The sequence below is a fragment of the Salmo trutta genome, chromosome 10, assembly GCF_901001165.1.
Source record: "Salmo trutta chromosome 10, fSalTru1.1, whole genome shotgun sequence".
Lineage (NCBI taxonomy): Eukaryota > Metazoa > Chordata > Actinopteri > Salmoniformes > Salmonidae > Salmo > Salmo trutta.
The window spans coordinates 38,126,565-38,198,653 of NC_042966.1; the positions used below are offsets into that span (position 1 = coordinate 38,126,565).

General features: G+C 45.7%; 1 protein-coding gene across 1 annotated transcript; it reads right to left on the reverse strand.

Moving 5' to 3' along the window:
• Positions 1–37,254: 37,254 nt before the first annotated feature.
• LOC115201688 (alpha-N-acetylgalactosaminide alpha-2,6-sialyltransferase 2) lies at positions 37,255–58,899 on the reverse strand. Its single transcript, XM_029765511.1, has 10 exons — positions 58,671–58,899; positions 47,177–47,555; positions 43,604–43,865; positions 41,626–41,791; positions 40,918–41,092; positions 40,055–40,193; positions 39,793–39,896; positions 39,507–39,590; positions 38,069–38,168; positions 37,255–37,572 (listed from the first exon to the last, which is right to left on the reverse strand). The coding sequence occupies exons 2-10, from the start codon at positions 47,389–47,391 to the stop codon at positions 37,402–37,404; spliced, it is 1,416 nt and encodes a 471-aa protein (XP_029621371.1). The 5' UTR covers positions 47,392–47,555; positions 58,671–58,899; the 3' UTR covers positions 37,255–37,401.
• Positions 58,900–72,089: the final 13,190 nt, after the last annotated feature.

Genomic DNA, 72,089 nt, shown 5'->3' on the forward strand with positions numbered 1-72,089 from the left:
TAGAGTTAACTCCTACCTCAGTCTACCCATCAACCTAGCAGGGTAGAGTTAACTCCTACCTCAGTCTAACCCTTAACCTAGCAGGGTAGAGTTATCTCCTACCTCAGTCTACCCATCAACCTAGCAGGGTAGAGTTAACTCCTACCTCAGTCTAACCCTTAACCTAGCAGGGTAGAGTTAACTCCTACCTCAGTCTACCCATCAACCTAGCAGAGTAGAGTTAACTCCTACCTCAGTCGAACCCTTAACCTAGCAGGGTAGAGTTAACTCCTACCTCAGTCTAACCCTTAACCTAGCAGGGTAGAGTTAACTCCTACCTCAGTCGAACCCTTAACCTAGCAGGGTAGAGTTAACTCCTACCTCAGTCTACCCATCAACCTAGCAGGGTAGAGTTAACTCCTAGAAAATAAAGGAAAGCCGCACACTCTAAGAGCTCAGATGCAAAAAAAATTCTTTATTCAGACGAAGGGTACTGCTATGGGATCTCCCATGGCTCCTAACTATGCTAATTTGTATGTGGGTTACATGGAGAAACAATCCATTTTTAACCCTCTCAAAAATGTTTTCTTGCCTAACATCATTATTTGGAAACGGTATATTGACGATATTTTTGTTCTATGGAGGGGTGATGCAGAACTGCTCCAGTCGTTTTATGCTTTTCTTAACTCCTGTTCTGAACATTTGAGATTTACTATGCAATCTGATACACGTCAAATCAGTTTTCTTGATCTTCTGATCTTGTGTGAAGTTAATGTTTTATACACTGATCTTTACAGGAAACCTACTGATCGTAACAGTTTGTTGAGGGCTGACAGTTGTCACCCACTTCCCTTGAAAAATAGTTTGCCCTACAGCCAATTCTGTCGAATCAAAAGAATTTGCATTAAACAATCAGATTTCGACAGAAATATGGCTGAGACTCAGGATAAGTTCAAGGAGAGGGGGTACAACAATGATCAGATTAATATTGCCATTGAGAAAATTCAAAACAAAACGAGACATGACCTTTTTCAAGGTCAGTCTCGCAAAAAGACGCATTCATGCGTTCTTACTACCCGCTATTCAAAGTGCTCTGAACAAATTAAAGGAATCGTTCACAAACATTGGCACATTCTGAAATATGATGATAGTCTTGGTAATGTGTTTTCTGATCTTCCCCTGGTCGTATTCTCGCGGGGCAGAAATCTCAGAGACCAATTGGTACACTCTGATTTACCACCCCAAGATATTCCTGAACAACGCCTATTTGCGCCCATACTGGATGGAAATTACAAGTGTAATGGCTGTGCTCAATGCAATGGCACTTACAAATGTAGATCCTTCAAACACCCCCAAACAGGGAAATCTATCCCAATTAAAGGTGTTATTACGTGTTCCACTAAGGCAGTTATTTACCTTATAACTTGTCCCTGTGGTAAAAATTATGTGGGTAAAACAAAGCGTGAATTAAAAGTACGTATCTCAGAGCACCGTAGCACCATTAGGTGCAAAAACCTGACTTACCCAGTTGCGGCCCACTTTTTGGAGGCAGGCCATTCGATTTCGTCTCTGCGTTATATTGGCATCGAACATGTCACCCTCCCGAGGAGAGGGGGTGACCTTGATAATTTATTGTTAAAACGAGAGGCTGCCTGGATCTTTAATTTAAAGACACTTGCTCCCTTCGGTCTCAACATAAACTTTGATCTGAAGCCATTCTTGTGATTATTGTGATTTTGCCATTGTAATTGTTTGTTAGATACTTTTTAGACTACAAATGCTATGATCATATGTTATCCATTTGTTTGTCTTTTTGTATGTTCCTTGTATACCATTTTTTTAATATTTCAGTTAACCAATGATATTAGGCCATACTTGGCCATGATTACAAACACCTGTGTGTCTCTTGACACTATATAAATGACTCATCTCTCAGTGTTTGTGATGATACCCTGATGAAGACAGCTTAGCTGTCGAAACGTTGGTTATTAAAATGTTTGCATCTGAGCTCTTAGAGTGTGCGGCTTTCCTTTATTTTCTAGTGTTCTGCTCCGCTAGCCAGCACCTCGCCTTTATAGGTGTGCGTTTCTTTTTTCTAGAGTTATCTCCTACCTCAGTCGAACCCTTAACCTAGCAGGGTAGGGTTAACTCCTACCTCAGTCTAACCCTTAACCTAGCAGGGTAGGGTTAACTCCTACCTCAGTCTAACCATCAACCTAGCAGGGTAGGGTTAACTCCTACCTCAGTCTAACCCTTAACCTAGCAGGGTAGAGTTAACTCCTACCTCAGTCTACCCCTTAACCTAGCAGAGTAGGGTTAACTCCTACCTCAGTCTAACCCTTAACCTAGCAGGGTAGGGTTAACTCCTACCTCAGTCTAACCCTTAACCTAGCAGGGTAGGGTTAACTCCTACCTCAGTCTACCCATCAACCTAGCAGGGTAGGGTTAACTCCTACCTCAGTCTAACCCTTAACCTAGCAGGGTAGGGTTAACTCCTACCTCAGTCTAACCCTTAACCTAGCAGGGTAGGGTTAACTCCTACCTCAGTCTACCCATCAACCTAGCAGGGTAGAGTTAACTCCTACCTCAGTCGTACCCTTAACCTAGCAGGGTAGGGTTAACTCCTACCTCAGTCTAACCCTTAACCTAGCAGGGTAGGGTTAACTCCTACCTCAGTCTACCCATCAACCTAGCAGAGTAGAGTTAACTCCTACCTCAGTCTACCCATCAACCTAGCAGGGTAGAGTTAACTCCTACCTCAGTCGAACCCTTAACCTAGCAGGGTAGAGTTATCTCCTACCTCAGTCGAACCCTTAACCCTACTCTGCTAGGTTATCTCCTACCTCAGTCGAACCCTTAACCTAGCAGGGTAGAGTTAACCTCTACCTCAGTCTAACCCTTAACCTAGCAGGGTAGAGTTATCTCCTACCTCAGTCGAACCCTTAACCCTACTCTGCTAGGTTATCTCCTACCTCAGTCTACCCATCAACCTAGCAGGGTAGAGTTAACTCCTACCTCAGTCTACCCATCAACCTAGCAGGGTAGAGTTAACTCCTACCTCAGTCGAACCCTTAACCTAGCAGGGTAGCCGCCTAAGGGTTGACCTAGTTAAATCAAATAGAATTCCCTCAAGATTGCTCTGATGTCTAAAAAGAGTTCAAATGAAAATGTATTGATTTTAAGTTGCATGTATTTTTTGTTTAAATCTACATTGGTCAGTCGGTGAATTCTGAAAAGTTATCCAAGGATTGTTCCATTGGGTTGTGTTTTTAGGGAGTGATATTGTTTCTTGTAGAACACGTTTCATTTTCTTCCATATTGTTATAGTGTTCCTAACTACAAAGTTGTTCATGTTCTTAGCTTTATCCTTTGATAACAGACACGTAAAAAGATTCTGGGGATGAGCATCTTCAATATCTACCCATTGTTCTTCTTTAGTGTATTTAATATATCTGGCAAGTAAAAGTCCTGGGTGGCAAGTTGATACAATTCCAAGTCTGGAAGATTAAAACTACCCTCAGACTTAGGAAGACTGTCACACCCTGACCTTAGAGAGCCTGTTTTATTCTTGGAGCCTCAAGCGGAGCGAGGTCTGCGTCTCACACCGGAGCCTCAAACCGAGAGGAGATGCCCACCCGGACCCTCCCCTATAGGTTCAGGTTTGCGGCCGGAGTCCGCACCTTTGGGGGGGGGGGGGGGGGGGGGGGGTACTGTCACGCCCTGACCTTAGAGAGCCTGTTTTATTCTCTATTTGGTTAGGTCAGGGTGTGACTTGGGTGGGCATATCTATGTTTCTATTTCTTTGTTGGCCTAGTGTGGTTCCCAATCAGGGGCAGCTGTTTGTCGTTGTCTCTGATTGGGGATCATACTTGGGCAGCCCTTTCTCCCAGCTGTAATTGTGGGATCTTGTTTGTGTGTAGTTGCTTTCTGCACTGCATATAGCTTTACGTTCGTTTTTGTATTTGTTGTTTTTCCCGGTGTCATTCTAAATAAAAGAAAATGTACGCCTACCACGCTGCACCTTAGTCCATTACTAACGACGGACGTAACAGAAGATCCCACCCACCAAGTGACCAAGCAGCGTGCCCAGGAGTGGAGGACATCCTGGACCTGGGAGGAGGTAATGGCAGGGGACAAGACCCTGCCATGGAAGCAGGCGGAGGCAGCGAGAGAGGAACAGCAACGAGACCAAGAATCAAGGAGACGACGGAAACCCGAGAGGCAGCCTCCCCCCAAAATATTTTGGGGGGCACACGAGGTGGCGAGCGGAGCAAAGGTGGGAACAAGAACCAACTCCCTGTAATTATGATGAGGCATTGGTCACGGTTCAGATACCATGCTTTGCGGAGATACGCAATGTGTCTCCAGTGCGCATCCACAGCCCGGTGCGTTCTGTGCCAGCTCCTCACACTTGCCGTGCGAAAGTGAGCATCCAGCCAGGACGGGTTGTGCCCGCTTAGCGCTCCTGGTCTCCAGTATGCCTCCTCGATCCAGGATATCCTGCGCCGGCTCGACGCACTGTGTCGCCAGTGCGCCTTCACAGCCCAGTGCGTCCTGTGCCAGCGCCCCGCACTTGCCGGACTAAAGTGAGCATCCAGCCAGGACGGGTTGTGCCAGCTCTACGCTCCAGACCTCCAGTGCGCCTTCACGGTGGCCCAGTATATCCTGTGCCTGCTCCACGCACCCAGCCTCCAGTGCGTCTCCCCAGCCTGGTACACCCTGTGCCGGCTCCACACACAAAGCCTCCAGTGATGATCCATGGCCCGAAGCCTCCAGTGGTGATCCATGGCCCGGAGCCTCCAGTGATGATCCATGGCCCGGAGCCTCCAGTGATGATCCATGGCCCGGAGCCTCCAGTGATGATCCATGGCACGGAGCCTCCAGTGAAGATCCATGGCACGGAGCCTCCAGTGAAGATCCATGGCACGGAGCCTCCAGTGACGAGCCAAGGCCCGGAGCCTCCAGTGACGGTCGGCAGTCCAGAGCCTCCAGCGACGGTCGGCAGTCCAGAGCCTCCAGCGACGGTCGGCAGTCCAGAGCCTCCAGCAGGGGTTCCCAGTCCAGAGCCTCCGACAACAATCTACGGTCCGGTTCCTCCAGCAACGATCTACAGTCCGGAGCCTCCGGCGACGATCCACGGTCCGGTTCCACGGAAGTGGTGGAGCCTCAAGCGGAGCGAGGTCTGCGTCTCGCACCGGAGCCTCCACCGAGAGGAGATGCCCACCTGGACCCTCCCCTATAGGTTCAGGTGTAGCGGCCGGAGTCCGCACCTTTGGGGGGGGGGGGGGGGGGGGGGTACTGTCACGCCCTGATCTTAGAGAGCCTGTTTTATTCTCTATTTGGTTAGGTCAGGGTGTGACTTGGGTGGGCATATCTATTTTTCTATTTCTTTGTTGGCCTAGTGTGGTTCCCAATCAGGGGCAGCTGTTTGTCATTGTCTCTGATTGGGGATCATACTTAGGCAGCCCTTTTTCCCACCTTTGATTGTGGAATCTTGTTTGTGTGTAGTTGCTTTCTGCACTGCATATAACTTTATGTTAGTTTTTGTATTTTGTTGTTTTTCCCGGTGTCATTCTAAATAAAAGCAAATGTACGCCTACCACGCTGCACCTTGGTCTCATTCCAACAACGGACGTGACAAAGATTAAAACCACCCTCAGACTTAGGAAGATGTAAAACTTTCCTTTTGAATCTATTCATTTTATTTGCCCATATAAAGTCTGTTATGACCGAGTATACTTCAAATAATGACTACGGTGGGGAAAATAAAAACTTTGGCAGCCATGCCATTCTGAAGAGGTTTATTCTACCTGTAACATTTATGGGAACGATTGTTCCATTTAATTAGATCTGCTTTCATATTGTTGAGTAATGGAATAAAGTTATCTTTATATATTTGTTGTTTGTCACTTAAGCATCCTAAGTATTTCATATTTTGTTGTGGTCCATTTAAAGGACTGTTGTAGATCATGAGATATTTTCACACCCTGATCTGTTTCACCTGTCCTCGTTATTGTCTCCACCCCCTCCAGGTGTCACTTGTTTTCCCCAGTGTATTTATCCCTGTGTTTCCTGTCTCTCTGTGCCAGTTAGTCTTGTATGTCCAAGCCTACCAGCGGTTTTTCCCCATTTTCCTGCTTTGCATTTTCCTTTTTCTAGTCCTCCTGATTTTGGCCCTTGCCTGTTCTGGACTCTGTACCTGCCTGCCTGACCAGACCTTGAGCCTGCCTACCACTCTGATCTGGTTTTGACCTTTTGCCTGTCCACGACCATTCTCATGCCTACTCCTTTGGATTTATTAAACATCTTAAACTCCAACCATCTGCCTCCTGTGTCTGCGTTTGAGTCTTGCCTAGTGTCATGATAGTTATTAAATATATTTTCCTTCCTATAGCCATTATTATGTTTATTATTTTCACGTTATATCCTAAGATTTTTGAGTATTCTGAAAATATTTTAAGCAAAAGGGGCATTGAGCTTTCAATATTGGTCAGGTATGTCAGGAGAACATCTGCAAATAAGTCAAGTAAACCCCTTATGACCACATATTATACATATCATAAGGGCTTTAGTTAGGGCCTAGTTATCCTTTGTCTTTCGTTACGGCCTAGTTATCATAGACATTGTGGCCTGAAAATCCTGGCTCATGGGACACTTCAGAACTGCAAGTCACAATACACTGGTTTGTAAAGTGATCAGCAATTCCTGTCCAGCCAGAGAGAGGTTATTCCAGAATTGTAATATTTTATCACCCCCAACCTGCACTCAGAATGTCTGCTATGGCGAAGGCCATCACAAACAGGACTACCTAAACCTTCTAAACTGGAACAACTATCTCAGTAACGGGTGCAATAAGTCCTTACAGATTGGATTAGTTTAGAAAAATGTAAGTTATTCAACTTCGTTTTGTAAAAAGTAAATAAAAAATGGGCTTTTTGCCTTTATACAGATTACAACTTCTCATTTCCGACTAATTGAGAATGAAATTTTGTTTAGAGTATCACCCTTACAAAGCTGTCAATTTAATCCTATCAGAAAAGAGAGAAAAAATATTACAACAAATGTTATGGATAAATTCAAATATTCTGATTAATAAAAAACATTCTTTATTTAAGGATTTAATTTTTTTTTTTTACTATATTTGTTAATGATATTATGAACGGAAGAGACAGAATCAACAGATCATTTATTCTGGTATTGCCCCTATGTAGCTTGTTTCTGCTCACAGGTTCAGGAACGGTTAAAAAATCACAACATGCACTTCAAATGAACCTTACGAACAGCAGTGTTGGGCGATCTGGAAAGACATAGTCAGTCAATAAATAATATAATAATACTCATAGGAAAGGTTTTCATCTTTAGCTCACAATCTGTGGATAAAATATGAGTAGAAAGGTTCAAACATTTTGTAAAACATCACAGCACAATTGAAAAGTATATGGCAACCAAATGAGGGTGGTCTATGATGACAGGTGGGATGGGCTGAGAGTGACTGAGGGTTGGGATTAAAGAGTTTATGTTTGATAATGTATTATTGTTAATGTGATTGCTTTATATAAAAGTACCACGTATGTAAAATGTGTATGTAACATGTATGTATATGTAGCAAAAAATCTGTAAAAAAAACGAAGATATTTGTCCTCCGAAGAGGGTGGAGGGGGAGGGGTTAATATAAAAAAAAATAATAATAAAACATTAAAAAAAAGTGAATCAATCAATGTGCATGATGAAACAGATATTCAAACAAACTATTCTAAAAATCAACCAGCAACAAAGCATGCTGTGAAATATGATAATGAGGCCCCTCACGCATCTTTTTCACTCAGATAGTTACCGGTAATGAACTAAACATAGTTGAGCAACAACAAACGACTGAAAACATTTCTTGAAACAAATGTCCTGTTCAGTTGTGCTGAAATGTAGGTAAGGTGACAGACATTCCTAAGATTGATCTGAATAAAAAGGAATGGAAAGTTACATCAATTTCTAATAACTAAATGCATTTTGAAACAGGATGATGGGAAAGTGAACATTTGTGTTTAAAATATGAACAGTGCCTTCAGAAAGTAATCATACCCCTCGACGTATTCCATATTTTGTTGTGATACAGCCTGAATTCAAAATTGATTAAATTGATGGTTGTTCTCTGGAGGCTCCGGACTGGGGAGCGTCGCTGGAGGCTCCGGACTGAGGAGCGTCGCTGGAGGCTCCGGACTGGGGAGCGTCGCTGGAGGCTCCGGACTGGGGAGCGTCGCTGGAGGCTCCGGACTGGGGAGCGTCGCTGGAGGCTCCGGACTGGGGAGCGTCGCTGGAGGCTCCGGACTGAGGAGCGTCGCTGGAGGCTCCGGACTGGGAAGTGTCATTATCAGTTCCGGACTAGTGACCGCTGCTGCTGGCTCCATGCCATGGATCATCTCTACAGGTTCCGCGCCATGGATCATCACAGGAGGCTTCTTACCATGGATGATCTCTACAGGTGCCGGGCCATGGAATATTCCTACAGGCTTTGTGCCAGGGTTTATCCCATTTATAACCTCTTCAGGCTTTTTGCCAAAGATTATTTCTACAGGCTCCGGCCCATGGATTACCTCTCGAGGCTTTGTGCCATGGAACATCCCTACAGGCTCCGGGCCATGGATCATCACTAGAGGCCTCGTGCCATGGATCATCTCTATGGCTTCGGACCATCGCTTATCACTGGAGGCTTAGATCGTGGAGCTGAAACTGGTCTCACCGGACTAGGAAGACGCACTGAGGACCGAGTGCTCAAAGCAGGCATAGGACGTACTGGGCTATGGAGGCGAACTGGAGGGAGAGTGTGAGGAGCAGGCACAGGACGTACTGGGCTACGGAGGCGCACTGGAGAGAGAGCGCGAGAGGCAGGCACATGCTCACCACAATAAGCACGGGGAGTTGGCTCAGGTCTCAGTCCTGGCCCAGCCAAACTACCCGTGTGCCCCCCCAAAAAAACATTTTTTGGGGCTGCCTCTCATTCTTCCCCGATAGGCTCCAATACCTCTCTATTGCTTGGCCCCAAGTCCAGTTTCTCCTTTCCGTCCACTCCTTGTGTGACCAGGTGTCCATTTCTGCCCGGGCACGCCGCTTGATCCAATCATGGTGGGTAGTTCTGTAACAAGGGTCGTATAAAGGGGACCAAGGCGTGGCGTGTAGAGTGCACATATTTACTTTAATGAAGACACTAAACAGAAAACAACAAAAACGACAGCCAACAGTTCCGTCAGGTAATACTTACAAAACGGAAAACAACTACCCACAAAACCCCAACTTAAATATGATCTCCAATTAGAGACAACACGAACCAGCTGCCTCTAATTGGAGATCATCAAAACTCAACCTAAAACTAGAAAAACAAGAACAAAACATAGAAACAAAAAACAAAGACTGCCCACCAATATCACACCCTGACCTAAATAAACAGAAAAACACAGCTCTCCTAGGTCAGAGCGTGACAGGATGCCTGTTTTGGAATATTTGTATTCTGTACAGGCTTCCTTCTTTTCACTCTGTCAATTAGGTTAGCATTGTGGAGTAACTACAATGTTGTTGCTCCATCCTTAGTTTTCTCCTATCACAGCCATTAAACTCTGTAACTGTTTTAAAGTCATCATTGGCCTCCTAGTGTAATCCCTGAGAGGTTTCCTTATTCTCTGGCAACTGAGTTAGAAAGGACACATTAAACTCACAGACATCATTCAAACAGTTTTAGAAACTTCAGAGTGTTTTCTATCCAAATCTACTAATTATATGCATATTCTAGCTTTTGGGCCTGAGTAGCAGGCAGTTTACTCTGGGCACGCTTTTCATCCAGACGTGAACATACTACCCCGATGAAGTTAAAGGACATATTTGAAGTGACCTGGTGTATTGATACACCACCCAAAGTGTAATTAATAACTTCACAATGCTCAAAGGGATATTCAATGTCTGCTTTTTATTTAATTTTTACCCATCTACTAATAGGTGCCTTTCTATGAGAGGCAGTGGAAAAGTTCCCTGCTCTTTGTGGTAGAATTTGTGTTTCGAATTCACTGCTCAACTGAGGGACCATACAGCTAATTGAATGTGTGGGGTACAGAGATGAGATAGTCATTTAAAAATCATGTTAAACTCTATTATTGCACACAGAGTGAGTCCATGCAACTTATTATGTGACTTGTTAAGCATCATTTTTGTTTTGAAATTATTTAGGCTTGCCATAACAAAGGGGTTGAATACTTATTGACTCAATACATTGTAGCTTTTCATTTTTTATTAATTTGTAAACATTTTGAAAAACATTATTCCACTTTGACATTATGGGGTATTGTGTGTAGGCCAGTGACAAAATCTACTTTTAATTCAGGCTGTAACACCAAAAATAGAGAAAAAGTCAAGTCAAAACATTCTGAAGGCAATGTAGGTGTTCTCCTGGGTGGAAACTGACTGGAAAAGCTGACTATGATGTTTAATCTTGCATTCTTGCATGTCCTGAATGGCGCAGCGGTCTAAGGCACTGCATCTTAGTGCTAGAGGTGTCACTACAGACCCTGGTTCCATTCCAGGCTGTATCACAGCGGTCTAAGGCACTGCATCTCAGTGCTAGAGGTGTCACTACAGACCCTTGTCGATTCCAGGCTGTATCACAGTGGTCGAAGGCTCTGCATCTCAGTGCTAGAGGTGTCACCACAGACCCTGGTTCGATTCCAGGCTGTATCACAGCGGTCGAAGGCTCTGCATCTCAGTGCTAGAGGTGTCACTACAGACCCTGGTTCGATTCCAGGCTGTATCACAGCGGTCTAAGGCACTGCATCTCAGTGCTAGAGGCGTCACTACAGACCCTGGTTTGATTCCAGGCTGTATCACAGCGGTCGAAGGCTCTGCATCTCAGTGCTAGAGGTGTCACTACAGACCCTGGTTCAATTCCAGGCTGTATCACAGCGGTCGAAGGCTCTGCATCTCAGTGCTAGAGGCGTCACTACAGACCCTGGTTCCATTCCAGGCTGTATCACAGCGGTCGAAGGCTCTGCATCTCAGTGCTAGAGGTGTCACTACAGACTCTGGTTCGATTCCAGGCTGTATCACAGCGGTCGAAGGCTTTGCAGCTCAGTGCTAGAGGTGTCACTACAGACCCTGGTTCGATTCCAGGCTGTATCACAGCGGTCGAAGGCTCTGCATCTCAGTGCTAGAGGTGTCACTACAGACCCTGGTTCGATTCCAGGCTGTATCACAGCGGTCTAAGGCTCTGCATCTCAGTGCTAGAGGTGTCACTACAGACCCTGGTTCGATTCCAGGCTGTATCACAGCGGTCGAAGGCTCTGCATCTCAGTGCTAGAGGTGTCACTACAGACCCTGGTTCGATTCCAGGCTGTATCACAGCGGTCTAAGGCACTGCATCTCAGTGCTAGAGGCGTCACTACAGACCCTTGTCGATTCCAGGCTGTATCACAGCGGTCGAAGGCTCTGCATCTCAGTGCTAGAGGTGTCACTACAGACCCTGGTTCGATTCCAGGCTGTATCACAACCGTGATACACACAGTCGTGTGTTTAGACCATGGTAGTTCGTTGGTGATGTGGACAGGAAGAAACTTGAAACTCTCAACTCCGTTCCACTAGAAAACTATTTTAATCTCAAAGTCATCTGTCCGACCGCGCAGCAATGATCTCTGTCCGACCCGCAGGTCCCTCAGGCATCCCGCGGGAATGCAGCCCTCTAGTGCAGTCAGTACACAACACCATGCTCATCATGTCTTATCAGGATCAGATAGTGACAGGGGTCCCAGCAGGGTCAGGGCAGTCAGGGAAGACATGTCTACGGAGCTCAGGTGAATTTTGCAGTATGTTAACAGCAGCTTAAAGCTACAGTCTGGAATCTGGGGATAATGGTCATTTCAATTACTGAACTATTGATTCTATTCTTGGATAATATAATGTATAAATGTATAGCATGGTAATTCTTTGTCATGCCTCATTTTAGGAGGATCAGAAGGTGACAAGGGTCTCAGCAGGGTCAGACAGCCAGGGAAGACATCTGTGATGGAGGAGAGTTTACTTCTAAATGTTTTATTCTCTCTGTGCAGCAAAGACTGAACAAGCCAGATGCTATTTTAAGGCAAGTCTGACAAACCTCCAAAGTTGATTTCCAAACTGTATCAAAGGTTGATCGAGGCTTTTCCCCAAAAAATGTGAGGTAGACCTGGTAGAAGCTATTGATGTTGATGAATGGATACAGATATGTTAGAATGCCCTGTCCTGTTCATGTCATCTCAGACATAAATGACTGTAGTTTAAGACCATCTGTGGAACATACTAAATGACAGTGAAACTGAATTAGATGCACTCTGTCAATCCTCTGCTTGAGGAGTAAAACACAAAAGGGACATATTGGCACAATTATGGCCGTGAAGTCTGGCTGAATTATGGGAAAATATATATATATTTTTTATCTCAGCATGACTACAGATTCTCCCTTCTCCCTGTTTTTGTTTGCTTAGAAATGTTGATATTGGAGACTCTTATCTGAAGAAACTGTGTAACCAAGCATTTATAGAGGCTAAGAAATACATTGCCATTAATTGGAAGGTTGGTTATCCTCCCACAATGTCAAGTTATGTATTACTAGATTAAGGGTATACTTCGCTACTTTCATAAGGTCTGGTTGGCTTTTATGGAATGAAGTACGAATGAGTGGGGTCTGTATTGAAAACATGTCCACGTCAGGTTAGAACCCGGTTTAGGTAATCCTTAGCTGCTAGGCTGCTCAGTCCTGGCCCTGGGGGTCTACAGTCCTGTGGGTTGTCTCTCTGGCCTTGGCTTAACACACCCGAAACCAATAATGAATGTTTCAGCTATATTGTGTGCCAGTAAAAAAAGCTCTACAGTACTATTAGTCTTATGAGATGAACTATATGCTGTTTCTGTTTATTCATGTATATTTGAGAGGGGGGGTTCATATAGAGGACTTCTTAATTATTATTATTTTACATTTTACCTTTATTTAACTAGGCAAGACAGTTAAGAACAAATTCTTATTTTCAATGACGGCCTAGGAACAGTGCCTTGTTCAGAGGCAGAACACCAGATTTTTACCTTGTCAGCTCGGGGATTCGATCTTGCAACTTTTCAGTTACAAGTCCAACACTCTAACCACTAGACTACCTGCACCCTCTACGCTCTAACCACTAGGCTACCTGCACCCTCTACACTCTAACCACTAGGCTACCTGCACCCTCTACACTCTAACCACTAGGCTACCTGCACCCTCTACACTCTAACCACTAGGCTACCTGCACCATCTACACTCTAACCACTAGGCTACCTGCACCATCTACACTCTAACCACTAGGCTACCTGCACCCTCTACACTCTAACCACTAGACTACCTGCACCCTCTACACTCTAACCACTAGACTACCTGCACCCTCTACACTCTAACCACTAGGCTACCTGCACCATCTACACTCTAACCACTAGGCTACCTGCACCCTCTACGCTCTAACCACTAGGCTACCTGCACCATCTACACTCTAACCACTAGACTACCTGCACCATCTACACTCTAACCACTAGGCTACCTGCACCCTCTACGCTCTAACCACTAGACTACCTGCACCATCTACACTCTAACCACTAGGCTACCTGCACCCTCTACGCTCTAACCACTAGACTACCTGCACCATCTACACTCTAACCACTAGGCTACCTGCACCCTCTACACTCTAACCACTAGACTACCTGCACCATCTACACTCTAACCACTAGGCTACCTGCACCCTCTACGCTCTAACCACTAGACTACCTGCACCATCTACACTCTAACCACTAGGCTACCTGCACCCTCTACACTCTAACCACTAGGCTACCTGCACCCTCTACGCTCTAACCAATAGGCTACCTGCACCCTCTACGCTCTAACCAATAGGCTACCTGCACCCTCTACACTCTAACCACTAGACTACCTGCACCCTCTACACTCTAACCACTAGACTACGTGCACCATCTACACTCTAACCACTAGGCTACCTGCACCCTCTACGCTCTAACCACTAGGCTACCTGCACCCTCTACACTCTAACCACTAGACTACCTGCACCATCTACACTCTAACCACTAGGCTACCTGCACCCTCTAACCAATAGGCTACCTGCACCCTCTACGCTCTAACCACTAGGCTACCTGCACCCTCTACACTCTAACCAATAGGCTACCTGCCAATCAAAAGACTTTGTATCTTTTCAAGAGTTGTTATTTTGTTAAGCAATTGGTTAAAGGTGCAACACAATATTTATTATTGAATTACCTTTGATCAAGTTCAGTCTTATTAACCACTTAAACATATTTAATAATGACCTCTTACCTAGCTTGAAGACTGTGGGCAGTTTTGCTTACATTTTGTTCTAAGTAGGGATGGCATACTGGATTGTATAAAAATGCAGGAAATGCACTTTAGATGCCCCCAAAAAAATCTGGGGGAGGACTCCAAAAACCCCAGCCAGGTTATGCCTCCCCCCTCCACACACACACACACACACACACACACACACACACTTCTAAAACCAAAGTGGCGCCCCTTAACGCACTAATCAAGTTCACCCACAGGTGTGGGGAAAGGCTCTCTCCATCTATCTCACGCAGGCACACATAAACACTCTGCAACTACACACACACATAAACACTCTGCAACTACACACACACATAAACACTCTGCAACTACACACACACACACATAAACACTCTGCAACTACACACACACACACATAAACACTCTGCAACTACACACACACACATAAACACTCTGCAACTACACACACACACATAAACACTCTGCAACTACACACACACACATAAACACTCTGCAACTACACACACACACATAAACACTCTGCAACTACACACACACACACATAAACACTCTGCAACTACACACACACACATAAACACTCTGCAACTACACACACACACACACACACATAAACACTCTGCAACTACACACACACACACACACACACACATACACATAAACACTCTGCAACTACACACACACACACACACACATACACATAAACACTCTGCAACTACACACACACACACACACATAAACACTCTGCAGCTACACACACACATAAACACTCTGCAACTACACACACACATAAACACTCTGCAACTACACACACACATAAACACTGCAACTACACACACACATAAACACTCTGCAACTACACACACACACATAAACACTCTGCAACTACACACACACACACACATAAACACTCTGCAACTACACACACACACATGACTGTCAGCTCCTATGTATTTTATCCTACTAATGCGCACATTGATGGTCCTGGTGAAAATATACATAATGACAAGATTCTCTTTCCGAACAAGACAAACATTATATACAAAGGCACCTGGTATTCTGATTCCATCAAGTGATATTTTCGTTAGAACTCACCCAAGTCGAAATGGGAACTGAGGGCAAACCCGGGGATGAAGAATGATGAAGACATTATGACCATCAGCAGAGCCGCCAACATCTTCCTCGCCATGTGTGGTTAATGATGTTGCAGAGACACTAGCCCACTGCAGCTTCTAATCACAGAAATGGGCCAGTTGTAGAGAGAAACACTGCATTGTTTTGCACATTCAAGCCCGGTTTTTGCGTTTCAAAGCGCTCCTTCATCTTTTGACAGGCAAAAAAAAAATATCAATCGGATTGAAAGGCAGATGTTGGCAGAATGTTAGAATGTCCTTTTGTTGGCTTGTATTTGATGGTATGTTTGCATGTCGCTGCATAGAACCATCAGAGTCTCACGTGCAATTGACCGTTTCCTATGCAGTCCAATTGTGGAAAATGTGCTGTGATTGTCGCTGCAAAAGTGTCCCTGGTAAGTGCCGTTACCCGTAGCAAATCAACCGGATACCAAACAGTATTTAAATTGCTGCTATTCTCTTCGATCTCTGCTGCACCAAACTGCGGACAGGTCTGATGTAGTCTATTATACCCCTCACATATTAACTCAGATGAATGCTCAATTATTTGATGATGATATCACCAACAATAGCCTAATAGCACGATTCACTATCAATAACTCAATCTCATTTAATTAATGGCAGCTTCTCATTGCTGTTGCGTTAATAGCACAAGCACGGAGCGGCAGCTGTCCGCTTGCGGGTGCTGACAGCGAGAGCGCCATCTTGCCTGCTAATGTTCCATTCCCCAAAAATCATTTCTGACTGAGCTGGGGTTCAGCTCTGCTCCTGAAACTGCGGGGGAGGGGGCGCTGCGCTATAGCTGGCGGATAGAGCCTATTTGATTTGAGCCGTTAAAGCAAGACCAGTTTATACCGATGAACCAGTTGTATGCTTATCTCACAAATCAAAATGTGTTTTTGGTCATAGAGTTAGGGTTTTGAATAGACTTTAACTGTCATCATTCACATTGTTGATATCAAGTCATGACGTGACTTATTTCATGTTTCAAATTTCATGTTTCCCTTTCCTTAGATATTATAATTATAAGGAAGGACTTCCTCCCTCTCCCTGCTGTTCTAAAGTGTCAGCCAAGACCCCCTCCCCTTCCATCCATCCATCCATCTATCCCTTTACCCCCCTTTCCTCCAGTCCTTCGCCCTCATTCCCGCTTCCTGACACACACACACACACCCTCTCTCTCTCTCCCGTGCTCTCTTTCTCTCCCATTAATTTAATTAAGATTTCCCGTCTCCTCGCGTGCCACGGTCCGTATGTCACTATCAACGCAACCCTTCCTTTTAACACAGAGAGACGGATAAAAATGTCACAGAGCTGTCAAGGAACGTCTGTTTCCCTTTCCATGGATGGAATTCCCTTTTTGTCACATTCTTCCCTTACAGAAAAAAAACACATGAATTTCACATGTAATCACGTGTTTCACATGTGATCTAATGTGATCTTATGTGAAGTTAATGTGATAACATGAAACTACACATGTGAAAACGTGATCTCATGTGAAATAAATGTGACAACATGGGGATGCAAAATGTCAACATGTGATACCATGAAACTACACGTGACAATATTTGAATGTTTTTCACGTGTAAAACTGCTAATTCAATCTTTACATATGAATGTTTTGCACATGTGAAAATGCGATTCTATATGTGAGAGTTATATTTTCAATTAGCAAGTTTTTCACATGTGATAGTGCAAATTCAATTTTCACATGTCACTGCAAATTTCGCATGTGAATCTGCAATTCACATGTGAGGTGAAAACATGGTATTCTCCTCTCGTGAAAAGGTGGTGGAAATACGTATGATTTCACATGTGAACAACTGACCTCACAAGTATCTGTGTGGTTTTCATGTGGGAAAATTTCAACTCAATATGATTTTTCATGTGAAAATACAATTTCACATGTTTTTTGTTGTAAATAGTGTAAACATCTTGAATAATTATGACTACACTAGATATGATAATTTAGTTATGATATTTCAATATAACACCACCTGGGATTTGAACTCACAACCTCTAGATTTTAGTTATGCTGTTCTTTCTGCACAACAGTCTGTAGCAGTCCCCTACACATTCATTATCTATAATACATCTCTGCTCTTAGTAAAAGAGAACCGTCTGCACTGTTATTCTAGTTATCAGTTATTCTGACTACTCTCTCATCATTGATTTAATTTACTTATTTCAGCTATTTGAGGATTTTCTCTACAGTTGTCTGATGTTGGTGGGGAATATTATTCTGTTTTAATGTTACTCCCTGAATCACTATGATAAAAGTAATAGTTTTTCTTGAGTGTATTTTTAACAAAGCTGAGATTGACTTTGAAGTCCAAAGTGTATGAATACAGGTGAAATCAGTTACTGACACAGACATGGTGGAGTAGCAGGAAGATTGGACTGCTGTGAACACACTTAACCAATAAGGTCTTCTACCAAATAGGGATATCTTCTCTATACCACCCCTACTTTGTCACAACACAACTGATTGTCTCAAACACATTAAAAGGAAAGAAATTCCGCAAATGTAATTTTAACAAGGCACACCTGTTAATTGAAATTAATTCCAGGTGACTACCTCATGAAGCTGGTTGAGAGAATGCCAACAGTGTGCAAAGCTGTCATCAAGGCAAAGGGTGGCTACTTTGAAGAATCTAAAATCTTTGTTTAACACTTTTTTGCTTACTGCATGTTTACATATGTGTTATTTTATTGTTTTGATGTCTTCACTATTATTCTACAATGTAAAACATAGTAAAAAATAAAGAAAAAAAATCCTGGAATGAGTAGGTGTGTCCAATGGGAATAGAGGGTCATTTTTATTTGTAATAGAAAAGGAATTTTAGCTTTTATAATAAGCGCATGCCTTTACAGGGGTACATATTAGCTGCTAGGGCACAATATTTGTAGTTATATTGGTCTAGTTACTTCCTATTCTGATCCCTGACTGAATGGTACACCGTGTTGCTTATGTATTGTTTCCCTGGTAACAGCATGGATGGAGGGGGGATGGAGTGATGATTTCTGAGGTGAAAAGCTAACAGAAGTGGTTCTCTCCACACACGTCTCACCCTTAACACAGATCATGTTGAAATGCTGTGCACATAGGCTACCGTTTATATATCTGCATCGAGGAGGCTGGCGGGAGGAGCTTTAGGAAGACGGGCTCATTGTAATGGCTGGAGTGGAATACATGGAACGGAGCTAGAGTAAACATGCATGTTCGCTACCGTTCCATTTATTCCATTCCAGCCATGATTACAATGAGCCCGTCCTCCTATAGTTCCTCCCACCAGCCTCCTCTGATCTGCATATCAAGTCGTTGGTACTGTATGTTGAAGCATCTACCTTGGTGTTCTCTGACTAACACACTGCAAAGTCAAATACAGACTCCTTGTGTTATATTATTTAACAAATACACAATATAAACACAACCTCCAAAAAGATCCCGGTCAAATCCAACACAGATGGTTCTTACACCCCTCTGCTCTGCTCACAGAGAAAAGCAGTGATGGAATCAGCACATTGGTATTAATAAAATAATAACCTCTTCCCTCTTCCTTTCCCCTCTCCTCCTCCTCCTCTTCCCTCTTCCTTTCCCCTCTCCTCCCCCTCCTCCTCCTCCTCTTCCCTCTTCCTTCCTCCTCCTCCTCTTCCCTTTTCCTTTCCCCTCTCCTCCTCCTCCTCTTCCTTTCCCCTCTCCTCCTCCCCCTCCTCCTCTTCCCACTTCCTTTCCCCCTCCTCCTCCGCTTCCCTCTTCCTTTCCCCTCTCCTCCTCCTCCTCTTCCCTCTTCCTTTCCCCTCTTCTCCTCCTCCTCTTCCCTCTCCTCCTCCTCCTCTTCCCTCTTCCTTTCCCCTCTCCTCCTCCTCCTCTTCCCTCTTCCTTTCCCCTCTTCTCCTCCTCCTCTTCCCTCTCCTCCTCCTCCTCTTCCCTCTTCCTTTCCCCTCTCCTCCTCCTCCTCTTCCCTCTCCTCCTCCTCCTCTTCCCTCTCCTCCTCCTCCTCTTCCCTCTTCCTTTCCCCCCTCCCCCACCTCCTCTTCCCTCTTCCTTTCCCCTCTCCCCCTCCTCCTCTTCCCTCTTCCTTTTCCCCCTCCTCCTCCTCCTCTTCCCTCTTCCTTTCCCCCCTCCCCCTCCTCCTCTTCCCTCTTCCTTTTCCCCACTCCTCCTCCTCCTCTTCCCCTTCCTTTCCCCCCTCCCCCTCCTCCTCTTCCCTCTCCTCCTCCTCCTCTTCCCTCTTCCTTTCCCCTCTCCTCCTCCTCCTCTTCCCTCTCCTCCTCCTCCTCTTCCCTCTTCCTTTCCCCTCCCCCTCCTCCTCCTCTTCCCTCTTCCTTTTCCCTCTCCCCCTCCTCCTCCTCTTCCCTCTTCCTTTCCCCTCTCCTCCTCCTCCTCCTCTTCCCTCTTCCTTTCCCCCCTCCCCCTCCTCCTCTTCCTCTTCCTTTTCCCTCTCCCCTCCTCCTCTAGCCTCTGCCCACCTCCCTCTCTTCACCCTCTCCACTGTCCTCCTAACCACTTTCCTCATCCCTCCCTCCATACCAGACTCAGAGATGTCCCCTGGGGGTGATGGAGTGAGAAGGCCTGTGGCTGCAGACTTGGAGCCCAGGTTTAACAATCCCCTCTGGAGCACGGGTCATTCTCCACCTGGGGAGCTGCAGCTGGTTCTGTGGAGCCGATCATTACCAAACCCCTGGTTTCACTTCCTCCCTCTTTCTCTCTCTCCCTCCCTCTCTTTCTCTCCCTCCCTCCCTCCCTCCCTCTCTTTCTCTCCCTCTCTCCCTCCCTCTCTTTCTCTCTCTCCCGCTCTTTCTCTTTCCACCTCTTTGTCTGTCTGTCTCTCACTCTCTCTGTCGCTCTCTTTTGCTCTTTTACTCTCTCTGTCTTTCTCTCTCTCCATCGTCTTTCCCCCTCCCTCCCTCTCTCATTCTCCCCCTCCCTCTCTCAATCTTCTCTCTACCCCTCCCTCGCTCTCTCCAGTCTCCCCCCCACTCTCTCCCCTCCCATCTCTCCCCCTCCCTCTCTCTTCTCTATATCCCTCTTTCTCTCTCTTCTCTACATCCCTCTTTCTCTCTATCTGTCTTTCTCTCTCTTCTCTATTTCCCTCTTTTTTCTCTCTTTCTTGCTCTCTCTCTCCATCTTCTCTCACTTTCTCTTTCTCTAGCCAGCTGCTCTGGAACAGTCCCAGTGAAACCTCCACTATGTGGGTGTACAACTTCTCTCAGTAGGAAAACATCTAAAAATATCCCATATATTTAATTAAAGAACACAGACAAGAACACATACCTCTATGTCTAAAGTTAAACCATACATCCCAGAAACTGAAATCTGATGCATTGCACCAAATAGCTAAAAAGTGAATGCTCATCTCCAGTCCTTAGGCAGGTGCAGGCCTAATAACATTCCCCATACATACACCAGCTTAGTCATGGGTAGTGGACATGTAGTGGTGTTGTGTACACAGGCAGTAAAGCTGTGCATGTTAACACGTCACTAGGAAGCTGTCATCAGCAGCTCTGTTGTGTTAATCCTCTACTAATGTGCTGTATATAAATGTATGTCCCAACATTGCACCCTATTCACTGTGTAGTGTACTACTTTTGATAGGGGCCCATAGGGCTCTCGTCAAAAGTAGTGCACTACATAGGGAGAAGGGTGCCATTTAGGACTCGGCCTATCTCTCTGTAATGAGATGCTTCACAATGGTAAATGAGTCTTTCACCAAGTCATTTTACCGTAGGCCTTCAAGGTAGTCAGAATCAGAAATTCTTAATTTGGAGGAGACATGCAGTGAGTTTAATATAATGGAAAAATAAAATGGTAATAGTTGTAGTTTATTATGAAAAACAATTCGGTTGCACTTCAAATGGGGAATATTAAATCTTGGGTCAATATTATGTCAAAGGGATTTTGAGTAGAGTGTTGATAGGCAGCTCCAGTTAAATGTGTGCTAATTTTTGTCTATTTTCTTCCCTCAGTGTTTATCTTACCACAGAAGTGACGTCCCAATTGCACCCTAAATATCTTTACGGAGCATTACTTTTGACCAGGGCCCACAGGGTTCTGGTCAAAAGTAGTGTACTATGTAGGAAATAGGGTTCCATTTGGAACGCAGACAGAGAGCTCCATCGCCCCTGATTGCTTGAGTTAGAAACTCTTCTTTATAACACACACAATGGCTAGTGGGCTGCCGTGAGAAACACTCATCGTCACCATTGCATTATATAAAGGCCATTAAACTCCTACTTACACAGTATCGTATACCACAGCCTGTTTCAATAGGTCTAACAGCATTGAGACCATGATAAACATATACGATTACTTGGTCATGTCGCCTTAATGGACATATTTTGCACTGCAGCTGTTCTTTTGTTGTTTAAGGCACTTAGATCTAAAGTAAATATACTATACCAGCAGTATATGAAATATTTGAAAGGTGCAGTCTGGGATCTAGGAATCTATATACCAGAACAAGCAGTGGAGCTGACATTTTGCAGCAATAAAAAACTCCCAGATTGTAGCTTTAATAGACATCCTAATAGTTAAACATCCCTCTGGTAAAAGAAAACACGAGTAAAGGTGAGGTAGGTTCTCTGTGGGTGAACAGAGAGATGCAGTGGAGAGAGACCAGAACAGATAGATGCAGTGGAGAGAGACCAGAACAGATAGATGCAGTGGAGAGAGACCAGAACAGATAGATGCAGTGGAGAGAGACCAGAACAGATAGATGCAGTGGAGAAAGACCAGAACAGATAGATGCAGTGGAGAGAGACCAGAACAGATAGATGCAGTGGAGAGAGACCAGAACAGATAGATGCAGTGGAGAGAGACCAGAACAGATATATGCAGTGGAGAGAGACCAGAACAGATAGATGCAGTGGAGAGAAACCAGAACAGATAGATGCAGTGGAGAGAGACCAGAACAGATAGATGCAGTGGAGAGAGACCAGGACAGATAGATGCAGTGGAGAGAGACCAGAACAGATAGATGCAGTGGAGAGAGACCAGAACAGATAGATGCAGTGGAGAGAGACCAGAACAGATAGATGCAGTGGAGAGAGACCAGAACAGATAGATGCAGTGGAGAGAGACTAGAACAGATAGATGCAGTGGAGAGAGACCAGAACAGATAGATGCAGTGGAGAGAGACCAGAACAGATAGATGCAGTGGAGAGAGACCAGAACAGATAGATGCAGTGGAGAGAGACCAGAACAGATAGATGCAGTGGAGAGAGACCAGAACAGATAGATGCAGTGGAGAGAGACCAGAACAGATAGATGCAGTGGAGAGAGACTAGAACAGATAGATGCAGTGGAGAGAGACCAGAACAGATAGATGCAGTGGAGAGAGACCAGAACAGATAGATGCAGTGGAGAGAGACTAGAACAGATAGATGCAGTGGAGAGAGACCAGAACAGATAGATGCAGTGGAGAGAGACCAGAACAGATAGATGCAGTGGAGAGAGACCAGAACAGATAGATGCAGTGGAGAGAGACCAGAACAGATAGATGCAGTAGAGAGAGACCAGAACAGATAGATGCAGTGGAGAGAGACCAGAACAGATAGATGCAGTGGAGAGAGACCAGAACAAATAGATGCAGTGGAGAGAGACTAGAACAAATAGATGCAGTGGAGAGAGACCAGAACAGATAGATGCAGTGGAGAGAGACCAGAACAGATAGATGCGGTGGAGAGAGACCAGAACAGATAGATGCAGTGGAGAGAGACCAGAACAGATAGATGCGGTGGAGAGAGACCAGAACAGATAGATGCAGTGGAGAGAGACCAGAACAGATAGATGCAGTGGAGAGAGACCAGAACAGATCGATGCAGTGGAGAGAGACTAGAACAGATAGATGCAGTGGAGAGAGACTAGAACAGATCGATGCGATGGAGAGAGACCAGAACAGATCGATGCAGTGGAGAGAGACTAGAACAGATAGATGCAGTGGAGAGAGACTAGAACAGATCGATGCGATGGAGAGAGACCAGAACAGATAGATGCAGTGGAGAGAGACCAGAACAGATAGATGCAGTGGAGAGAGACCAGAACAGATAGATGCAGTGGAGAGAGACCAGAACAGATAGATGCAGTGGAGAGAGACCAGAACAGATAGATGCAGTGGAGAGAGACCAGAACAGATAGATGCAGTGGAGAGAAACCAGAACAGATAGGTGGAGTGTAGAGAGACCAGAACAGATAGATGCAGTAAGAAGAGACCAGAACAGATAGATACGGTGGAGAGAAACCAGAACAGATAGGTGGAGTGTAGAGAGACCAGAACAGATAGATGCGGTGGAGAGAGACCAGAACAGAGAGATGCAGTGGAGAAAGACCAGAACAGATAGATGCAGTGGAGAGAGACTAGAACAGATAGATGCAGTGGAGAGAGACCAGAACAGATAGATGCAGTGGAGACCAGAACAGATAGATGCAGTGGAGACCAGAACAGAGAGATGCAGTGGAGAAAGACCAGAACAGATAGATGCAGTGGAGAGAGACTAGAACAGATAGATGCAGTGGAGAGAAACTAGAACAGATAGATGCAGTGGAGAGACTAGAACAGATAGATGCAGTGGAGAGAGACTAGAGCAGATCGATGCGATGGAGAGAGACCAGAACAGATATATGCAGTGGAGAGAGACCAGAACAGATAGATGCAGTGGAGAGAGACCAGAACAGATAGATGCGGTGGAGAGAGACCAGAACAGATAGATGCAGTGGAGAGAGACCAGAACAGATAGATGCAGTGGAGAGAGACCAGAACAGATAGATGCAGTGGAGAGAGACTAGAACAGATAGATGCAGTGGAGAGAGACTAGAACAGATCGATGCGATGGAGAGAGACCAGAACAGATAGATGCAGTGGAGAGAGACCAGAACAGATAGATGCAGTGGAGAGAGACCAGAACAGATAGATGCAGTGGAGAGAGACCAGAACAGATAGATGCTGTGGAGAGAGACCAGAACAGATAGATGCAGTGGAGAGAGACTAGAACAGATAGATGCAGTGGAGAGAGACTAGAACAGATTGATGCGATGGAGAGAGACCAGAACAGATAGATGCAGTGGAGAGAGACCAGAACAGATAGATGCAGTGGAGAGAGACCAGAACAGATAGATGCAGTGGAGAGAGACCAGAACAGATAGATGCAGTGGAGAGAGACAAGAACAGATAGATGCAGTGGAGAGAGACCAGAACAGATAGATGCGGTGGAGAGAAACCAGAACAGATAGGTGGAGTGTAGAGAGACCAGGACAGATAGATGCAGTGGAGAGAGACCAGAACAGATAGAAGCGGTGGAGAGAAACCAGAACAGATAGGTGGAGTGTAGAGAGACCAGAACAGATAGATGCAGTGGAGAGAGACCAGAACAGATAGATGCGGTGGAGAGAAACCAGAACAGATAGGTGGAGTGTAGAGAGACCAGAACAGATAGATGCATTGGAGAGAGACCAGAACAGATAGATGCGGTGGAGAGAGACCAGAACAGAGAGATGCAGTGGAGAAAGACCAGAACAGATAGATGCAGTGGAGAGAGACCAGAACAGATAGATGCAGTGGAGAGAGACCAGAACAGATAGATGCAGTGGAGACCAGAACAGAGAGATGCAGTGGAGAAAGACCAGAACAGATAGATGCAGTGGAGAGAGACTAGAACAGATAGATGCGATGGAGAGAGAATAGAACAGATAGATGCAGTGGAGAGAGACTAGAACAGATAGATGCAGTGGAGAGAGACTAGAACAGATCGATGCGATGGAGAGAGACCAGAACAGATATATGCAGTGGAGAGAGACCAGAACAGATAGATGCAGTGGAGAGAGACCAGAACAGATAGCTGCAGTGGAGAGAGACCAGAACAGATAGATGCAGTGGAGAGAGACCAGAACAGATAGATGCAGTGGAGAGAGACCAGAACAGATAGATGCAGTGGAGAGAGATCAGAACAGATAGATGCGGTGGAGAGAAACCAGAACAGATAGATGCAGTGGAGAGAGACCAGAACAGATAGATGCAGTGGAGAGAGATCAGAACAGATAGATGCAGTGGAGAGAGACCAGAACAGATAGCTGCAGTGGAGAGAGACCAGAACAGATAGATGCAGTGGAGAGAGACCAGAACAGATAGATGCAGTGGAGAGAGATCAGAACAGATAGATGCAGTGGAGAGAGACCAGAACATATAGATGCAGTGGAGAGATAACTGAACAGATAGATGCAGTGGAGAGAGACCAGAACAAAGGCCACATGGTGTGTTCCCTATGGGACCCAACCCTCCCAATTGTGCCTGTCCGTGAGGCTGTGGGTGCGTTTCAAACTGCACCCTATTCCCTATATACAGCATTACTTCTGACCTGGGCCCATTTGGGACGCAGCCTGGGGTTGGTCTGTATTTGTGCAGTGGTCCAGATCACACAGCAGGCTTTTTTTATGGATCTGAACCTAGTGGGGGGGTCTCTATCTTTGGGATGGGATCTGAGACAGACCAGATCGATACACAGTGGGGAAGAGAACACAGCGATACACAACAGACCTCGACTCTGAATACATGGATACAAACTGGTAGAATCGAATAAGTGTTGGACTCTCTCTCTGTCTGTCTCTCTCTCTCTCTTTTTTTCTCTCTTTCTCTCTTTATCTCTCTTTCTCTCTCTCTCTTTTCTCTCTTTCTCTCTTTCTCTCTCTTTCTCTCTCTCTGTCTCTCTCTCTGCCTGTCTCTCTTTCTCTTTCTTTATCTCTCTTTATCTCTCTCTCTCTTTATCTCTCTTTCTCTCTCTCTTTCTCTCTCTCTTTCTCTCTCTCTGTCTGTCTCTTTCTCTTTCTTTTTCTCTCTTTATCTCTCTCTCTCTCTCTCTCTACAATTTGCATACCTTAACTCACATCTCAAAGTTGTAACATTTGCATAATTACAGCATCTTTGCCCTCTAATTATGCCATGTCTCTAAATACTTTATATTTGGTGCATTTTCTGTCATAACAAGAAGTAATGTATTCGACGATGGACAAACCCATGCAAATTTGTACTTGGTTCTTTGAAAAGCTCTATATAAAATGCAGGTATTATCATGATTATTATATTCATGAATAATGTTATATTCATTACACGGAAGAATATCCACAAAATGTATTGTTCTCTAACTGCTTCTGTGCACTTTATTCCCAGCTGAACATGGTTTTCAAAGGCCATTAACAAAGAAAGTTCCAAACCTCTCTGCTCATCTTACAGCATCTTACAGTGTCTCGGCCAGGGAATCTAGACAGGAGTGCCTTATTACAGTGTCTCGGCCAGGGAATCTAGACAGGAGTGCCTTATTACAGTGTCTGGGCCAGGGAATTTAGACAGGAGTGCCTTATTACAGTGTCTGGGCCAGGGAATTTAGACAGGAGTGCCTTATTACAGTGTCTCGGCCAGGGAATTTAGACAGGAGTGCCTTATTACAGTGTCTGGGCCAGGGAATTTAGACAGGAGTGCCTTATTACAGTGTCTGGGCCAGGGAATTTAGACAGGAGTGCCTTATTACAGTGTCTCGGCCAGGGAATTTAGACAGGAGTGCCTTATTACAGTGTCTGGGCCAGGGAATTTAGACAGGAGTGCCTTATTACAGTGTCTCGGCCAGGGAATCTAGACAGGAGTGCCTTATTACAGTGTCTGGGCCAGGGAATCTAGACAGGAGTGCCTTATTACAGTGTCTGGGCCAGGGAATTTAGACAGGAGTGCCTTATTACAGTGTCTGGGCCAGGGAATTTAGACAGGAGTGCCTTATTACAGTGTCTCGGCCAGGGAATTTAGACAGGAGTGCCTTATTACAGTGTCTGGGCCAGGGAATTTAGACAGGAGTGCCTTATTACAGTGTCTGGGCCAGGGAATTTAGACAGGAGTGCCTTATTACAGTGTCTCGGCCAGGGAATTTAGACAGGAGTGCCTTATTACAGTGTCTGGGCCAGGGAATTTAGACAGGAGTGCCTTATTACAGTGTCTCGGCCAGGGAATCTAGACAGGAGTGCCTTATTACAGTGTCTGGGCCAGGGAATCTAGACAGGAGTGCCTTATTACAGTGTCTGGGCCAGGGAATCTAGACAGGAGTGCCTTATTACAGTGTCTGGGCCAGGGAATTTAGACAGGAGTGCCTTATTACAGTGTTTGGGCCAGGGAATTTAGACAGGAGTGCCTTATTACAGTGTCTGGGCCAGGGAATTTAGACAGGAGTGCCTTATTACAGTGTCTGGGCCAGGGAATTTAGACAGGAGTGCCCATCTTACAGTGTCTGGGCCAGGGAATTTAGACAGGAGTGCCCATCTTACAGTGTCTGGGCCAGGGAATTTAGACAGGAGTGCCCATCTTACAGTGTCTTGACTGTTTAGGATACAAAGATCCAAGGCTAATGGTCATTGGGATCCATGGTGGAGAGAGAGACGGGTGCAAGGCCACTGGTGGACACAGTGCTCCATACTACCTTATATAAGACACAGTTTGAGAGCCAGAGGCATGAGGAGTATCTGCCAGGAAATTGAGAATCTAGATGGTGTGGGACAGTGGATGAGACAGAAGTGGTGAGTATGATGGAGGAATCAGGGACAGTGGATGAGACAGAAGTGGTGAGTGTGATGGAGGAATCAGGGACAGTGGATGAGACAGAAGTGGTGAGTGTGATGGAGGAATCAGGGACAGTGGATGAGACAGAAGTGGTGAGTGTGATGGAGGAATCAGGGACAGCGAGGCAGGGATAGGTCTACTGGAGGGGGAAACATTTGAATGTTTGAGTTGTTTTGTGCTGATAGTACTGAACAAGTCAGTGAAATTGTGTTAGCATGTAAGATGAATGTTGGTTGACTAAATCCAGTGGCACACAATGTCCAAATGCATGTGGTTCGCTCTTCAGAATACATGGAAATCCAATGGGAATGCTCCCTCTCTTTGAAGCCCCGACTGTCTGATAACCCTGGCCTACATACAATATGTTCTGGAGGGAGAAAAACGGCAAAAAAGTGCTTGAAGTGCAAATGATAGAGACTGGGGGAGGAGACGATGAATTTGTGTGAGATGAATGAGGAGACATTCTCTCTGTCTGTCTGTCTGTCTGTCTGTCTGTCTGTCTGTCTGTCTGTCTGTCTGTCTGTCTGTCTGTCTGTCTGTCTGTCTGTCTGTCTGTCTGTCTGTCTGTCTGTCTGTCTGTCTGTCTCTCTCAATTCAATTTCAATTCAATTAAATTCAAGGGGCTTTATTATCATGGGAAACATATGTTAACATTGCCAAAGCAAGTGAAGTAGATAATAAACAAAAGTGAAATAAACAATAAAATGAACAGTAAACATTACACTCACAGAAGTTCCAAAAGAATAAAGACATTTCAAATGTCATATTATGTATATATACAGTGTGGTAACAATGTGCAAATGGTTAAAGTACAAACGAGAAAATAAATAACATAAATATGGGTTGTATTTACAATGGTGTTTGTTCTTCACTGGTTGACCTTTTCTTGTGGCAACAGGTCACACATCTTGCTGCTGTGATGGCACACTGTGGTATTTCACCCAGGAGATATGGGAGTTTTTTCAAATTCTTTGTGGATCTGTGTAATAAAGGGAAATATGTGTCTCTAATATGGTCATACATTTGGCAGGAGGTTAGGAAGTGCAGCTCAGTTTCCACCTCATTGTGTGGGCAGTGTGCACATAGCCTGTCTTCTCTTGAGAGCCAGGTCTGCCTACGGCGGCCTTCCTCAATAGCAAGGCTATGCTCACTGAGTCTGTACATAGTCAAAGCTTTCCTTAATTTTGCATCAGTCACAGAGGTCAGGTATTCTGCTGTTGCTTTGCTCTGTTTAGGGCCAAATAGCATTCTAGCTTGCTTAGTTTTTTTGTTAATTCTTTCCAATGTGTCAAGTAATAATATTTTTGTTGGGGAGGGAGGGAGGCAAATACCACAGGGTGAGATCATGAATTGGATCAGCAGGGAATGGAGTCCTAATTTCATACTGATCGTAAAAATGTTAGGGTCTTAAAATGAGACCTTGAATTGAATGTGCCTCTCTGCAGGCAACACCAACTACAGTAAGTCTCTGGAGGTTATCAGTCAGTAGCAGACATCACAGCAGCCGGAGGAGGTTATCAGTCAGTAGCAGACATCACAGCAGCCGGAGGAGGTTATCAGTCAGTAGCAGACATCACAGCAGCCAGAGGAGGTTATCAGTCAGTAGCAGACATCACAGCAGCCGGAGGAGGTTATCAGTCAGTAGCAGACATCACAGCAGCCAGAGGAGGTTATCAGTCAGTAGCAGAAATCACAGCAGCCGGAGGAGGTTATCAGTCAGTAGCAGACATCACAGCAGCCAGAAGAGGGCATGAAAAATAAATATTTTAGAAATGTTTATGTAACAGAGATTAAGAACGTACCATGAGCTCACTCCACAGCCAGCTTGAAATGTCGATTGGTCAAACGGTTGGTATGTTGCCAAGGAGGGCGGTCACGTGTGTCTGCGAGCAGAGAATCACTGGTTCGAGCCCAGTATGGGACAGAGACAGTGGAGGAAGCTATACTGTTAGCAGCACACTGATGTCTGATCTCATTTACATAAGAACACACTAATTGTAATAGGGCCATCTTCTGCGCTAGACGAGGTTGTGCGTTAAAGTCTCGTAACAAATCGCATACACATACTAATAATTTATTCCCAAACTGTCTTTAGTAGCTGTCTAAATCGCATTTAGATAAAAACATCTACTAAGTTGTATATCATATGAATATTACTATTATCAACGTTCAGTAAATTACTCTTAGCCAACTCTCTTGCTAAATAGACTCTGCCATTCCTTCCCTACGCAGAAACATTCTATCAACAGTTCCCAGTACAGTTCCTCTAGTACCCCGTTTGATGAGGAGGATGAGGCCATGATGCAGGCTGCTGACGGAGACCATCGACTACAGCGGTGAGGGGTTGGGGAAATGCCTTTTTAGATCATAATAAATACCATTATATGGACAGTTGGGACATGATCCTAGATCAGCACTGTTACCAGAGACGGAAGAAGAAGCGAGACATCTCACTCGCTCCTTTTTTCTGGGTTATATACTGTCAATGAACTAAGCAGACCAGACCCAGCTGCTAATGTATTGGTCCCTATGGGGGAGCCACTCCTTAAGCAGACCAGAACTGGGACCAATTTCTTTTCGAAGTGGGACACCTTCAATTATACGCTTTGGTGCTACTCTGAGACATTTTTTTGAATTCGGGTCCTTGCCTGCACTGAGATATGGCCACAAGAGGTCAGCAGAGAACAGGTTGTTCACAGGGCCAGTCTGGTACTGTTACAGTCATAACAACAAACAAAGCTTTTTACTCATGGACCAACATCTTTAGCAAGTACAGAGGTTACTTCTGGTTTCGTTTTTTTGTCACAAAGACATCACTTGATCGCATAGAGACCTTGCATCCCCACAAATGTTGAGCCTGATATTCAAACAGAGGATTATGGATGTTATGTATTGTAATGAGTAACCACGACATTGGAATATGAGGAACATTACTGTAGCTGGCTGGTGGGAGTTTAATGATTATTGGATGTTAGCTAGAACATTTATTCATAATTAATATAACAGCATTAATCACGTCTACCCAGCAGACCCAGGCTGTCTTTCTACCTCCTCCCATCAAACTCTCCCCCCCCAACTCCTACTTCTACCACCTCCCATCAAACTCTCCCCCCCCAACTCCTACTTCTACCACCTCCCATCAAACTCTCCCCCCCAACTCCTACTTCTACCACCTCCCATCAAATTATCCCCCCCCAACTCCTACTTCTACCACCTCCCATCAAACTCTCCCCCCCCAACTCCTACTTCTACCACCTCCCATCAAACTCTCCCCCCCAACTCCTACTTCTACCACCTCCCATCAAACTCTCCCCCCCAACTCCTACTTCTACCACCTCCCATCAAACTCTCCCCCCCAACTCCTACTTCTACCACCTCCCATCAAATTCTCCCCCCCCAACTCCTACTTCTACCACCTCCCATCAAACTCTCCCCCCCAACTCCTACTTCTACCACCTCCCATCAAACTCTCCCCCCCAACTCCTACTTCTACCACCTCCCATCAAACTCTCCCCCCCAACTCCTACTTCTACCACCTATCAACAACTCTCTCTCATCCTCATCCTCCTCCTCTTTCTATCATTCTATAACAGGGAGTTTTAGTGGGTTGTTGGGGGGGGGGGGGAGAATCCACGGCATTGACCTTTCCCTAAACTGCATAGACAAGACTGCCTTTACTCATTTGAATACATACTTTTTACAAGTCTGTTCTACTTTGAATACTTCCTGTAATCATTTGAATGGAATGTTCTTTGCTAAATTAACTCCCTTACCACACAGCACGGAGCACTCTCACAGGAACAAGATTACACTGCGGTGTGAAAGGACATGACCTCGCTTACACGACACAACCTCCAACTGCCACACTTCACATTTGGCAGACAATGCTGAAGTGGAATACATGACTCACTGCAAAGACAGATCCTGTGTTTCAAAGTCATCCCTCGTCTACTCTCTCAGACCCAGACGGTCAGTTACAACGTTGTTCTCGCTCTCCTCCAGAGTTCTCTCTGACATTGTCCTCCTGGAGAAGAAATCCAGGAAGTAGAGGTCAGAGAATGGTTAGAAGGGTCTTCACCACCGAAGAAGTAGAATAGGATGTTATGGCAGACTGGAGAGAGAGAAACATTTCTCTGGATGTGATCTTTGCTTGGACATTATTGACTACATGGGTAGTTCTTGTCTGGCCTCCAAAAAAAAATGATGAAACTAAGACTTGTTTAATACTTAATCAGGTATGTGATTTGTCCTGTTTGTACTTTTTTTGTGTCATGATATTAGGCATTTGGGAGTGGAGAGAAAACCGTGTTGCCGTACTTCAAGACCTTTTATCTGTCCAGAACACCTTTGTTATTGGTGGATTAAAGGGACGGGGCTTTCAAATACACACATGATCAGGGCGGATATATTCTCACCCGGCAGGTCACCGAGCCAAAACATAATGTACCACAACCAACCAAGAAGAAGGCCTTCAACTCTAGATTAAATGTTGTGACAGCCATAAGGCAAAACTGCTCGATGGTGGTGTTGCCAACCTGCATTTTCTATCCTGTATTGACCTTACCACCTACTCAGGAGGAACACAAATTATATTCAACTGACTTACATGCAATTCTGTTCAACTGACTTACATGCAATTCTGTTCAACTGACTGACATGAAAATACCAGACACACAAATGTAATTCTTTATTCATAATAGATGTGTTATTACATTAACATAAATTCTAATAAAAAAAGTGAAAAGACAAAACGATAAACATTACGCCCCCTTGTGTTTTAGTACAGTGGATCACTCAGCACAAATTCACAGTCAGACACTTTGCATGGAGAATAGCAATACGAGTCAGGAAGGTTATCCCATTGGACAAGAGAGCTGTTAAAAATAAACTCCATCAAAATTAGGAGAGTACTATTTGTTTTCTCACAGTTCTCTACTGCATTGTGAGTCATCTGTAGAGGAACCATTTAGTGAGTCATCAGTAGAGGAACCATTTAGTGAGTCATCAGTAGAGGAACCATTTAGTGAGTCATCAGTAGAGGAACCATTTAGTGAGTCATCAGTAGAGGAACCATTTAGTGAGTCATCAGTAGAGGAACCATTTAGTGAGTCATCTGTAGAGGAACCATTTAGTGAGTCATCAGTAGAGGAACCATTTAGTGAGTCATCAGTAGAGGAACCATTTAGTGAGTCATCTGTAGAGGAACCATTTAGTGAGTCATCAGTAGAGGAACCATTTAGTGAGTCATCAGTAGAGGAACCATTTAGTGAGTCATCAGTAGAGGAACCATTTAGTGAGTCATCAGTAGAGGAACCATTTAGTGAGTCATCAGTAGAGGAACCATTTAGTGAGTCATCAGTAGAGGAACCATTTAGTGAGTCATCAGTAGAGGAACCATTTAGTGAGTCATCAGTAGAGGAACCATTTAGTGAGTCATCAGTAGAGGAACCATTTAGTGAGTCATCAGTAGAGGAACCATTTAGTGAGTCATCAGTAGAGGAACCATTTAGTGAGTCATCTGTAGAGGAAACATTTAATGTAAAAGTTTAATGATAGTTGGTTTCCTTTCTTTATTATCTTGCACCACACAGAAGTAGATACAAGCTACATACAGCAATATGTGGACACCCCTTCAAGTTAGTGGGTTTGGCTATTTCAGCCACACCCGTTGCTGATCGGTGTATAAAATCGAGCACACAGCCATGCAATTTCCATAGACAAACATTGGCAGTAGAATGGCCTTACTGAAGAGTTCAGTGACTTTCAACATGGCACCATCATAGGATGCCACGTTTCCAACAAGTCAGTTCATCAAATTGCTGCCCTGCTAGAGCTGCCCCGGTCAGCTGTAAGTGCGGTTAATGTGAAGTGGAAATGTCTGGGAGCAACAACGGCTCAGCCACAAAGTTATAGGCCACACAAGCTCACAGAACAGAACTGCCGAGTGCTGAAGCTCGTAAAAATAGTTTGTCCTCGGTTGCAACACTCACTACCGAGTTCAAAGCTGCCTCTGGAAGCAACGTCAGCACAATAACTGTTCGTAGGGAGCTTCATTAAATGGGTTTCCATGGCCGAGCAGCCTCACACAAGCCTAAGATCACCATGCGCGATGCCAAGCGTTGGCTGGAGTGGTATAAAGCTCGCCGCCATTGGACTCTGGAGCAGTGGAAATGCGTTCTCTGGAGTGATGAATCACGCTACACCATCTGGCAGTCCGACGGACAAATCTGGGTTTGGTGGATGCAAGGAGAACGCTACCTGCTCGAATGCATAGTGCCAACTGTAAAGTTTGGTGGAGGAGGAATAATGGTCCGGGCTAGGCCCCTTAGTTCCAGTGAAGGGAAATCTTAATGTTACAGCATCCAATGACATTCTAGACAATTCTGTGCTTCCAACTTTGTGGCAACAGCTTGGGGAAGGCCCTTTTCTGATTCAGCATGACACAGCCCCCGTGCACAAAGGGAGGTCCATACAGAAATGGTTTGTCGAGATCAGTGTGGAAGAACTTGACTGGCCTGCACAGAGCCCTGACCTCCACCCATCGAACAACTTTGGGATGAATTGGAATGCCGACTCCGACCCAGGGCTAATTGCCCAACATTAGTGCCCAACCTTACTAATGCTTGTGGCTGAATGGAAGCAAGTCCCCCCTCCCCCAGCAATGTTCCAACATCTAGTGGAAAGCCTTCCCAGAAGAGTGGAGACTGTTATAGCAGCAAAGGGTGGACCAACTCCATATTAATGCACATGATTTTGGAATGAGATTTTCGATGAGCGGGTGTCCACATACTTTTTGTCATGTAATACATATAATAATACATAAAGCCCCATATACTACCCACCACTGCGACCTGTATGCTCTCATTGGCTGGCCCTCGCTTTATATTCGGTCGCCAAACCCACTGGCTCCAGGTCATCTATAAAAGTCTTTGCAAGGCAAAGCCCCGCCTTATCTCAGCTCACTGGTCACCATAGCAACACCCACCCACAGCACAAGCTCCAGCAGGTATATTTCACTGGTCATCCCCAAAGCCAATTCTTCCTTTGGCCGCTTTTCCTTCCAGTTATCTGCTGCCAATGACTGTAACGAATTGCAAAAATCACTGAAGCTGGAGACTCATATCTCCCTCACTAGCTTTAAGCACCAGCTGTCAGAGCAGCTTACTGATCATTGCACCTGTACACAGCCCATCTGTAAATAGCCCACCCAAATACCTCATCCCCATATTGTCATTTATTTTTGCTCCTTTGCACCCTAGTATCTCTACTTGCACATCATCTTCTGCACATCTATCATTCCAGTGTTAAATACAATTTAGCATTTCGCCACTATGACCTATTTATTGCCTTACCTCCCTAATCTTACTACATTTGCACACACTGTATGTATATGTATATATATATATATATATATATATATTTCTATTGTGTTATCGACTGTACGTTTGATTATCCCATGTGTAACTCTGTGTTGTTGTTTGTGTCGCACTGCTTTGCTTTTTCTTGACCAGGTCGCAGTTGTAAATGAGAACTTGTTCTCAACTGGCCTACCTGGTTGAATAAAAGTTGAAATAATAAAAATAATAATAATATATTTTTTTAAAACATCTCAATTGGGTTGAGGTCAGGTGATCGTGGAGGCCAGGTCATCTGATGCAGCACTCGCTCTCCTTCTTGGTCAAATAGCCCTTACACAGCCTGGAGTTGTGTTTTGGGTCATTGTCCTGTTGAAAAACAAATGATAGTGGGACTAAGCGCCAAACAGATGGGATGGAGTATCGCTGCAAAATGCTGTGGTAGCCATGCTGGTTAAGTGTGACCTTGAATTCTAAATAAATCACAGACAGTGTCACCAGCAAAGCACCCCAACACCATCACACCTCCTCCGCCATGCTTCACGTTGGGAACCACACATGCAAACATCATCAGTTCACCTACTCTGCGTCTCACAAAGACACAGCGGTTGGAACCACAAATCTCAAATTTGAACTCATCAGACCAAAGGACAGATTTCCACCGGTCTAATGTCTATTGCTCATGTTTCTTGGCCCAAGCAAGTCTTCTTCTTATTGCTGTCCTTTAGTAGTGGTTTCTTTGCAGTAATTCCACCATGAAGGCCTGATTCATGCCGTCTCCTCTGAACAGTTGATGTTGAGATGTCTGTCACTTGAACTCTGCAGGTAACTGGTAACTCAAATGAACTTATCTGCAGCAGAGGTAACTCTGAAAAGAAAAGCTAAAAAAAAATCGTCCATTAAAATAGCATCAAATTTATCAGAAATACAGTGTAGACATTGTTAATATTGTAAATGACTATTGTTGCTGGAAACGGCAGATTTTTAATGGAATATCTACATAGGCGTACAGAGGCCCATTATCAGCAACCATCACTCCTGTGTCCCAATGGCACAGTGTGTTAGCTAATCCAAGTTTATAATTTTTAAAATGGCTAATTGATCATTAGAAAACCCTTTTGCAATTACGTTAGCACAGCTGAAAACTGTTGTTCTGATTAAAGAAGCAATAAAACTGGCCTTCTTTAGACTAGTTAAGTATCTGGAGCGTCAGCATTTCTGGGTTCGATTACAGGTTCAAAATGGCCAGAAACAAAGAACTTTCTTCTGAAACTCGCCAGTCTATTCTTGTTCTGCGAAATGAAAGCCATACTATGCGAGAAACTGCCAAGAAACTGAAGATCTCGTACAACGCTGTGTACTACTCCCTTCACAGAACAGCACAAACTGGCTCTAACCAGAATAGAAAGAGGAGCGGGAGGTCCCGGTGCTCAACTGAGCAAGAGGACAAGTACATTAGAGTGTCTAGTTTGAGAAACAGATGCCTCAGCAGTCCTCAACTGGCAGCTTCATTAAATAGTACCCGCAAAACACTAGTCTCAACGTCAACAGTGAAGAGGCGACTCAGGGATGCTGGCCTTCTAGGCAGAGTTGCAAAGAAGAAGTCATATCTCAGACTGGCCAATAAAAAGATTAAGATGGAAAAAGAACACAGACACTGGACAGAGGAACTCTGCTCTGCCTAGAAAAAGAGACAGACACTGGATAGAGGAACTCTGCCTAGAATGCCAAACCTGTCAGGTGGGTGGATTGTCTTGGCAGATGAGAAACGATCACTAAACAGGGATGTAAACAAATGTGTGCACAACATTTGAGAGAAATAAGCTTTTTGTGCGTACGGAACATTTCTGGGATCTTTTATTTCAGCTCAGCGTTTATATTTTTTGTTCAGTAATATATATATAAATATACAGTTTATGACTAATTTTTAATCCTACAGGAGGTGGTCATTGCCATGGCAACCTTGAGTGAGTTAGTTCCTGAGTTCACTGGCGCATGTAGAGAGTGATGAGGCCTGCATGGTGGAGCTGTTGCCACAGTCTCATCTCCATCTTCATGTCATGGTTGATGAAGAAACCCACTGGGTGATATTGGCGGTCGAAGTAGTGGTCAGAGTATTTCACATAGTCTGGAGTCATGAAGCCGTACGCGCTCACCTGTTTTCAAACACGACAGACAGAGAGACAGAGAGACAGAGAGACAGAGAGAGACAGAGAGAGACAGAGAGAGACAGAGAGAGACAGAGAGAGACACAGAGAGACAGAGAGACAGAGAGACAGAGAGACAGAGAGACAGAGAGACAGAGAGACAGAGAGACAGAGAGACAGAGAGAGAGAGAGAGACAGAGAGAGACAGAGAGAGACAGAGAGAGACAGAGAGAGACAGAGAGAGAGAGAAACAGGGGGGTGGGGGGCAGAGGTCAGTTGCTGCAGTCACAGCCTTTGTTATCAAGTGTTCCATGCCTCAAGAACAATGACAACCATATGGAGCTTTGCTTTAGGCAGCGATCAGAGCAGCTTGTACTATTTCTGTTTTACAAGGCTTTTGAAGACTATCTGGGTCAGAGTAAATGCTGTCCAACTGGAAGGCCAGTGCAGTCATGTCCAGGGAGTTATTGTTTAAATGGCTAGTCACTGGTGGGTCGTACCGTACCTGGTCACAGGTGTGCACCGCAGCCAGCAGCATCACAGCACCTGTTGATGGACGGTAGATGTCCTTGTATTTGGTCTGCATGGCATGTGCCCGGAGGAACCTACGACATAAAACAGTTTTAACAATACAAGCTGGTCCACACATTTACTTCAAAATAAAACCATTAAAATAGTGTCCAAGAAAATTATCTTCAGGGACAATGAATTGTATCCTTTCCTAAAATGCCCTTGCTGGAGAAAAGGTTGTGGACAGACCAGACCTGGCTGCCACCTTTTCCTTGTTGAGAGGAAAGCTAACCCTACACCACACAGGCCTTATTAGTATGCACCCGAACTGAGTCATGGTATAATAATTCCCTTTTAGTGTTAGATGGTGTGGGGATGGAATTCTGGCCTCCTTGGTGACATCACCAGGTGGTAAATTAGTTAATAGACCAATAAGAGAGATTCAAGCATAACAGCTAGTCTTCCGTTATCCCCCTCCCCACTCAGACCACTCCCAGAGAGTCTTAGCAAAATCCTCGCTTGAGAAATTGCTCTTTGCTAAGAAGCTGTTTTTGTTTTCAATTTAAAATGGTCAAAAATAAATAAAATCACAGTAAGGTCATTATTTGATATGGAGATAAAAATAGGCACTGCCACTCAACCAGGGTTGGGATCAGTTACATAAAGGTCATTGTAAAGTGGGTGATTCAAGCACTGGATGCTGATTGGCTGACAGCCATATACCACGGGTATGATTTAAAAAAAAAAATGTACTGCTCTAATTACATTGGTAACCAGCTTATAATAGCAATAAGTCACCTCGGGGGTTTGTGGCATATTGCCAATATACAATGGCTAAGGGCTGTGTCCAGGCACTCTGCGTTGCACCTAAGAACCTCCCTTATCCCTTGGGCCTTACTGCTTAAATTATATATAACTGGGCTGATTTCCACACAACATGGACATGGCTTAAGATGGATTTTATTTTTTATTAAAAAACAGTTCCGAACCTGTGTCCCCTCATAGCGACGGTCTTGTATCAAACGAGGCCATTTATGTCTTCATCGTCAGAGTAACTACTAACTCTTTCTGAGGAACACTGAATCATAGAAAGTCAACGATAGAGATAAGCAGACAAAGGGTTTGATGGGAGTTGTGCAAACAATTCCACTGAACAAAAAGGTAGAGATAAAGTGATTGGAGATTGCATTGAACCATGTGGTATTCCTTTACCACCCACATGTCTGAAACAAATAGGCTTAAACACATATGCTTCACATCTTATCTGTCTTATGAACGATATCAAGACAAAACAGTCCACATGAGTGAGAAACACCACATGGAGCGGAGAGTTCTCTGTTGTGGTCGACCGTATTTAGTCTATATTATAGGAAAAATAGGAAGCAGACTTCCTTTAAACTGAAGATAACTCACTTCTCCCCTCTTTTACACACCTGTTTCTGATGTAGCGTATGAAATCTGGATGGTACATCTTCAACTTTTCTACAGTCACATTTCCTCCAAAGTATGTGGGAGGTCTAAAAAAACAAAAAAAACAAAGGCATATTTTCACAAGCTGCAGGAGGAAACAGATAACAGTGTAGAACACACATTAGTAAATAAAGAAGAAATACTTGGGGACATTGAGGGTATTCGATTACAATGGAAATCCACATAGATGCTGTGTGGGGAATGAAATCAAAACTGCCTCTACGGATATGAACCCATTCGGTATCTTACGTTATGCTCTTCTCTGGTCCTCTCTCTACTGGAGTGTGTGTGGCAGCTGCTTTCATCAGCAGATAATCCCTGTCATGGTCTGGCAGGAAGACATAACGTGTCTCCTACAGGGTAAAGAGAGAACGAGGGGAATACATGATCACTGTTAAGAGTTTGTCTGTAAATGAATTAAAGAATGGAGGATGAAGTTTATTCCCAGTGAGTAAATGCGATCGTGAACCACCATCATCATCATCATCATCATCATCGTGGAAGTGTTCACCTCAGAGAGCGGTGGTCCTCTGTAGCCCGCTCCGGCGTAGCTACTCATGGAGTTCCGGAGTGTGTTGGTGGAGAACGTGTAGAAGGACGTTCTGGAGCCCACATCCTGCTCAAAGCCTTTAATGACCGCTCCGTTGGTCCTGGAGTCACAACAGAAGCATAGAACAGAACTTTGTCAATAACCAAATAAAAATGTATTCATTTTTACATTTAAAAGTTGCTGGTTCGAATATCAGAGCCGACAAGGTGGAGAAAAATAATCTACCACTGTGCCTTTGAGTAAGGCACTTAACCCAAATTACTTCAGGGGTGCTGGACAATGGTGACCATGGCCATGACCTCACTCCCTGCGGGTGTCACAGCAGGAGCTGGGATATGCAAAGAAAACACATTTATATTACATAGTCCCTTGTGACAAAGCTCTTAAAAGAAAAGGGCGGACAATAAAAACGAGAATGGAATGGACTCTACCTACGTGTCTTTATCCTACTGTTTTACCAAACTAAATGTCAATATAAGCACCTCCCAAATGATTATCTTTATACAACACAGGAACACTGTCAATGATGACCAATTAGAACACAGGACACACAGAAAGGAACACTGTCAACGACAACCACAGCATGAAGGAACATGAACACTGTCAATGACCCCACACTCAGGTAACCACAGAAACCAGATGCACGCTTCATTCAACAGACTCTTGAGGAGCCCTTGAATTGCCCATCCTGAATGACAAAATGAAGGCCGACTGTATTAACATAATACACATTCCAAGGAACATCTTCCACTTAAAAAGGTCCAACCACCCCCGCAGGCTATTGAGGAAGTCAAGACTAAACAAGGTCAAAGACAGCGTCTCACCTGAATATATAGTCATGCTGGTCAATATCCCGGCCTTTCTTTGAATCCTTCAGAATCCCTCCGTTGCCCACGACAGCACAGCGGACACACCGTGAGCCGTTGCTACGACGATCCCAGTCATCAAACATGTGCCAGTTGGCTGACGTGTTGAGAACAGATAGGGTCGACACCAGAGCTGCAACAACAAATGCATTTCAATGTAATAAAATCACTTGTGAAGACAGCCAATCAACAGATGATTTCTGCCAGAAATCTCTGCCTCGTGCACATTTCCAATGGACGACTTCTACACTAAACTGTGGGTGTCTCGTCTCACTAGCTGGGAGGCTAGGCGTGGGTAAAGTCCACGGGGTAAAAACAGTGGAATGAATTCTATCCTTTACTCTTGTAGATGTGAGCTGATAAGAGATTCCCCATGCATCTGTGAAGAAGTGCAGATGTACTCAATCGACTGACCATAAAGGGTTGTGTCCTATCTCTGAAGCCATATAACATCTCTGAAGCCATAAAACATCTTTATTGAGATGGCCATGGATCCTAGGGCACTGGAGTTAGACAGTGGCCGCATTTGAGTGTCAGTCAATGATGTGGAACTAAATTATTTGTCGTCGGCACGCGTGAACATGATTTGTCAGCTAATTTCAAACAATATTTGGTGTGAAGTAACGCATTGAAACGGTCATGTCAACATGTATTGAAAGTACTTACTGTTAAAGTCGAGGTTTCCCCAGCCATGAGTCCCTGGGTACAGTCTGAGGCGCTGGTACTGTTCTGGAGTGGCATGCTTGGCCCACTGGAGCACAGGGATCCTGCCCAGATACCTTACTCCAAAGTCTGTCTGGGACACCCTGCTACGAATACTGTCTGGACAGTCCTGGATGGAATAACGTTCAGAAAGTTGAAGCTCATTTACTGTGTTTCAATACAATTTCAAAAAAAAAAAAAAAAAAAAAACTCTAGAATGCTATTTGGAGAACAGCAAAAAAACAAGTAAAAAAGACCCCAGACATTATCAGATTGTCTGCTGTAGCTTCACTCACCTCAGTTCATCTAGAAACACATAGCCTGGTAGCTACACAATTAGCCGCGACACAGTAACCCACATGAACTCAGCACTGGGTAGACCATGTGATGATGCTACAACATTCTATGGTGATGACACAAAGAGGGTAGCACAAGAGAACAGAGTCTGGGAAACCTATAATATGCCTTCATATCCTGTCATCGTCATGGTGCATCGGCAAAAAACACCAGCACACCTGTCTTTATAGAACAATAAGTGACTCATCAGCATCATGAAAACTGAACAAATGGTGTAATTTTACCATGCAGACCTGCAGTTACATAAAGGTAATTGTAAAGTGGGTGATTCAAGCACTGGATGCTGATTGGCTGACAGCCGTATACCACGGGTATGATTAAAAAAATAAAAAATAAATGTACAGCTCTAATTACATTGGTAACCAGCTTATAATAGCAATAAGTCACCTCGGGGGTTTGTGGCATATTGCCAATATACAATGGCTAAGGGCTGTGTCCAGGCACTCCGCGTTGCACCTAAGAACCTCCCTTATCCCTTGGGCCTTACTGCTTAAATTATATATAACTGGGCTGATTTCCACACAACATGGACATGGCTTAAGATGGATTTTATTTTTTATTAAAAAACAGTTCCGAACCTGTGTCCCCTCATAGCGACGGTCTTGTATCAAACGAGGCCATTTATGTCTTCATCGTCAGAGTAACTACTAACTCTTTCTGAGGAACACTGAATCATAGAAAGTCAACGATAGAGATAAGCAGACAAAGGGTTTGATGGGAGTTGTGCAAACAATTCCACTGAACAAAAAGGTAGAGATAAAGTGATAGGAGATTGCATTGAACCATATGGTATTCCTTTACCACCCACATGTCTGAAACAAATAGGCTTAAACACATATGCTTCACATCTTATCTGTCTTATGAACGATATCAAGACGAAACAGTCCACATGAGTGAGAAACACCACATGGAGCGGAGAGTTCTCTGTTGTGGTCGACCGTATTTAGTCTATATTATAGGAAAAATAGGAAGCAGACTTCCTTTAAACTGAAGTGACTGTTTTGCAAATGAACCTCAGCAATTGTTCATATGAAATGTGCAATGTTCTTTCCTGGTCTTGGTTGACCATGTGATGACGCTGCAACATTCTTTTATTGTGATGACACAAGGAGGGTAGAACAAGAGAACACAGTCAAGGAAACATGTCATATATATGCCATTATACATGAGCCCAAAGAAAACACCAGCCCATTTTCACTGGCATTCATTCAACTAGACATCCCACGCACGCAAACACCAGCCAACATCATTACAGAACATGAAGTCCTTAACATCTGCGTGATTAAAACTGAACAAATGGTGTAATTTTACCATGCAGACCTGCAGTTACATAAAGGTAATTGTAGAACTGGGCTTATTTCCACATAATGTAATATGGAGATTGCTTAAAATGGTCCAGAGCTTATCAAATTGCTGTACGAATTACACTTTGATGACCTTTTTGGGTTGTGTAATCTGGTGGTTAACTAGAGTATCACCCATGTCACCTGACAGAGTTAACAGATATCCACTGTCCTTATTTTATAGCAAAGTGGGGCTATAAAAAAGTACCAGGAACAGCTCAGAAAAAGGAACTTCAACTCACTGTTTGAGGTGGGGCATCTTCACTGTAGTAGCTGTCGCCAATGAAGGGTGGCTCTGTTGGTTTGGCGGACTTCAGGAGAGCACCTTTAAGATCAGAGCCCTTGGTCGTCCTGGCTCCAGGTTGTGTTGACGCTCTGATTCTGGCAGGGGATGTGGACTGCACCTTTAAACTTAAAGGTGTTGGTGGTGTGATCCTGGTGTGCTGGTCATCACTACCATCTGACAGCGTATTGCCAACAAGAGGGTCTTCAGGGTAACGTAACCTGGCAAGAGAAAACACACACCTTAGAGCTGAAACCGGTGTCACCTTAACTGTCCTGGGTAATGTAAAATGTGTCAAATGTCGTTGTCGTCTTCAGTTCAGGGTCATAGAAAATCTCTGGTTTCCTCCAAGTGCACAATGTCCTGCTATCCAATTGTGGAAAAACTTACATCTTCCTCTAACACAAACAAAAGTTCCAGCTGAAATATGTTGATTCTGTATCTGACTCGGCAGAAACAGCACACGCTCTGGCAACTGTGGTCATGTGACCCAAATTGAGCAGAGAAGCTGAACCTAAAATGGCTTTCTAAACATTATCTAGGGTTGAGCCCAGTCATTATAAAGTGTTGTCAGATTTCACCACTATTGAAATTTGTTTTACACAAACCTACAACTTCTCTTCTTCCAGGCTAATTTGTGGTCGAGTCTGGATTAGGGTTTACCCCAATTATTCAACTGGTCGATAGGCTTTGGGCGACCAATATTTGTTGTTGTTTTTGTCGGGGACAGCCCTAGTCTTGATTTTTTCGGAGTAAAACAGTACGGAGAAGAAGTATGCTGTTCAATGTGTCAATGGTAGAGCTGCATCGTGTTTGGTAGGGAAAGACAACAATCGTCCGTCTCATAACCGGACCTGTATCCTCCACATTGATGTTGGCCAAGTGCACTTATATTAAATAAACAATAAGGCCTGATTGTGTCTGGATGTATTTTCAGTACAACAAAATGCCAAAGAGCTCTACAGAGTAATATTGCATCCAATGCATTGAGTCATATCTGGACCTGTATCCTCCAGCCATTTAGTGAAAGACAAAGGTAATAAACCAAAATCCGATTAGGGCGTAACCAAAGCCTGTGTTAATCTGAGATCAAAAAGGTGATAGTCGCCACCAGGAAAAAGAACTGAAGGACTGATGCATCATGGACTATCCATTCTATCATAAGAGGCTCTCGAGCAGACAAAGAAAAACCGATGGTTGATGCAAAAATTCCCCCTTCTCCACAGAAACGCTTATGTTTTTGTCATGGAATAGCAGAATTCCCCTTCTCCATAAACTGTTCATTCATCATTCCCCGGCCTGCCAAAATTATTCTCCATTTGTGTTAATAGTCGGTGACTGCAACGCAAAAATGCATTTGGAGAGACAGTTTGGAACAAAACGGAGTGGCAGAACAGGCCGATTTCGACGAACTGGCACTCAGATAAAAGCACTGCTTAGGTGGAACCCAAGGGCTACGGCAGGCAGGCCATCAAAATGACAGACCTGCTGAACCTTGAACCACTCAAACGTATGATTTAGTCTCCAAATTAGACCTCTCACAGCGAGAGAAAGACAGCTGCTTCCACTACTCTGACATTACGACCAGGCTGACATTTCACGTGTAACCCCATTCTGTTGCTCTCCATTTGTTTTAATGTTAGCCCAGCTGCTTCCTGTGTGTGCCTACATTGTGAAAACCACAATGATATGACTTGCAGGAAGACAGTAAGCGTTTGATAAAAAAATCCCATGGTTTAAGTCTCCATGATCTCAGGCAGGTGAACCATGTCCCTCTGTACGGGTAGTCATTTGGCAAACCGAGCGACCAGGAGAATTTTCAATAAATGTTTTTTTTAAAAAGGTAGAAAGAATAGACATTGCATACAGTTCACACATTAATTCCACTAGGTCAGCTTTTTAATCAATTAAAATCCCTCAGAATCTTTGCTTTTTGAATTACACAATACATGAATCATTTAACATTCCCAGACAGTAGCTAGGTTTCCATCCAATTCGCGACCGATTTTTATTTTATTATTTATTTAACTAGGCAAGTCAATTAAGAACAAATTCTTATTTAGAATGACGGCCTAGCAACAGTGGGTTAACTGCCTTGTTCAGGGGCAGAACGACACATTTTTTACCTTGTCAGCTTGGGGATTTGATCTTGCAACCTTTCGGTTACTGGCCCAACGCTCTAACCAGTAGGCTACTTGCCGCCCCATATTCAAGCGAATATTCTATAAAAAATCTAAAGTTCAATGTGTTTCCATCGCATTTCAACTCTGCCAATAGTTGTCACAAAACTGTTGGGTTAAATAGCAAATGTGCCTACTCTGGTCTTGGCAAGTGCGCTTTAGTCAACACCTGGCAGATACAGTGCAGGTAGTCTGTGCGGGGTATTTGTATTTATTATGGATCCCCATTAGCTGCTGCCAAAGCAGCAGTTACTCTTCCTGGGGTCCAGCAAAATTAAGGCAGTTTATACAATTTTAAAACATTAAAATACATTCACAGATTTCACAACACACCGTGTGCCCTCAGGCCCCTAGTCTACATGAGATTATTATGGATAAGTGCCCTCAGGCCCCTAGTCTACATGAGATTAGTATGGATAAGTGCCCTCAGGCCCCTAGTCTACATGAGATTAGTATGGATAAGTGCCCTCAGGCCCCTAGTCTACATGAGATTATTATGGATAAGTGCCCTCAGGCCCCTAGTCTACATGAGATTATTATGGATAAGTGCCCTCAGGCCCCTAGTCTACATGAGATTATTATGGATAAGTGCCCTCAGGCCCCTAGTCTACATGAGATTAGTATGGATAAGTGCCCTCAGGCCCCTAGTCTACATGAGATTAGTATGGATAAGTGCCCTCAGGCCCCTAGTCTACATGAGATTAGTATGGATAAGTGCCCTCAGGCCCCTAGTCTACATGAGATTATTATGGATAAGTGCCCTCAGGCCCCTAGTCTACATGAGATTATTATGGATAAGTGCCCTCAGGCCCCTAGTCTACATGAGATTATTATGGATAAGTGCCCTCAGGCCCCTAGTCTACATGAGATTATTATGGATAAGTGCGAGACTATTTCAAAATGTGTCAAACGGCAGTCAAGCATTGATCATCATGTCACCACAATAAGGCCTTTGATATTAAGTGGAAAAGGAGCATCAAGATCGAGTACTTTCACCACCCTGTGAAGCTCATCCTAAACTATTGAATCTGTAGCCTACTAAACTGCATGGTTTCCCCAAATTTACTTCCATATGATGGTTCTTATATTAATATTTGCATATAAAAAGGCGTTTATGCCGCCATTTCTCGCATAATTAATTTTTTACAGACACAAAAAGATCCCACCATGTCAAATGAACAAATGATTTGTCGGCATTTACAAAATTGTTCCAGGACTTTCGCTGTTTCCGTCAGCTGTTATGATATTATTTATACCGTATAACTATAATCACAAACTGTGAATGGAAACATTGTTAGTAGTGTTATGTTTTCCACCAGGAGTTTTAGATTTATGCATCATTGTTTGTTTACCTGTTGGGTTCCTGTGTGTACCAGATGCCAGGGAATTGTGCCAGGTTTAGGTTGTCCATGCGCCAGGTGATCTCAAGGTTCAGACAGATGATGTAGATGACTGGCAGGAAGCTGACACCTAGGAAGCACAGCCCTAGCCTCCTCTGGAGCCCCATGCTCTTCATCGTGGCCCTGAGCCTGAGCAGCCGGCTGCGTGTGTGACCTCTACCCTCCATGGAGGAGGAATGTGGGTAGAGGGGAGTCACCGATGTCCTGATGAGGATGTTTGGGTTTTCAGGGGAGCAACGAGGAAAGAGACGAGGGCTGGGGGTGGAGTTGACTGTAAAATGAGTCCACAGAGGTGCACACTACTCTGGGGCCTCTCTTACCACATGACAGTCTGGAGAGACAGAGGGAGAAGAAACAGGGGAGATGGACAGAGATAAAATGGAGAGAGCAAAGGGGAAACTTTACCTCACCATGTCAACAGAGCTGCTCCCAATAATCCCTTTTTAATTAAACCTCTGACCACAAAATACAGGATCTCTGTATTCTTTCAGATCCCTATATTTTAGGGGCAGATGGGTTTTTACTTTGGACTGTTTATTACCACTGATGGATCATGGTACAGGAACTCCCTCTGACCAGGTGAAGCCTTAATCCTTCCAGAACAACACAATGATGGCAGAGTAACTGTCAAACGTACCATCTCTGACAACCCTGCTCAACCTGTTCAACCTGTTCAACTCTACTAACCCTGCTCAACCCTGGTAAACCCATTAACCCTGCCCAATCCTGGTAAACCCATTAACCCTGCTCACCCCTGGTAAACCCACTAACCCTAACCTGCTCAATCCTGGTAAACCCATTAACCCTGCTCACCCCTGGTAAACCCACTAACCCTGCTCACCCCTGGTAAACCCACTAACCCTGCTCACCCCTGGTAAACCCACTAACCCTGCTCACCCCTGGTAAACCCACTAACCCTGCTCACCCCTGGTAAACCCACTAACCTTGCTCACCCCTGGTAAACCCACTAACCCTGCTCACCCCTAGTAAACCCACTAACCCTGCTCAACCCTGGTAAACCCACTAACCCTGCTCAACCCTGGTAAACCCACTAACCCTAACCCTGCTCACCCCTGGTAAACCCACTAACCCTGCTCACCCATGGTAAACCCAATAACCCTGCTCACCCCTGGTAAACCCACTAACCCTGCTCACCCCTGGTAAACCCACTAACCCTGCTCACCCCTGGTAAACCCCAAATCTGCTCAACCCTGGTAAACCCACTAACCCTGCTCACCCCTGGTAAACCCACTAACCCTGCTCACCCCTGGTAAACCCACTAATCCTGTCACCCCTGGTAAACCCACTAACCCTAACCCTAACCCTGCTCACCCCTGGTAAACCCACTAACCCTAACCCTGCTCACCCCTGGTAAACTCACTAACCCTGCTCACCCCTGGTAAACCCACTAACCCTAACCCTGCTCAACCCTGGTAAACCCACTAACCCTAACCCTGCTCAACCCTGGTAAACCCACTAACCCTGCTCAACCCTGGTAAACCCACTAACCTTGCTCAACCCTGGTAAACCCACTAACCCTGCTCACCCCTGGTAAACCCACTAACCCTGCTCACCCCTGGTAAACCCACTAACCCTAACCCTGCTCACCCCTGGTAAACTCACTAACCCTGCTAAACCCTGGTAAACTCACTAACCCTGCTAAACCCTGGTAAACCCACTAACCCTGCTCACCCCTGGTAAACCCACTAACCCTGCTCACCCCTGGTAAACCCACTAACCCTAACCCTGCTCACCCCTGGTAAACCCACTAACCCTAACCCTGCTCACCCCTGGTAAACCCACTAACCCTAACCCTGCTCACCCCTGGTAAACCCACTAACCCTGCTCAACCCTGGTAAACCCACTAACCCTGCTCAACCCTGGTAACCCCACTAACCCTGCTCAACCCTGGTAAACCCACTAACCCTGCTCAACCCTGGTAAACCCACTAACCCTGCTCAACCCTGGTAAACCCACTAACCCTGCTCAACCCTGGTAAACCCACTAACCCTGCTCAACCCTGGTAAACCCACTAACCCTGCTCAACCCTGGTAAACCCACTAACCCTGCTCAACCCTGGTAAACCCACTAACCCTGCTCAACCCTGGTAAACCCACTAACCCTGCTCAACCCTGGTAAACCCACTAACCCTGCTCAAACCTGGTAAACCCACTAACCCTGCTCAACCCTGGTAAACCCACTAACCCTGCTCAATCCTGGTAAACCCACTAACCCTGCTCAACCCTGGTAAACCCACTAACCCTGCTCACCCCTGGTAAACCCACTAACCCTGCTCACCCCTGGTAAACCCACTAACCCTGCTCACCCCTGGTAAACCCACTAACCCTGCTCACCCCTGGTAAACCCACTAACCCTAACCCTGCTCACCCCTGGTAAACCCACTAACCCTAACCCTGCTCACCCCTGGTAAACTCACTAACCCTGCTGAACCCTGGTAAACCCACTAACCTTGCTCAACCCTGGTAAACCCACGGTAAACCCACTAACCCTAACCCTGCTCACCCCTGGTAAACCCACTAACCCTGCTCACCCCTGGTAAACCCACTAACGCTGCTCACCCCTGGTAAACCCACTAACCCTGCTCACCTTGGTAAACCCACTAACCCTAACCCTGCTCACCCCTGGTAAACTCACTAACCCTGCTCAACCCTGGTAAACCCACTAACCCTGCTCAACCCTGGTAAACCCACTAACCTTGCACAACCCTGGTAAACCCACTAACCCTAACCCTGCTCAACCCTGGTAAACCCACTAACCCTGCTCACCCCTGGTAAACCCACTAACCCTGCTCACCCCTGGTAAACCCACTAACCCTGCTCACCCCTGGTAAACCCACTAACCCTGCTCACCCCTGGTAAACCCACTAACCCTGCTCACCCCTGGTAAACCCACTAACCCTGCTCACCCCTGGTAAACCCACTAACCCTAACCCTGCTCACCCCTGGTAAACCCACTAACCCTGCTCACCCCTGGTAAACCCACTAACCCTAACCCTGCTCACCCCTGGTAAACTCACTAACCCTGCTCAACCCTGGTAAACCCACTAACCCTGCTCAACCCTGGTAAACCCACTAACCCTGCTCACCCCTGGTAAACCCACTAACCCTAACCCTGCTCACCCCTGGTAAACCCACTAACCCTGCTCACCCCTGGTAAACCCACTAACCCTGCTCACCTTTGGTAAACCCACTAACCCTAACCCTGCTCACCCCTGGTAAACTCACTAACCCTGCTCAACCCAGGTAAACCCACTAACCCTAACCCTGCTCACCCCTGGTAAACCCACTAACCCTAACCCTGCTCACCCCTGGTAAACTCACTAACCCTGCTCAACCCTGGTAAACCCACTAACCCTAACCCTGCTCACCCCTGGTAAACTCACTAACCCTGCTCAACCCTGGTAAACCCACTAACCCTGCTCAACCCTGGTAAACCCACTAACCCTGCTCAACCCTGGTAAACCCACTAACCCTGCTCACCCCTGGTAAACCCACTAACCCTAACCCTGCTCACCCCTGGTAAACCCACTAACCCTGCTCACCCCTGGTAAACCCACTAACCCTGCTCACCCTTGGTAAACCCACTAACCCTAACCCTGCTCACCCCTGGTAAACTCACTAACCCTAACCCTGCTCACCCCTGGTAAACCCACTAACCCTGCTCAACCCTGGTAAACCCACTAACCCTAACCCTGCTCACCCCTGGTAAACCCACTAACCCTAACCCTGCTCACCCCTGGTAAACTCACTAACCCTGCTCAACCCTGGTAAACCCACTAACCCTAACCCTGCTCACCCCTGGTAAACCCACTAACCCTAACCCTGCTCACCCCTGGTAAACCCACTAACCCTGCTCACCCCTGGTAAACCCACTAACCCTGCTCAACCCTGGTAAACCCACTAACCCTGCTCAACCCTGGTAAACCCACTAACCCTGCTCAACCCTGGTAAACCCACTAACCCTGCTCAACCCTGGTAAACCCACTAACCCTGCTCAACCCTGGTAAACCCACTAACCCTGCTCAACCCTGGTAAACCCACTAACCCTGCTCACCCCTGGTAAACCCACTAACCCTGCTCACCCCTGGTAAACCCACTAACCCTGCTCACCCCTGGTAAACCCACTAACCCTGCTCACCCCTGGTAAACCCACTAACCCTGCTCACCCCTGGTAAACCCACTAACCCTGCTCACCCCTGGTAAACCCACTAACCCTGCTCACCCCTGGTAAACCCACTAACCCTGCTCACCCCTGGTAAACCCACTAACCCTAACCCTGCTCACCCCTGGTAAACCCACTAACCCTAACCCTGCTCACCCCTGGTAAACTCACTAACCCTGCTAAACCCTGGTAAACCCACTAACCCTGCTTACCCCTGGTAAACCCACTAACGCTGCTCACCCCTGGTAAACCCACTAACCCTGCTCACCTTGGTAAACCCACTAACCCTAACCCTGCTCACCCCTGGTAAACTCACTAACCCTGCTCAACCCTGGTAAACCCACTAACCCTGCTCAACCCTGGTAAACCCACTAACCTTGCACAACCCTGGTAAACCCACTAACCCTAACCCTGCTCACCCCTGGTAAACCCACTAACCCTGCTCACCCCTGGTAAACCCACTAACCCTGCTCACCCCTGGTAAACCCACTAACCCTAACCCTGCTCACCCCTGGTAAACCCACTAACCCTAACCCTGCTCACCCCTGGTAAACCCACTAACCCTGCTCACCCCTGGTAAACCCACTAACCCTAACCCTGCTCACCCCTGGTAAACCCACTAACCCTAACCCTGCTCACCCGTGGTAAACCCACTAACCCTGCTCACCCGTGGTAAACCCACTAACCCTGCTCACCCGTGGTAAACCCACTAACCCTAACCCTGCTCAACCCTGGTAAACCCACTAACCCTGCTCACCCCTGGTAAACCCACTAACCCTGCTCACCCCTGGTAAACCCACTAACCCTGCTCACCCCTGGTAAACCCACTAACCCTGCTCACCCCTGGTAAACCCACTAACCCTGCTCACCCCTGGTAAACTCACTAACCCTAACCCTGCTCACCCCTGGTAAACTCACTAACCCTAACCCTGCTCACCCCTGGTAAACTCACTAACCCTAACCCTGCTCACCCCTGGTAAACTCACTAACCCTGCTCAACCCTGGTAAACCCACTAACCCTGCTCAACCCTGGTAAACCCACTAACCTTGCTCACCCCTGGTAAACCCACTAACCTTGCTCAACCCTGGTAAACCCACTAACCCTAACCCTGCTCAACCCTGGTAAATCCACTAACCCTGCTCACCCCTGGTAAACCCACTAACCCTGCTCACCCCTGGTAAACCCACTAACCCTGCTCACCCCTGGTAAACCCACTAACCCTGCTCACCCCTGGTAAACCCACTAACCCTAACCCTGCTCACCCCTGGTAAACCCACTAACCCTAACCCTGCTCACCCCTGGTAAACCCACTAACCCTGCTCACCCCTGGTAAACCCACTAACCCTAACCCTGCCCACCCCTGGTAAACCCACTAACCCTAACCCTGCTCACCCCTGGTAAACCCACTAACCCTGCTCAACCCTGGTAAACCCACTAACCCTGCTCACCCCTGGTAAACCCTCTAACCTTGCTCAACCCTGGTAAACCCACTAACCCTGCTCACCCCTGGTAAACCCACTAACCTTGCTCACCCCTGGTAAACCCACTAACCCTAACCCTGCTCACCCCTGGTAAACCCACTAACCTTGCTCAACCCTGGTAAACCCACTAACCCTGCTCACCCCTGGTAAACCCACTAACCCTGCTCACCCCTGGTAAACCCACTAACCCTGCTCACCCCTGGTAAACCCACTAACCCTGCTCACCCCTGGTAAACCCACTAACCCTGCTCACCCCTGGTAAACCCACTAACCCTGCTCACCCCTGGTAAACCCACTAACCCTGCTCACCCCTGGTAAACCCACTAACCCTGCTCACCCCTGGTAAACCCACTAACCTTGCTCAACCCTGGTAAACCCACTAACCCTGCTCACCCCTGGTAAACCCACTAACCCTGCTCACCCCTGGTAAACCCACTAACCCTGCTCACCCCTGGTAAACCCACTAACCCTGCTCACCCCTGGTAAACCCACTAACCCTGCTCACCCCTGGTAAACCCACTAACCCTAACCCTGCTCACCCCTGGTAAACCCACTAACCCTGCTCAACCCTGGTAAACCCACCAACCCTGCTCAACCCTGGTAAACCCACTAACCCTGCTCACCCCTGGTAAACCCACTAACCCTGCTCACCCCTGGTAAACCCACTAACCCTGCTCACCCCTGGTAAACCCACTAACCCTGCTCAACCCTGGTAAACCCACTAACCCTGCCTACCCCTGGTAAACCCACTAACCCTGCTCACCCCTGGTAAACCCACTAACCCTGCTCACCCCTGGTAAACCCACTAACCCTGCTCACCCCTGGTAAACTCACTAACCCTGCTCACCCCTGGTAAACTCACTAACCCTAACCCTGCTCAACCCTGGTAAACCCACTAACCCTGCTCAACCCTGGTAAACCCACTAACCCTGCTCACCCCTGGTAAACCCACTAACCTTGCTCAACCCTGGTAAACCCACTAACCCTGCTCACCCCTGGTAAACCCACTAACCCTGCTCACCCCTGGTAAACCCACTAACCCTAACCCTGCTCACCCCTGGTAAACCCACTAACCCTGCTCAACCCTGGTAAACCCACTAACCCTGCTCAACCCTGGTAAACCCACTAACCCTGCTCAACCCTGGTAAACCCACTAACCCTGCTCAACCCTGGTAAACCCACTAACCCTGCTCACCCCTGGTAAACCCACTAACCCTGCTCAACCCTGGTAAACCCACTAACCCTGCTCACCCCTGGTAAACCCACTAACCCTGCTCACCCCTGGTAAACCCACTAACCCTGCTCACCCCTGGTAAACCCACTAACCCTGCTCACCCCTGGTAAACCCACTAACCCTAACCCTGCACCAGACAAGAAGAGGGTCCTGATGACTGACTTGTAATAAGTCAAATAAGATGTTATTGGTCACATACATTTATCAGATGTTACTGTAGGTGTAGTGTAATGCATGTGTTCCTAGCTCCAACAGTACAGTAATATCTAACAATTCACAAATCTAAAAAGTAAAAGAATGGAATTAAGAAATAATAGGACAAGCAATGTCAGAGTGGCATTGACTAGAATACAGTAGAATAGAATACAGCAGAATAGAATACAGCAGAATAGAATACAGCAGAATAGAATACAGTAGAATAGAATACAGTATATACACTGCTCATAAAAATAAAGGGAACACTTAAACAACACAATGTAACTCCAAGTCAATCACACTTCTGTGAAATCAAACTGTCCACTTAGGAAGCAACACTGATTGAAAATAAATTTCACATGCTGTTGTGCAAATGGAATAGACAACAGGTGGAAATTATAGGCAATTAGCAAGACACCCCCAATAAAGGAGTGGTTCTGCACAGACCACTTCTCAGTTCCTATGCTTCCTGGCTGATGTTTTGGTCACTTTTGAATGCTGGCGTTGCTTTCACTCTAGTGGTAGCATGAGACGGAGTCTACAACCCACACAAGTGGCTCAGGTAGTGAAGCTCATCCAGGATGGCACATCAATGCGAGCTGTGGCAAGAAGGTTTGCTGTGTCTGTCAGCGTAGTGTCCAGAGCATGGAGGCTCTACCAGGAGACAGGCCAGTACATCAGGAGACGTGGAGGAGGCCGTAGGAGGGCAACAACCCAGCAGCAGGACCGCTACCTCCGCCTTTGTGCAAGAAGGAGCAGGAGAAGCACTGCCAGAGCCCTGCAAAATGACCTCCAGCAGGCCACAAATGTGCATGTGTCTGCTCAAACGGTCAGAAACAGACTCCATGAGGGTGGTATGAGGGCCCGACGTCCACAGGTGGGGGTTGTGCTTACAGCCCAACACCGTGCAGGAGGTTTGGCATTTGCCAGAGAACACCAAGATTGGCAAATTCGCCACTGGCGCCCTGTGCTCTTCACAGATGAAAGCAGGTTCACACTGAGTACGTGACAGACGTGACAGAGTCTGGAGATGCCATGGAGAATGTTCTGCTGCCTGCAACATCCTCCAGCATGACCAGTTTGGCGGTGGGTCAGTCATGGTGTGGGGTGGCATTTCTTTGGGGGGGCCGCACAGCCCTCCATGTGCTCGCCAGAGGTAGCCTGACTTCCATTAGGTACCGAGTTGAGATCCTCAGACCCCTTGTGAGACCATATGCTGGTGCGGTTGGCCCTGGGTTCCTCCTAATGCAAGACAATGCTAGACCTCATGTGGCTGGAGTGTGTCAGCAGTTCCTGCAAGAGGAAGGCATTGATGCTATGGACTGGCCCGCCCGTTCCCCAGACCTGAATCCAATTGAGCACATCTGGGACATCATGTCTCGCTCCATCCACCAACGCCACATTGTACCACAGACTGTCCAGGAGTTGGCGGATGCTTTAGACCAGGTCTGGGAGGAGATCCCTCAGGAGACCATCCGCCACCTCATCAGGAGCATGCCCAGACGTTGTAGGGAGATCATACAGGCACGTGGAGGCCACACACACTACTGAGCCTCATTTTGACTTGTTTTAAAGGACATTACATCAAAGTTGGATCAGCCTGTAGTGTGGTTTTCCACTTTAATTTTGAGTGTGACTCCAAATCCAGACCTCCATGGGTTGATAAATTGGATTTCCATTGATTATTTTTGTGTGATTTTGTTGTCAGCACATTCAACTATGTAAAGAAAAAAATATTTAATAAGATTATTTCTTTCATTCAGATCTAGGATGTGTTGTTTAAGTGTTCCCTTTATTTTTTTGAGCAGTGTACATATGAGATGAGTAAAGCAGTATGTAAACATTATTAAACTGATTAGTGTTCCATTATTAAAGTGACCAGTGATTCCATGTCTATGTACACAGGGCAGCAGCTTCTAAGGTGCAGAGCTGAGTAACTGGGTGGTAGCCGGCTAGTGATGGCTATTTAACAGTCTGATGGCCTTGAGATAAAAGCTGTTTTTCAGTCTCTTGGTCCCAGCATTGATGCACCTGTACTGAACTCGCCTTCTGGATGATAGTGGGGTGAACAGGCAGTAGCTCGGATGGTTGATGTCCTTGATTATCATTTTAGCCTTCCTATGACATTGGGTGTTGTAGGTGGGTAGTAATGGCAACGCCAGGAAACCAGAATCACATCACTACTCTGAGGAAATGTCTCCGTCCCAAGTGGCTCTGGTCAAAAGCAGTGGACTATACAGAATAAATACTTTTTTTTTTTTTTTTTTTTTTTTTTAAAAAAGGGCTATTGGGGTGCAATCAATATATTCTTCACATGCTCCTCCCCCTGGCTGTGACGAACGTTTTGAACGTCAACAGTTACTCTGGTAGAGTAAACCTATTAGCACCTTTATGACACCACGCGCTCCCATACCTCATCTGTCACCTCCCTCTGATTACAATGACATGGTAAACACAGTGCTGGGCGGATGTTATCTGGCCTTCTGTTCTGCTTGGATTTACATGAGTGAAATACATACTCTTTAACAACAGATTAAACTTGTCTGTTTACCCTAGCCTTGGATGTGGAGTGAACAAAGGCACATTCCTGCTTCATGTAGGAGTGCAGCTATTAGCATACCGTAACATTTGGACTAGCAACATAAAGACAGCAATACGAACCGCACATAGTGTTGCACACTTGATCAATGCCATGATTCAAAAGGGTGTGGATATTATAAAAGCCTTGAAATGTTCAATTGGGCTAACAGAGCAAAACAAAATATATCAAAATAAATAATACTGTCTACTGGTATTACATTTACATTTTAAAAAAAACAACATTTTTAGTCATTTAGCAGACGCTCTTATCCAGAGCGACTTACAGTAGTGATTTTTTTTTCCCCGTACTGGTCCCCCGTGGGAATCAAACCCACAACCCTGGCGTTGCAAACACCATGCTCTACCAACTGAGCCACACGGGACCTTGAGGTCATTCTTGCAGGGGCATGTGATGTGGGAGAGCCATTGTCTTTACGCTGTACCACTCAGAGAGGGGTATGTGGGGTACAGTAGATAACTCACATTACTACCTCCGGGGGTATTGTGGCAGCATCGAGAACAATAGAGAACTTTAGTGGCCCAAAGTCTGTATTAGCACGGGCAGCACCATTGAGGGCTTCCCCCATTTTAATGTAGTCAGCTGGATGGGACTTCCAATTCAATGGCTGATCCCTCCTGGTGACGCTGTTGGAGTCACGTCCAACCAGGTCACCAGGAGGGATCAGACAATTGTGAAGAAAATGGACTACTTTAAAAATGGAGGTAGCCTGAATGGCACTACCCATTCTGTCACATACCTTACAATGGCACAGATACAAAAGGTTGAGTCTGTGTGTGGGAGACATCTGTTATGGTCATATCTCCATGTTACAGTGCTTGATTAGGGAAACCAGACAGGCGACCACCTCCGGAGGTAGTGTGGGAGACATCTACCCCCCCCCCCCCCCCCCTCCTCCTCTGAAGTTAACCATCTAGCACGCTCCGGACACCTGTGTACAAGCTTTACTTTGGTTAGATGGCAGCATCCATAGCTGTATGGATGTGTAACTGTTACATTCTCTCTCGTTGATGAAAGATTTTTTTTTATAAAAACGGCCATATATTTCCAAGCCCATATCGCATGCGATGATTACCAACGTTAAAACACAGCGTTGAGATTGTAGTTCACATGAGCCAGTCATTGGACAAGGCTAATGAATGAAAACTGTAGGGAGAAGGAAGAATGCGGAGAGCTATCCTGGACCTAGTTTGTGTTGTCAAAGTAGTTTGAAACATGCCAAAGGGTAATGAATACATCAGTAAACATTTATCAAACTACTGTGAGACAGATGTCATTAAAATGTCACTGATTTACTTTTCCTTCAGTGTTTGTTTGAAGATAGATGACCAGGGAATGGAAGGAAAACCTAGACCCTTAGATTAGCCCTGTGCAACACATCTGTGAACACATTGACATTTGGTGGAGAATAGAGACAGCATACATTTTACCTTAAAAAAGGTCTTAAAATGTATTTTATAATCGTGGCTGTGCTATCACCTTTTGTTCCATTCAGTTTAATAATGATGATAATAAAAATACTTCCCCTCTTTTGATTTAATTCCTGTTTTTTTGGTTCTCCTAAAAATCTGAACGAATCCTAAATAGAAAGCTGTAAACTTTAATGGTATTTGTTAAAGTTTATGTTTTGCACCGATTACCATGATCACCCTCAGAGAAACAGCAAGTCACTACTCTGAGATCTCTCTCCTCACAACACAAAGCTAAACATAGAAGAAGAAAAAAATTGTTAAAATGTCCCCATATCCACTTACCTGTGACGAATCTTCGTTTAGTGACAGTTATCTGTCTGCATAGTAGGAGAGTAGCGACAGTAGAAAGTCATCTAAACCAGAAGAACTCTTTGACTAATAGAGCGGAGAGCCGGCACAGCACAGCACAACACAGCATGGGCGGGACTATTGTGAAATGAGCAACAGATGCTGGCAATTGGGAGAGAGGGAACATTTACTACGGGGTGTAATCATTAGTCCAAACAGTTTTGTTTTGAAACAAAAACTAGCGTTTCTATTTGACAAATTCAGCTTGGTCCAGTCCCGTTTCGTTCTGTTTAGTTCCTAGTGAATACACCCCAGGCTACAATTAAAGTTAGACGACAGCGTTAGAGGAATAGCGTTGCTATGGTCACACAGGCAGCCCAATTCTGATATTTTTTCCACAAAAAATAAACTGTCCAGGGCAGAGGTGTCATGCCCATTGGGGGCTTGTGCCCCCTCAGATTTGTACATTTAAAAAAATGTACAAATAAAAATTATACTTTTGTTTTTGTTTTTCTGTAGTACTACTGGCAACTGAGCATTTTTGTGGAGGTTTTAGATAGCCCAGATAGGTTCCCATTCTCATAACAAGCTACCAAGAAGCCATTTCAGGCTATCAATCAAGTTAGAGTAGCTAGCTTGTCTAAAGCCTTGTTCACATTGACAGTTTGAAGTGCCTCAAAGCTATTTTTTTTTGCATATCCGATTCAAATCTGTTCTCTTTCCTAGTTTCCAAACTCTAGTCTGACCAGCCAAAATGCATATGGAATCGGATATTTCAAGCCAGCTTTGTAGGTTGTTTGACGTCAGATAGAAATTTGATTCCTGGCCATTAGACTTCTCTGAACGGTAAAATCTGATTTATTTTCCCTCAAGTAGTTTTTAGACTGTTATTTGGCATAACTTGTTGCTTGCTAGCTACTCTGTTAACAGTTTGACAACAACATATGGTAACTAACTAGTGTGTTAATTGTGTTTAAGATGGTGACGAAGAACATGGCTGACGTTTTACATTCTCCCAACCATTTTGTTTTTCATTTTTTTCATTTTGTGTAACTTATTTTTTAACTTATTGTGTACATAATGTTGCTGCTACCGTGTCTTATGACCGAAAATAACTTTGGGAAATCAGAAAAGCGATTACTCACCGCGGACTGGAAGAAACTTTTTCCTTTAACGAGTTCGACGAAAAGGATATACTGCTTTCACTGGAACAGGCCCAGATCCACACCATTTGCGTGAAGAAAAGACACCGGAAAAAGGGCCACAGATCGGGCAGCCTTCTGAGAATCCAGAGACGAGTGAGTAAACTCCCGTTCTTCTTGCTAACGTGCAATCATTGGAAAATAAAATCGATGACCTACGATTAAGATTATCCTACCAATGGGACGTTAAAAACTGTAACATCTTATGTTTCACCGAGACGTGGTTGAACGACGATACGGACAATATAAAGCTAGCGGGATTTTCCATGCACCGGCAGAATAGAGACACTACCTCTGGTAAGACAAGGGGTGGGGGTGTGTGTCTATTTGTCAATAACAGCTGGTGCGCGATGTCTAATATTAAAGAAGTCTTGTGGTATTGCTTGCCTGAGGTAGAGTACCTTATGATAAGCTATAGACCACGCTATCTACCAAGATAGTTGTATTATTCGTAGCCGACTATTTACCACCACAGAATGAAGCTGCCACTAAGACCACTCTCAACCAACTCTATAAGGCCATAAGCAAAGAAGAAAATGCTCACCCAGAAGCGGCGCTCCTAGTGGCCGGGGACTTTAATGCAGGCAAACTTAAATCAGTTTTAACACATTTTTACCAGCATGTCACATGTGCAACCAGAGGGAAAAAACTCTAGACCACCTTTACTCCACACACAGAGATGCATACAAAGCTCTCCGTCGCCCTCCATTTGGCAAATCTGACCATAATTCTATCCTCCTGATTCCTGCTTACAGGCTAAAACTAAAGCAGGAAGTACCAGTGACTCGCTCAACACTGAAGTGGTCAGATGACGCGGATGCTACACTACAGGACTGTTTTGCCAGCACAGACTGGAATATGATCTGGGATTCATCCAAGGGAACTGAGGAGTACACCACCTCAGTCATCGGCTTCATCAATAAGTGCACAGATGACGTCGTCCCCAATGTGACTGTTCGTACAGTTGAAGTCGGAAGTTTACATACACTTAGGTTGGAGTCATTAAAACTCGTTTTTCAACCACTTCACAAATTTCTTCTTAACAAACTATAGTTTTGCCAAGTTGGTTAGGACATCTACTTTGTGCATGACACAAGTAATTTTTCCAACAATTGTTTACAGACAGATTATTTATTATTATTATTTGACTTATAATTCACTGTATCACAATTCCAGTGGGGTCAGAAATTTACATACACTAAGTTGACTGTGCCTTTAAACAGCTTGGAAAATTCCAGAAAATGATGTCATGGCTTTAGAAGCTTCTGATAGGCTAATTAACATCATTTGAGTCAATTGGAGGTGTACCTGTGGATGTATGTCAAGGCCTACCTTCAAACTCAGCGCCTCTTTGCTTGACATCATGGGAAAATCAAAAGAAATCAACCAAAATAATTGTAGACCTCCACAAGTCTGGTTCATCCTTGGGAGCAATTTCCAAATGCCTGAAGGTACCACGTTCATCTGTACAAACAATAGTACACAAGTATAAACCCCATGGGACCACGCAGCCATCATACCACTCAGGAAGGAGACGCGTCTTCTAGAAATGAACGTACTTTGGTGCGAAAAGTGCAAATCAATCCCAGAACAACAGCAAAGGACCTTGTGAAGATGCTGGAAGAAACCGGTACAAAGTATCTATATCCACAGTAAAACGAGCCCTATATCGACATACCCTGAAAGACCACTCAGCAAGGAAGAAGTCACTGCTCCAAAACCACCATAAAAAAGCCAGACTACGGTTTGCAACTGCACATGGGACAAAGATCATACTTTTTGGAGAAATGTCCTCTGGTCTGATGAAACAAAAATAGAACTCTTTGGCCATAATGACAATCTTTATGTTTGGAGGAAAAAGGGGGAGGCTTGCAAGCCGACGAACACTATCTCAACCGTAAAGCAAGGGGGTGGCAGCATCATGTTGTGGGGGTGCTTTGCTGCAGGAGGGACTGGTGCACTTCACAAAATAGATGGCATCATGAGGCAGGAAAATTATGTGGGTATATTGAAGCAACATCAAGACATCAGTCAGGAAGTTAAAGCTTGGTCGCAAATGGGTCTTCAAATGGACAATGACCCCAAGCATACTTCCAAAGTTGTGGCAAAATGGCTTAAGGACGACAAAGTCAAGGTATTGTAATGGCCATCACAAAGCCCTGACCTCAATCCTATAGAAAATTTGTGGGGAGATCTAAAAAAGTGTGTGAGATCAAGGAGGCCTACAAACCTGACTCAGTTACACTAGCTCTGTCAGGAGGAATGGGCCAAAATTTACCCAACTTATTGTGGGAAGCTTGTGGAAGGCTACCCGAAACGTTTGACCCAATTTAAACAATTTAAAGGCAATGTTACCAAATACTAATTGAGTGTATGTAAACTTCTGACCCACTGGGAATGTGATGAAAGAAATAAAAGCTGAAATAAATCATTCTCTCTACTATTACTCTGACATTTCACACTCGTAAAATAAAGTGGTGATCCTAACTGCCTTAAGACAGGGATTTTTTACTTGGATAAAATGTCAGGAATTGTGAAAAACTGAGTTTAAATGTATTTGGCTAAGGCGTATGTAAACTTCCGACTTGAACTGTACATATCCCATGCAGATTCCATGGATTACAGGCAACATCCGCATCGAGCTAAAGGCTAGTGCTGCCTCTTCAAGGGGTGGGAGACTAATCCGGACGCTGATAAGAAATCCCGCTAAGCCCTCAGATGAACCATCAAACAAGCAAAGTGTCAATACAGGATTAAGATTGAATCCTACTACTCCAGCTCGGACACTCGGCGGATGTGGCAGGGATTGAAAACTATTTCGGACTACAAAGGGAAACCCAGACGCGAGCTGCCCAGTGACACGAGCCTACCAGATGAGCTAAATGCCTTTTATGCTTGCTTCGAGGCAAGCAACACTGAAGCATGCACGAGAGCACCAGCTGTTCTGGATGACTGTGTGTTAACACTCTCGGTAGCCGATGTGAACAAAACCTTTAAACAGGTCAACATTCACAAAGCCGCTGTGCGAGACGGATTACCAGGACGTCTACTCAAGGCATGCGTGGACCAACTGTCAAGTGTCTTCACTGACATTTTCAACCTCTCCCTGACCGAGTCTGTAATACCTAGATGTTTCAAGCAGACCACCATAGTCCCTGTGCCCAAGGAAGCGAAGGTAACCTACCTAAATGATTACCGCCCCGTGACACTCACGTCAGTAGCCATGAAGTGCTTTGAAAGGCTGGTCATGGCTCACATAAACAGCATCCTCACGGACACCCTAGACTCACTCCAATTCACATACCGCCCCAACAGATCCACAGATGACGCAATCTCAATCGCACTCCACACTGCCCTTTCTCACCTTGACAAAAGGAACACTTATGTGAGAATGCTGTTCATTGACTACAGCTCAGCATTCAACACCATAGTGCCCATAAAGCTCATCACTAAGATAAGGACTCTAGGACTAAACACCTCCCTCTGCAACTGGATCCTGGACTTCCTGACGGGCCGCCCCCAGGTGGTAAGAGTAGGCAACAACACGTCTGCCACGCTGATCCTTAACACTGGGGCCCCTCATTGGTGTGTACTTAGTCCCCTCCTGTATTCCCTGTTCACCCACGACTGCGTGGCCAAACACGACTCCAACACCATCATTAAGTTTGATGACACAACAGTGGTAGGCCTGATCACCGACAACGATGAGAGGTCAGAGACCTGGCAGTGTGGTGCCAGAACAACAACCACTTCCTCAATGTGAGCAAGACAAAGGAGATGATTGTGGACTACAGGAAAAGGTGGGCCGAACAGGCCCCCATTAACATTGACGGGGCTGTAGTGGAGCGGGTCGAGAGTTTCAAGTTCCTTGGTGTCCACATCACCAACAAACTCTCATGGTCCAAACATACCAAGACAGTCGTGAAGAGGGCACAACAAAACCTTTTCCCCCTCAGGAGACTGAAAAGATTTGTCATGGGTCCCCAGATCCTCAAAAGGTTCTACAGCTGCATCATCGAGAGCATCCTGACTGGTTACATCACCGCCTGGTATGCCAAGTGCTCGGCATCTGACCGCAAGGCGCTACAGAGGGTAGTGCAAACGGCCCAGTATATCACTGGGGCCAAGCTTCCTGCCATCCAGGACCTATATAATAGGCGGTGTCAGAGGTAAGCCCATGAAATTGTCAGAGACTCCAGTCACCCATGTTATGGACTGTTTTCTCTGCTACCGTACGGCAAGCAGTACTGGAGCACCAAGTCTAGGACCAAAAGGCTCCTCAACAGCTTCTACCCCCAAGCCATAAGACTGCTGAACAATTAATAAAATCGTCACCGGACAATTTACATCGCCCCCCCCCTTCCTTCCTTTTGTACACTGCTGCTACTCGCTGTTTGTTTGTTATCTATGCATAGTCACTTCGCCCCCTCCTACATGTACAGATTACCTCAACTAGCCTGTACCCCCGCACATTGACTAAGTACCGGTGCCCCCTGTATATAGCCTTGTTATTCTTATTGTGTTACTTTTTATTATACATTTTTATTTGAGTCTACTTGGTAAATATTTTCTTAACCAACAGTGCAGTTCCAGAAGAGTTAAGGGCTTGTAAGTAAGCATTTCATGGTAAAGTCTACACTTGTATTGTATTTGGCTCTTGTGACAAATTAAGTTTGATTTGATTTAGAAACAAATTAGTGAATGTGCTAGAAAGCTAAACAGCTAGCTAGTTGACCGTTGTGGCTAGCTAGTTGACTGCTGTGGCTAGCTAGTTGACTGCTGTGGCTAGCTAGTTGACTGCTGTGGCTAGCTAGCTGATTGTTGTGCTTAGCTAGTTGGCTGTTGTGGCTAGCTAGTTGACTGCTGTGGCTAGCTAGCTGACTGTTGTGGCTAGCTAGTTGGCTGTTGTGGCTAGCTAGCTGAGTGTTGTGGCTAGCTAGTTGACTGCTGTGGCTAGTAAAAAAGGACTTGAAAGTTGGATAATGTCCTTTGAGGCTTTAAGTGTTCTTACACTATGATTTTGAACATCCAAAGCAACTAAGAAACATCCATGGCAGGCATTGTTGTCACTTTAGCTTGCTACATAAGCATCTGTCATGTATACTCCCTCTCCTTCCTCTAGGTCATCAGGCTGCTGATGATCCCACACACCTGTCACCATCGTCTTGCGCACCTGTGCTCATGACACTCACCTGGACTCCATCACCTCCTTGATTATCTTCCCTATATCTGTCCCTCCCCTTGGTTCTTTCCTCAGGATTTTATTGACTCTGTTTTCATGTCAGTGTGTTGTTTGTGTTTATAGGTTTGCTTGTTTATTTATTAAAACACTCACTCCCTGTACTTGCTTCCTGACTCTCAGTGCACTCGCTACAGCATCCATGTCAGCAAATCACTGCTGCCTAAACACGCAAAATCCGATTTGGTCACTTGTAACTTTCTGTTTATTCATGGATGCGAAGGGAAGCCAGGCTTCCCCCAAAAATATACAAAATAAAAAAATAATAGAATTTAATTTATCGTTTTACCAACGCACTGCTACTGTTTTTTAAGCTACGTTATTAAGCGGAGCTGATAAGGCGCGATTGAAGGCAAGGTTGAAGTTCTCAGAATCAAAGTACACATCCAGAGTGTGATTGAGGAGAAAGGATTAGCCCAGGTGAAAATGACATCCCTTGAGAGGGCTTGAACAAGATGTATGTCAGGAGAAATGCAGTATACTTGGAATACAGAGGAGGAATTGAGGGAAAAGGAGAGGCAGATGAGGTCGAAGAGAGAGCGAGAGGAAGGGGGTGAGCTTGAATCAGTTAAAAATAAGGGGAAAAGGGAGATGGTTTGTTAAAGAAGAATGGTAGAAAGTGTAAGCAGAGTGAGCTGAAGACAGGAGGAGAAATGGAAGTGAGTGAGGGCAAAGTATCGGAGTGGTGAAGTTCTCAGAGCCAGAGGCTCGCACCGAGGGTCAGGATAAAGATGAGTCTGTGATGGTAGGAGTAAATTAAACTTCCGACTTCAACTGTATGTTATCTTTATGAGCTTTTGTGCTGAATATATTAAGTTGTTATAGGTGTCAAGCTTATTGGCATGGGGCAGCAGTGTGTAGGAGGGAGGTTCCTTGGTGTGAGAAGTGTTTAGAAGGGCATGAGACAAAGGAATGTGTAGTGTTGGGGAAAGTAGTGGAATGTGGTAATTGTAGGGGTGTCCATGGAGCTGGGGATCAGAAATGTCCCGTGTGAGAGAGGCAGGTTGCGGTTTCCTGGGTTACAGTAGAGCAGAAGTTGTTGTATGCTAAGGCAGATGGGGCTAGGAGGGAGGGATCCTGAGAGGAGTGGTGTGATTAGTAGATTTGTACCAGTACAGAGGGATAGGCCAACAAGTGATATATGCTTCAGTAAGATTGGATGTTTAGCGTTCATAGCAATGGTTATCAACTGTACTGAAGGGATGGAAAGTAAGTTGTAGAAAATGGAGGTTGAGGTGGCAGCTGCAGATGGGTATTTTGGGGTTCTTGACTTGACGTCAGAAGAGATGCTTGGTGTGTTGAGTGGTGGCGTCCCATGCTTTCAGGCTGTTGGCCTGAGGTAGGACTAGATAGATTTAAATAGTGGAATAAGGTGGTGGGTTTTTAAGTGAGTGTAGGGTTGGATGGTAGGGTCCTTGGTGATCTTCGTGGCCTTCCTGTGACACCGGTTGCTGTAATGTCCTGGCTGGCAGGCAGTGTGTCCCCGGGGATTCATTTATCAGACACACTAGAGACTACAGGTCTCCTCATTTCCAAACAGAGAGAAGAGAGAAGTTATTAGTAATCACTTTAGTAGACCTCAGTTTCTCTGGACCCCCCGCAAGGTCTTGAGTTTGGAATTATTGACACCCTTGACAAAGATGAGCAATAATGACTGTATAAAATAAATCATTTAAATATTGAGCTATATTGTATGCTGAAAACAATGTGGACATTTTATTTTATACTAATACACTCTTAGAATAAAAATAAAAAATCTAGAACCTAAAATGGTTCTGCGGCTGTTCTCATGTGAAGTATTTGGTCAATATTCCTAGCACACAATGACTACATCAAGCATGTGACTGTGCATTTCAAGTTAAAGTGTTTCAGATTATTTGGGGCCCAATATAAATTCATGGACAGTAATGTATTGTGCCATTTTGGAGCCAATTTTACTTTAAATAAGAATAGAATGGGTTTCTAAACACTTCTAGATTAATGCGGATGCTACCATGAAGGCAGATAATCCTGAAGGAATCGTGAACAATCATGAGTGAGAAAGTTACAGAGGGTCAAAGATCATACCCCCAAGACATGCTAATCTGCTCTGTGGGGAACAGGAGCCTCTATCTGCTCTGTGGGGAACAGGAACCTCTATCTGCTCTGTGAGGAACAGGAGCCTCTCTGCTCTGTGGGGAACAGGAGCCTCTATCTGCTCTGTGGGGAACAGGACCCTCTATCTGCTCTGTGGGGAACAGGAGCCTCTCTGCTCTGTGGGGAACAGGAGCCTCTCTGCTCTGTGGGTAACAGGAGCCTCTATCTGCTCTGTGGGGAACAGGAGCCTCTCTGCTCTGTGGGGAACAGCAGCTTCTCTCTGCTCTGTGGGGAACAGCAGCCTCTCTGCTCTGTGGGGAACAGGAGCCTCTATCTGCTCTGTGGGGAACAGGAGCCTCTATCTGCTCTGTGGGGAACAGCAGCTTCTCTCTGCTCTGTGGGGAACAGGAGCCTCTATCTGCTCTGTGGGGAACAGGAGTCTCTATCTGCTCTGTGGGGAACAGGAGCCTCTATCTGCTCTGCGGGGAACAGGAGCCTCTCTGCTCTGTGGGGAACAGCAGCTTCTCTCTGCTCTGTGGGGAACAGCAGCTTCTCTCTGTTCTGTGGGGAACAGCAGCCTCTCTGCTCTGTGGGGAACAGGAGCCTCTATCTGCTCTGTGGGGAACAGGAGCCTGTATCTGCTCTGTGGGAAACAGGAGCCTCTATCTGCTCTGTGGGGAACAGCAGCTTCTCTCTGCTCTGTGGGGAACAGGAGCCTCTATCTGCTCTGTGGGGAACAGGAGTCTCTATCTGCTCTGTGGGGAACAGGAGCCTCTATCTGCTCTGTGGGGAACAGAGGCCTCTATCTGCTCTGTGGGGAACAGGAGCCTCTATCTGCTCTGTGGGGAACAGGAGCCACTATCTGCTCTGTGGGGAACAGGACCCTCTATCTGCTCTGTGGGGAACAGCAGCCTCTCTGCTCTGTGGGGAACAGGAGCCTCTCTGCTCTGCGGGGAACAGCATCCTCTATCTGCTCTGTGGGGAACAGGAGCCTCTATCTGCTCTGTGGGGAGCAGGAGCCTCTCTGCTCTGTCGGTAACAGGAGCCTCTCTGCTCTGTGGGGAACAGGAGCCTCTGCTCTGTGGGGAACAGGAGCCTCTATCTGCTCTGTGGGGAACAGCAGCCTCTCTGCTCTGTGGAGAACAGGAGCCTCTCTGCTCTGTGGGGAACAGGAGTCTCTATCTGCTCTGTGGGGAACAGGAGTCTCTATCTGCTCTGTGGGGAACAGGAGTCTCTATCTGCTCTGTGGGGAACAGGAGCCTCTCTGCTCTGTGGGGAACAGGAGTCTCTATCTGCTCTGTGGGGAACAGGAGTCTCTATCTGCTCTGTGGGGAACAGCAGCCTCTGCTCTGTGGGGAACAGGAGCCTCTATCTGCTCTGTGGGGAACAGGACCCTCTATCTGCTCTGTGGGGAACAGGAGCCTCTCTGCTCTGTGGTGAACAGGAGCCTCTATCTGCTCTGTGGGGAACAGCAGCCTCTCTGCTCTGTGGGGAACAGGAGTCTCTATCTGCTCTGTGGGGAACAGCAGCCTCTCTGCTCTGTGGGGAACAGGAGCCTCTCTGCTCTGTGGGGAACAGCAGCCTCTATCTGCTCTGTGAGGAACAGGAGCCTCTATCTGCTCTGTGGGGAGCAGGAGCCTCCCTGCTCTGTGGGTAACAGGAGCCTCTCTGCTCTGTGGGGAACAGGAGCCTCTATCTGCTCTGTGGGGAACAGGAGCCTCTCTGCTCTGTGGGGAACAGGAGCCTCTATCTGCTCTGTGGGGAACAGGAGCCTCTATCTGCTCTGTGGGGAACAGCAGCCTCTGCTCTTTGGGGAACAGGAGCCTCTATCTGCTCTGTGGGGAACAGGAGCCTCTATCTGCTTTGTGGGGAACAGCAGCCTCTGCTCTGTGGGGAACAGGAGCCTCTATCTGCTCTGTGGGGAACAGCAGCCTCTCTGCTCTGTGGGGAACAGGAGTCTCTATCTGCTCTGTGGGGAACAGGAGCCTCTCTGCTCTGTGGGGAACAGGAGCCTCTATCTGCTCTGTGGGGAACAGGAGCCTCTATCTGCTCTGTGGGGAACAGGAGCCTCTCTGCTCTGTGGGGAACAGGAGCCTCTCTGCTCTGTGGGTAACAGGAGCCTCTATCTGCTCTGTGGGGAACAGGAGCCTCTCTGCTCTGTGGGGAACAGGAGACTCTATCTGCTCTGTGGGGAACAGGAGCCTCTCTGCTCTGTGGGGAACAGGAGCCTCTCTGCTCTGTGGGGAACAGGAGTCTCTATCTGCTCTGTGGGGAACAGGAGTCTCTATCTGCTCTGTGGGGAACAGCAGCCTCTCTGCTCTGTGGGGAACAGGAGTCTCTATCTGCTCTGTGGGGAACAGGAGCCTATCTGCTCTGTGGGGAACAGGAGCCTCTCTGCTCTGTGTGGGGAACAGGAGCCTCTCTGCTCTGTGGGGAACAGGAGCCTTTCTGCTCTGTGGGGAACAGGAACCTCTCTGCTCTGTGTGGAACAGGAGCCTCTATCTGCTCTGTGGGGAACAGTAGCCTTTCTGCTCTGTGGGGAACAGGAGCCACTCTGCTCTGTGGAGAACAGGAGCCTCTATCTGCTCTGTGGGGAACAGGAGCCTCTATCTGCTCTGTGGGGAACAGCAGCCTCTATCTGCTCTGTGGGGAACAGGAGCCTCTCTGCTCTGTGGGGAACAGGAGCCTCTCTGCTCTGTGGAGAACAGGAGCCTCTATCTGCTCTGTGGGGAACAGGAGCCTCTATCTGCTCTGTGGGGAACAGGAGCCTCTCTGCTCTGTGGGGAACAGCAGCCTCTATCTGCTCTGTGGGGAACAGGAGCCTCTCTGCTCTGTGACAGCAGCAGACTCTATCTGCTCTGTGGGGAACAGCAGGTATTTCCAACTCATTCAAAATACACATACATTCCAGAGGTGGGAGAATGGTTCAATCCATCCATTGCTCTGTGGGTTGGGCCTAGATGTTGTTAAAGATCACAGCCCCTAAGGAGAGAGAATGTTTCAGTCCAGCCATTGAAAGATTGCACATTGAAAGATTTCAATCCCATTGTCTAGGGAGAGAATAGTTCAGTCCTTCCAGGAGTCCACTGGGCCTCTGGGTAATTAAAGACCACATCCTCCCTGGTCTGAGTAAGATAAGATCACATCCTTCCTGGTCTCTTTGTAATTAAAGATCACATCCTCCCTGGTCTCTGCGTTATTAAAGATCACATCCTTCCTGGTCTCTGTGTAATTAAAGATCACAGTCTCCCTGGTCTCTGTGTAATTAAAGATCACATCCTTCCTGGTCTCTGCGTTATTAAAGATCACATCCTTCCTGGTCTCTGCGTTATTAAAGATCACATCCTCCCTGGTCTCTGCGTTATTAAAGATCACATCCTTCCTGGTCTCTGTGTAATTAAAGATCACAGTCTCCCTGGTCTCTGTGTAATTAAAGATCACAGCCTCCCTGGTCTCTGCATTATTAAAGATCACAGCCTCCCTGGTCTCTGTGTAATTAAAGTTCACATCCTCCCTGGTCTCTGCGTTATTAAAGATCACAGTCTCCCTCGTTCAGCCTGAGAGACTCTTAAAACAGCAGACGACATCCTGTTTAGCCTCTTGGGAGCCGTATTCATAGTATCCAGTAGCCAGGTTTCCCTGGCCATATCCGTCCTGCTTCTGGAACCTTTATTTAACTAGGCAGGTCAGTTAACAACAAATTCTTATTTACAATGACGGCCTACCCCGGCCAAACCCGGGTAAAGCTGGGCCAAGTGTGCGCCGCCCTATGGGACTCCCAATCACTGCTGGATGTGATGCGGCAGGTAGCCTAGTGGTTAGAGTGTTGGGCCATTAACCAGAAGATTTCTAGATCGAATCCCGATCTGACAAGGTATAAATCTGTTGTTTTGCCCCTTAATAACAAGGCAGTTAACCCACAGTTCCTAGGCCGTCAATAAGAATTTGTTCTTAACTGACTTCCCTGGTTAAATAAAACATTTTTAAATGATGCAGCCTGGATTTGAACCAGGAACTGCACTGAGATGCAGTGCCTTAGACCGCTCCACCACTCAGAAGCCTCTCCCATTAGTCCCAACAGCTCGGTCTCTAATCTCTGGCTCTACAGAGACACACTGTCAGGCAGGCTCGGTTTCTAACATAGCAGAAACACATCGACCAGACGAGAGAAAAAACAGAAGCAAAAGACGGGGGTGACAGAATGGATGAGAGAAGGAGACGGGGAAGAGGAGGAGGTGGTATTCCAAGTCCCGCCCTTCTGTCAGTCACTTCTCTAGCAGCTGCTTCCTGTTAGGTTCCAAACAGGACCTCTAGGTGGTCAGCCTATCAGAAGAGAGAGGTTTGGATTAATAACAGAGCTATCAATTATCACTCACATCTCAACTCAGTTCCTTCCTATCCTCTCCAATGTTTACTTGGTGTAAAGCCCCTCACAGAAACACTGTCTCAGAAGCAGCTGCAGAGCAGCAACACTCCGATTGCATCCCAAATTACACTCTATAGTGCACTAGTTTTGACCAGAGCCTAACAGACCCATTTAGGACCCAAACTAAGACTAACCTTAGCCTGTTTCCTAAGGCTAGCCACAGTCTCTTCCTTCTTCAAGATGGCTGACTTCACTGCCAAAATAACACAGAAGAAATGTATTTTGTTTGGCATTGAGATGACATCTCCCTTTTCGTTGATTTCTCATGTGACCATGATCATCTACCTTCTGTACTACGGACTGAATCCCTGACTCATTATACAGGTATCACATGAAGAAAAATATATGCTCCAACCTATTCCAGAGCAGTGTGAATAACGGTCAGTTTACATAGCGACACACAAAAAACTGGACTTAATAAGTTGTTTATTTAACCAGGACCTTCCATTGAGGTCTTTACCAAGAGAAAC

Coding starts and splice junctions, on each gene's coding strand:
- LOC115201688 (XM_029765511.1), bottom strand. CDS start 47,391: ATGGAGGGTAGAGGTCACACACGCAGCCGGCTGCTCAGGCTCAGGGCC. Junction 39,897..40,054: donor GAGGACCACCGCTCTCTGAG/GTGAACACTTCC, acceptor TTTACCCTGTAG/GAGACACGTTATGTCTTCCT. Junction 38,169..39,506: donor ATACGCTACATCAGAAACAG/GTGTGTAAAAGA, acceptor TTTATGTCGTAG/GTTCCTCCGGGCACATGCCA.